Here is a 72,089-nt window from a genome sequence, read left to right on the forward strand (position 1 = left end):
CTAAATCAAATGAGTCATGATTAGAATTTACCTCATCTTCATCGGCTATGAGACAAAGATTGACCAATTCATTGAGTTCATCGTCACTTTTGGATCCATTTGAATCATCATCTTCCCATGTAGCTCGCATGGCTTTGCTTTTCTTTTTCCTTTCCTTTTCATTTTTGTAGGCATAACAATCGGATTTGAAATACCCCAGTTTTCCACAATGAAAACATGTAGGTGCTTCTCTTTTTCCTTGCTCACTTAATGCACCATTTCTTTTGAAGTTGTTACTCTTTTAGAACTTTTTCATTTAAAGAACTCTTCTCACAGTCTTGGTAATGAAAGCAACTTCTTCTTCTTCTTCATCATTAGTAGCTTTATCAATTGTGACTTCTTTGGTAGTAGCTTGAAGAGCTATATCCTTTTTTTAAGCTTCTTTGTCATCATCTCTATCATTCATCTTTAACTCATAGGCCATTAATGAGCCAATGAGTTCATCTATGGGGAGTGTATTGAGATCTTTGGCCTCTTGGATGGCAGTCTTCTTGACTTCCCAATTTTTAGGCAAAGACCTAAGAATTTTTCTCACATTGTCGGACGATGTATATGATCTTCCAAGAGCCTTCAAAGGATTCACAATGTTTGTAAAACGAGAATACATTTCACTAATAGTTTCTCTGTTGTTTATGGTGAAAAGTTCATATTTATGGACAAGTATATTCATTTTGGATTCCTTTACATGACTAGTCCCTACATAGGTAACTTCAAGTTTATCCCAAATTTCTTTGGCCGTTTCGCAATCCAAAATTCTATTGAATTCGTCTTTGCTTAAGGAACAATAGAGATTAGTGATAGCCTTGACATTACATTGTACAAGCCTACGGTCATTTAGGGTCCATTCAATATCAAGTGTTGGAACAGTTTCACCATTTACTATTTTGGTTGGAACATGGTCTCCTTTTTTTCTGTGGCTTTCCAAACATCTATATCAACACCTTTTAGGAATGCTCTCATTTTAATCTTCCAATATTTGTAGTCATTTCCGTCAAACCAAGGAGGTCTATTGTTAGATTGACCTTCTTGATGAAAATTTGTATTGGCCATGATCGTTCTCTAAGATGGTTAAATTTTTTTCTAGAGATTAGGCTCTGATACCAATTGATAGTCACTAATTGACTCTAGAGGGGGGGTGAATAGAGTCAAGGGCCAATTTTTTGCAATTTAAAAATATTAAATCTAACAAACTATTAAGCACAGAGAAATTAAAATATTCAAGCAGTGTATGGCACAAGTATAAGAGAGCTAGAGATGAGAGATTGCAAACAACGACTCAGCGATTTAGCGAGGTTCGGAAACTCCTACTCCTTGGCTCAAGGTCCCCCTTGAGACTTCCCAAAATCACTAGAGCTTCTCCTTAATGGTGGAGAGTAAACCTTCAATTGAAGCAATACCTTGCTTCTCTTCCTTGCTAAAAGAACACCCTTCTCCTAGGCTTTCTTTTGGGTCACACTAACCCTTTTACAATAACTTGGAATAGAAATGGATTGTATAATAAATCTCTCAAAGATAGAAGTACACAGTTCTGCTCACAACTATAGTAAAGATGAATATGTATAAAGCTCAGAATTACTACAGTAGAATGAAATGTAAGAAAGGAAATGAAAGCTCAACGAATGCTTCTTTAATGCTTTTCAAGAATGGTATAATGCTATCTGTAATAGTGTATTTTTGATGCAGACCAACCTCTGTATTTATAGATAAACAATGGTCAATATAGCTATTACAGGTGGTTGGAAATCAATAAATGAAAAAGTTTCCATTGTAGATCAAAACCCTAGAAGGAGCCGGCTCTTGTAAATAAGAGGAGGCGGCTCCCTAGCCTTGAGAGCCGGCTCTCCTTTTTGGGAGCCTGCTCTTTGGATGGAAACTTCATTTTTCGTTGAAAAATAGCTTTAAGAGCCGTCTCTATTTGAAATAGAGCCTGCTCTAATTTTCTGAGCCTTCTCTAGAATTATAGAGGCTTCTCTACTTTCCCCTGAGCCTTCTCTAATTTTTGTAGAGCCTTTTCTACTTTCAGTAGGAGACTTAAAATGAATTCCAGTATGATGTAAGGCTCATATTGTAATACCCCTAATTTTAAAAGGATAGTCTCGGTATTTATTTATTTATTTTTATTGTATTTTTTTAATTGTTTAATTGATTATTTGACTATTGTTTATGTGTTTAATTAAATTAAGTGTTACTTGATTAATTGGCTACTTATTTATGTGTTATTTGTATTTTGTCTAGGTGTTATTTGTATTATTTGTTTAATTAGATTGTGTGTTTAAATGATGTATTTGATTAATTGTAATTAATTGTAAATTAAATGATTAAATGTTTTATTTTATTTTATTTTATGGTTATGGTTAGTGGTAATGGGCTAACTAATTGGGTCCCATGGACTACTTGGATAGGAGGTTGGATGGGTATGGATAATTACCCAAGGATAGTTCTATATGTATATATATAGATATATATGTATATATATATATATATAAAAAGGAAAGTAATTTATTAATATTATAGTAACTTTAGTATTAATAAATAATCTGATGTATATATTTTATATATTTATATAATAAGGATACGTAACATGTTTTAAGTTACCTTTTTAATATTATGGTAACTTTAGTATAAATAAATAATCTGATGTATATATTTTATTTATTTAATGAGGATATAGATAGATTATATACGTAACATGCTTTAAGTTACCTTTTAATATTATGGTAACTTTAGTATTAATAAATAATTTAATGTATATATTTTATTTAATTAATAAGGATATACATAGATTATATACGTAACATATTTTAAGTTACCTTTTTAATATTTTATTTTTATTTTTTTTATTAAGTTGACTTGGATTGGGAAAAGGAATAGAGTTATTATTTAGCCTATAAATACACAACTATAGGTTGAAAAAGGAGTGAAAATATATCACGTAATATATTCTAGAAAGAGAGAGTTAGAGAGAGAATGAGAAAGAGGAAGGAAGGAGGAGAAAACCCTTTAGAAAGAAGATCAAGAAAGAAGAAGTTTAACTTTCAGTCCAAAAGTTTAAGGCAAGTTCTTCTTCTATCTCTTTCCCTTTGATTCGTGTTTCTGTACATACCTAGGAAATTCCAGGATTTACTAAACACATAAAATTAAATAATTATGCATGTTTAATTGGATTAAAGCATAGGTTTTTATGAAATTGGGTCATATCTGTTCTTGTGTTATAAATTAAAAAATGCATGATTTTGATTTGATTTCTGGTGTGAATTTTTACATGTTTGAATTATGTATTTTTCATATCTGTGGAATGATGGAACGTAGAAACATGCCTAGGAATCCTGAACATTAAATATGGACTAGGTTTGGGTTTAAATAAATTTAAATACACTCAATCATAACGATGCTTGCTATTTAAATGTTTAAACAAATGAATGGATTTAATCTTTTAAAATGCTTTAGCAATTGAAATTAAATGTGTAGGATGAATTGGATATGGAGAATGCTTATTTGACGATATAATAAAATATCATCATGTATAAGATTCAGTTTGTGTAGGACATATGATATAGGAGCTTAAATAAATAATAAGTCATTCATATTATGTGATAACTTGATATCATATTATCATAGTTATTTCTGGAATGTTTAATGTATTTCTTTAATTATTACATCAATTGTTGGATTGTGTGGTTTAATGCACCGGTATGGGACGGTGGCATTCTAGGGACGGATTAACTTATCAGTTAAGTCCTACCTATTTTATATAAGGGAATGAATTAACTAAAATGTTAAGTCCTACTTATATTCAAGTTAGGTCAGCTGAACAAGTTGAATGACTTATAAAGGATTAATTTATTATATAATGGAATGGATTAACTAAAATGTTAAGTCCTACTTATATTCAAGTCAGGTCAGCTGAACAAGTTGAATGACTTATGGAGGATTAATTTATATTGGATAGGATGGTTCCTAGATTATATATATATAAGTATGGTGCCATGATATGAGCTTGAGTCTAAGGATCAGTGGTTAGGGTGCGTATATCGCTAGGGATGTGTAGCTAGATATAGTGTAGTTGTGTACCCTGGTAGGTCTAGGTACTCATACCCACTATATGTGCGTTTTGCATGTTGCCTACTATTCAGGTTGAGACAACCCTATAGTCTAGTGAGGTTCCTTTAGTGTGTATATATATATATACGGACTACTAGTTACTGTTGGATTGACTAGGATGTATACGTGTATCGGATCTCTGCTTGGACTGTAGTAGAGTAGAACTTGTTTGTGGGCCTGACCTACCATTATTTTTCAGGTGTTCATCATGAGTAGAGGTTGTTCGTGCAGAGCGGGGATCAGTCTACTTCATTCTTCCGATGCTACATAGGAGTTCCTTTATGATTCAGTTTCCTGTTTTAGAATACTGTCATTTGTTTAGTTTGGATTTTCTAAGGGTCCACGCAGTATGGATTCCCGAGTTGTATTTTGGAAGATCAGTTGTATCAGAAAAGTTTATTGATTAATGGAAATATATTATGAGGTTTATTATTAGATTATCATTTTAGTTTCTTGTCAGCATTTTATTTATTCTTCTTTATTCTTTTGTACTCTGTGTTCGTTTATTATCAATTTGTTTTGATATCCTCGGGTATTCGGGCGTGGGCCTGGCCAACCCGTATTTGGAAATCCGGGGGGTATCACACATATGAATGTGTTAAAAAACCTAATGAGCTAATTTTATATTCTTTGAAAGATGAAATGAGAATGATATGCATGAATTGTAATTTTGAGCTTCAAAATATATTCAACTAAACTTTGACATTAAACCTTAAGCTCTCACCATCCTATCTACCATTTTCTTCATTTCTTGACCATGATCGTCTAGGCTTGATGAAGATTTGCTGAAAAGCTTGAATGATCTTTGAAGTCCGAGTTCTTCTTTAATTTCTTGCACTTTGATGCTTCTTTGAAATCATTGCTTGAGTGTTTGGAATGCTTGAGATGAAACTTCTAGCTCATCATTGAGGATTGAATGATTGATCAACTATACTTCACTCAATAAAAATATTAGTACATAAACATCATAATGGATTGTAATCATCAAAACATAAGACTGACCTTTAGATAAAATCCTTAGGCCAACACACCTCTTTCCAACATATTCCACCTTCTCCTACAACAGTTTCAGTGACTACAAATGTAGACATTGACGCATCTCTGTTAATGTTAAAGACATTACAATATATTAAACCCCTCAACTCATCCTGAAATAACTTAAACACATCATGCGTGTAAACTTCTTGAAATTGTACTTCAATATAAAACTTAGTTTTTGTAGGAATTGTGGTACTAAAAGAAACAAAATCTGCCTTATTTTCTTTCTCAACTTTACTTTTCAAGGCATTGTCATATTGTTCAACAAATTACTTCAACGTGGTCTTTGAGTGAACATACCCATCAAAAAAAGAATTCATACTTTCACTTCGTTGGGTAGTTGACATTCCTGCCCAAAAGGTAGTTTTCACAAATACTGGAACCCAACGATGACGATCCCCATATAGTGACTTCAACCATTTATTATTCTTAAGATTGAATTGCAAAATCATTTCTGTCTAACTACTTTCAAACTCATTAATCTTAATCGATTCATACACAATGCTTTTTAAGGTTTTCTTAATTACTTCATACTGAGATAGTCCGCTAAGTTTCACATGAATCTTTTGCATGATATGCCAAAGGCATAAACGATGAGAAGAATTTAGAAATACCTTCACAATCACTGATTGAATAGCTTTACACTGATCTGTAATAATAGCTTTTGGAGCAGACCCTTGTATGCATGTTAACCATGACTCATATAACCATGTCTAAGTATGGATATTCTCATTAGAAAGCAAACCACAACCAAGCAATATAGATTGTCCATGATGATTCACCCCAACAAATGGGGGTAAACGGCATGTCATACCTATTTGTAAAGTAAGTACTGTCAAATGTAATAACATCTCCAAATAATTCATATGCAGCGCGACACTTTGCATCAGCCCAAAACACATTTCTTAAGTGCCCTTCATCATCCATGTCAATCACGTAGAAAAAAATTGAATTTCTTTTTTCATGCACAAAAAGTAGTTACGAAGGGCTTTGGCATCTACAATCCCAAGTCGAAGTCGTCTTGCTTTTTCAATATAATTCCTACACTCTTTTTCACCAAATGTCAAATTTTCATACCCACCAGCTTCAACAACCAATGCATGAAATTTTTTTATTCAATTTTATACTAGCTGTATCATTTAATTCCAATCTTCTTTTGACATGAGAATATATTGCTCCTTATTACATGTAAAGTGTCGTACTTTTCCCGGGCTTAATGCATGATTGTGATCAAGGTAAACACGAACAATAATGAATCTTCCATCATCTTTGATTTTGGCCTTGCAATTGGTCTTAGTTAAAGGCCTTGGATGCAAACGGTCTTTTCTAGTTGAGTTTCGATTTCCATATTTAGCACATACAAGTGAAAAATACCTTGATTTTCCATCTCTTCCATTCTTTGCACTGATTTTTATTACACCAAAACCTTAACTCTTCGCATAATTGTTATAATAACTACGAATTTCTTCTTCAGAAGGAAAAACCAACCCAACCATAGGTTTTTTCACTTCATCCCCAGGTAATATTCCTTCAATCTTCTCCCCGTCATTGAAGTCTTCATTTGAAGTGACTTGCATATGACAACCTTCTTCCATTTCTAATAACATGTTAGGGCACTAGTTAAGCATATTAGACCATTGAAATATAACCACAACAAACCCAGTTTATTTTAGAAAAAATAAAAGGACAAATTCCATAAAAGGACAAATCCAGTTTATTCTAATATAACCAGAGCAAACCCCGTTTCTTCTTTGTTTATAAATTGAAACTACTACTTTGGATAATGTTTTTCAGGGCAAAGATGTAGGATTTGTTTATTCAATTTAAAACTTTTGGATCGATCATTGGGCAACTTGTGAAAAATATATGTTGATTATTTTGGTGGATAATAATTTGTAACAATTCTTTTGCTAGGTAACAATTTCTTTGGTAAAATGCGATTTTGGTGATTTTGATTTATTGCTGATCTCAGGACATTCGTGTACTCCATTCTTGATTTAGGTATTGAAGTAACAAGTACTCATCTATTTCCCCCCCTCCCACACGACTAATTCTTTCTTGAATTTTAGGTGTTGGAATTTGAAGAAATACACATGGTTGATCTGATGAAGTATTTATTGAGTTATACAAGCAATCCTAGTTAGACCATTCTAATATAACCACAGCAAACCCAGTTTATTTCTTTTTTTTTTTTTTTTTTTCACAGTTTATTTTAGAAAAACTAAAAGGACAAATTCCATACAAAAACTGAAAGTATATTGAGTAATATTAAATCCATTCCTGATATAGGTGCTTTTGAGATAAATTTTAGATTAAGTTTCTTCAAAAACGTGGTTTGCTCGAAGAGGTAAAGCAAATTGAACACACTTCTCACCGGTAAGCCAGCTCCTCGCCGATACAATATGTGCCGCTTCTCGCTGTTTCAGTTACAGATCTGGTCATTCATCGCTGCTTCGATGGCACTATGAGAATCTCGCTAGGGCTTGGAAAAAGAAAAAGGGTACAAGAAAAAGAGAAGATGGAAGGACTGCTTATTTGGACAGCCATGTAGGATGTCGGTTAAAGTCAGGTGAATAGGGGTCGTGTAGCACCACTCTTATATATAGGGAAAACTTCATTTAGGTAGATTTATGAACCTTAAATAACAAAACAATCTATTTTTAAAATTAATTTTTTAATTTGATTGAGTTAGGTAAAATAATTACATATGCATTAAAAACTATTATTTAGGTCCAAAATACCCTCCAAACTCTTATTTCAAAATATCAAAATATCCTTCCTAAATTAAATAATTCTTTCATTCATTAAATTTAGAAAAACAAGATTTTTTGAGTTGGACTTTCAACTTGACATTTTTACATATGGTGCATATATTACCAAAATAAATAAAATAAAAAGCAACATATATATATTATATCAATTTTGTGCAAAAAAACTTTAATGGGATCTCCCAATCTATATCAGTTCAAACCTTTAAATGTCAATTTAAAAATATACAAATAATTTAGTGAAAATTAATTATATATAGATTTTTTTTTTTTGGGTAAGTGAAAATTCATGCTATATATATATATATATATATATGTATATGTATATATATTAAATTTTTTTATGCATATAACTTTAACCATATATCATAATTCATACTAATATAAATCTGTAAATGAGAAAACTTTCCTATGAATATATATATATATATATATATATATATATAAATACATATATACACATATAGTACACATGCATGGTAGAGGGACATCATGAAAAACCAAAATGGTTACTTTAGTAAATGGTACACCAACAATCAGTATATATATATATATATATATATATATATATATATAACAAGTATAATTAATTGAGTCAAAATATTGATGATCATCTCAAGGCATGTACTACAACAAAGACGATTTATATCTTTTTTAGTTTAATTATATATTTTTTGGGGATTTTTAAGTAAAAAATTTATTTTAAGAAAGTACTTGAATTAAAAGGAATAATTTTTAGTATTTTGGAATAAATGTTAGAGGGTATTTTGGACCTAAATAATAGTTATTGATGCATATGTAAATTACTATACTTAATTGGGCAAAGTATATAAAACCCCACTCGACTTGTAGCCTTTTTCCAGTAAAAATCCTCGTTTAATTTTTTACCAAGGAACCCCCCTCGACTTGTAGCCCTTTTCAATAAATTCTCTTTGTCTAATTTTTTTTTACCAAAAAACCCCCCACAACTATCTGAAGGGGTAAAAGAGTTGATATTTGGACCAAAATGCCTTTTTATTTAGATTTTAATTTTCCTAAACTTCAAAAATTCATATTTCACAAATCGTACATCCAAATATTGCAAATAATATATGCACGGAAAGCTTATAAAACAAGGATTTCAGAAATATAAGATTTGTTTAATAAAACTTCATAACCAGATAGAAATAGACAATCTAAAAATCTACCGCAACTATCTTATTTTATTTTATTTTTATAAAATAATCGGGTTATTTGTAAGAAAATTTTTAGAATTATTCATTTTCATATGGAGCATAACATATAAAAAAAAATTAGCCCAATAGAGATTGAATATTCATTTTTATTTATTTTAAAATAGTAAGTCTATAAAAAGAACTAAAATACTTTGACGCAAAATATGATATCTCATGAAATCGATTTCCATTGGACTTAAATTTTTTATATATTCAGCTCCATATATAAATGAATAATTCTGAAAATTTTCTTACAAATATCTCGAGTATTTTATTTTTAAAAAATAAAAGAAGATTATTGAAGTAGATTTTTAGATTGCGTATTTCTCTCTAGTTATGAAGGTTTGTTGTACAAATCCTATATTTTTAGAATCTTTATTTCATAAGCTTTCCGTGCATATATTATTTGTAATTTTTAAATGTACAGTTTGTGAGATATGAATTTTTGAAATTCGTGATAATTAAGATTTAAATAAAAGGGCATTTTGGTCTAAATATCAACTATTTTACCCCTTATTTGAGGAGGGTTCTTTGGTAAAAAAAATAGACAATGAGGGTTTACTGGAAAAAGTTTACGAGTCGAGGGGGATTTTCTATACTTTGCCCTACTTAATTCAATCAAAGTGAAAAATGAACTTTTAAAATAGATCATTTTGTTATTTAAAGTTCCTAATCTATGTAAGTGTAGTTTTTCCTTATATATATATATCAATATATATCATTCTATATGTATTGATAATACATATATATAGATCTTCTTCCCAAAAATCCGTATTTATATATATATATATATAGATCTATATATAAAATCTAAATTAGTTCAACAATTTCTATTGACTGACTTTGGTGAAAAAAAAAAACTTATGAACATATTGTTCTTGCAATTATATATATATATATATATCAACATATATCATTTTATATATATTCATAATACATATATATAGATCTTCTTCCCAAAAATTCGTGTATATATATATATAATCTGAATAAGTCCAACAAATTCTATATTGACTGAGTTTGGTGATGATGAGGAAATAAAACCCTTATGAACAAATTGTTCTTGCAATTATATATATATTAATATATATCATTTTATATATATTCATAATACATATATATAAATCTTCTTTCCAAAAATCGGTTTATATATATATAGTTCTATATATAGAATCTAAATAAGTCCAACATTTTTTATTGACTGAGTTTGGTGTGTATATATATATATATAGTTTGGTGATGATGAGGAAAAAAAAAAAAAAAAATTCTATTGGACTGAGTTTGGTGATGACGAGAAAGGAAAAAAAAAGAAAAGAAAGTGCAATGACTGGGAAGGAGAAAAATCAATAACCGGTTGAGTAAGTCAAAACTCTCTTTTCAACTCTCTTTTCAAGGTGTATGACTTAAAAAATAATAATAATAATAAATAAAATAAAATAAAATAAAATAGATGACTCCATCCACATTAGCCAATCAAAATAAGCAGCTAATGGCAACAGTCGACATAGGCAACTGTTGCCTCAATTAGTATATATATATTTTTGTTCAAAAATATTCATCTTTTATTAATATAATTACAGGAGTTTGTTTGGGGCTCATGATATATATTTATTCTGATTGATAAATCCCAAGATTCGAAAATGCTTAGATGATTTTAATTTTTGTACTTGTCAAAATTTTTTATTATTTCCAAATATGAAATTATAGGACGTGAAATCTTTTGTGTTCTATAGAATTTAACAACACAACAGAATTATAAATCATCATTATGTAAAATTCAATATCCAAATGCCACAATTGATTAATAGTCAACCAAACTTCAATTATAAATTCAAGTAATTCACTTCTAACCAACTTAATAGCATCAAGAAAGGAAACTAAAAAGATAATAAAAGAAAAATGTTTTAAAAATTAATGTAAAATCAACCTTGTAACTATTAAATAAAAATCAACAAACATAAAATTGCGCCCAATCATCCGCATTTATCCTTATGTTTTTTTTTTTTTTTGAGTTAAGCAAATAAGTACACGCCCGCTCTTAAGTCTTAACATTGTCTCGCTATGATATGCAAAATAACCTTTCTCATTTTAAATTGCATTAGTATGTGTAGCTTAACCATTGGAAGCCATGAAACTAATGATCGCTTTGTTTATGGTACCTAGCTACTCACTTTAGGGTACACGCTTAATTCATTTCATGCCCATTCCATATATATATATACACACACACATTACATATGTGTGGGTGTGTGTGTGTATATATATGTGTGGGTGTGGGTGTGGGTGTGGGTGTGTATATATATATATGATAGAGGGCAACGCGGGAACCTGATACTTTATGCGTTCCACTACTCCGGTGCATTCCAAAAGGTGGATGAGAAGAGAATTATTGCTCAGTCATGAAAGTCATGGATGATTTTTTATTTATTTTTTTGGTGAATGTGATGGATGGTATTATTATTGTTATGTTATTAGTACTTTTTATAGTAAATGTCAGCTTTTGTCCCCAAAAAAATCTCTGTATTTAATTGTTGATTTGTACAAAAATTAAGCAACAAAAAATACAACCAGACCACCAAATCTCAGTAGTCTCAACTCAACTAAACCATATTAAGATCAAACTGCTCCAAATCAAATGCTAATCCCCACATGCTCAATTTATTTGTTCAAAATATTCATCTTTAATTAATATAATTACAGGAGTTTGTTGTGGTCTCATGAAATATTCATTCTGAATAATAAATCTCTAGTAACATAAATCCTTTGATGGTTTTCATTTTTGCAGCGGCAAAAGTTTTTATCCTTTTTACCTCTTAATTAATTACCCAAAAAAAGAAAGTTATCCTTTCGAACAAGGAAACTAAAATATGAAATTCTAGGACATGAAATCTTTGTGTTCTAAACAAATTGTACAATACAATATACCATCATTTTCTTTGAAAGAAATATGTAAAATTCAATAATAGTCAACCAAACTGAATCAACCATAAATTCGAGTAATTAACTTCTAACAAACTGTATAGCAACAAGAAAGGAAACCTAAAAATAAAAAATAAAAAATTCAAGAGAGCAAAGAAGAAACTAACATGCAACTTCAAGGCAAATGTAAAATCAACATAAATTAGCCTTTGGTTGTTTCAACATAAAATATTTTTTTTCGAAAAATATATATATTTTTTCAATTAAAATATTTTCTTTATTTTCATTTTTTTAGTGTTTGGTAAAGGTTTAGGTTGAGATCAAGGACGGGTTTATCAAGCAGAGCGTGTAAAATAACTTGTCATATGTAAGTTATTTTTGTTAAATTATAATATTTTTTTTTTTCCTAAATATTTTACAACAACCAAATATCAGAAAATAAAAAAATATTTTACATTCAAACGGTTTGTTTGGAAGTAATATGTTTTTATTGTAAAATATTTTCATGTAAAATGTTCTTTTTATTTTTTAATTTTTGGTGTTTGGCAACCATCCATAAAATATTTTCTAAATCAACTTTTGTGCACAATGAACTCTCTCTTTTTCCCGTGTGCCTCACCAATAGAGAATATTATTCCTAAACCATCCCCCCTCTCATCGATACTTTCTCTCTCTCTCTCTCTCTCTCTCTCTACGTTAAACCATTCCTCCGTCTCCATCTCCATCTCCATCTCCATCTCCTTCTCATTACTTTCTCTGTTTCTACGTTAAACCATCCCTCCCTTTTCTTCTCGTTACTCTCTCTCTCCATTCCATCAAAACATGCTCTCAATCAAAATGTGTTCCTCGATCAACCCAAATTTGTGTCCTTATTTCTCTCTGTTCACTCTATGTATACATAAAAAGAGAAGAATGTTAAATTTTTAGATTGGAATGATCGAAAAAGATTAGTTTCATAGAAAAACATAGGGGTTCAATAAGTATACGGATGGTTAGATGATCTAAGGAGCCAGTAAAAAATAAACTTTTTTGTTAAATCATTTTAATTCATTTGGGGTAAAATGATTTATATGGAAAATAATTTTCTAATATTGGAATCTCCCAAACACCAAAAAATGAGAAAATTAATTTTCAAAATATATTTTACGTAAAACAAATAGAGTCTAAAATCATGGAACATTGGAAACCATTGACCGGAGCAGACAATCATGTCTTCCTTGACGCCTCACTGCATTTATCCTTTATTTTATTATTATTATTATTATTTTTTTTTTTCTTCTCAAAAGTTCAAGCAATTCAAAGCATTAACCACATCTGCACTGCCTTTTCAAATGACAAGAAACATCACAAACCTAATTTGCATTTGTCCATGCGTTTATTTACAAATGTCAATCAATTCAAAACATTAATCTCAACAGTGGCCTTTATTTTGTTTTTCTTTCCTTGTTGGTTTTGCATTTTTCGTCAACCAAATAGGAAAACTTTTGTTACCTCAAGTAGTACCGAGACATACATGTATTAATACAATTATAGATTAACTCGTGATGGGTAAATATGGTTCTACTCATTAAAAAGATAACAATTTCCTCTTAAATTATGAAATTTTAAAAAATAATTCTAATAAGTATTCATGGGTGAAATTGATTTATAGTGCATTTGGTGGTGGCAAGATGTAAGAAATTATTATAATTTGGGTCAATAACTAAACAAAAAAATTGATGCATTTATTTATATATTGTTTCGTAATTCGCCGGACCATGCTTCTGGAATCATTTAAAAATTTATGGGAGGGCAGAGATTCTATGCTGCCTTGGTTGCCAGGTTGCCATCAACCCAATTGTTATTACTATTATTTTTATCTAAAACCAATTATTATTTCATACCCAAAAGGGCAACATGGAATGGATGTTAGCTAGCTTTGGTAGGCCCAACCATTAAAAAAGTGCTTGGTCATACCAAAAGATCAGAGGCATTTTGTCATGTATATATTAACATGTGTGTGTGTGTGTAAAGTTACTGACCAAATTATATTACCAATAAACTAATAATGAAAGATTAAATTTTCCTTTTTTTTTTCAGATTTTATTCCGATAATATATTTTCCTTCATTGCAAACCAAAATATTTAAATAGCTAGTGAGTTTAAAATTAAGAATTTTTATTTTTTTTTTTATTATTATTTTTTTTTTCTGGTAAGTAAGTGTGTGTGTGTGTATATGTATATGTATGAGTGTGTATGTGTGTGTATATATATATATATATAAGAGAATTTACAAAAAAAACATGGGGCCCCATGGCCCTAAAAAAACAAAGCCCATAAAGTCAGAGGAGGGCAGCCCAAAGAGAAACCCAGAACGACCAGCCCAAACTACCACTAATAACTACCAACAAACATAGCACAAGGCGGGAACTATCAACAAACAAACAGAGAGGGTGCACAAGGAAAGATAGGGCAGAGTATAGAATGAATTTGGAAGATTCCACTCCTTTGTGATAGTTTCTGCCTATGGCTATGGGCATTTACTCTGTTTGGAGTGGAGGCAAGGATTTGTTTATGAACATCCTATTATTCCTTTCTTTCCATATGTGATTTACATAGCTCGCCAATGTAAGCTTCCAAGAAAGTATTCTGCTCAATTTCAGTTGGTGTTTTCAATTGGACAACGCCCAAATTAGAAAATCTTCCCATGAGTTAGTTAGTGTAGAATCCACACTTATTTTGCACACTATTTTTGAGTACATAGTTGCATTGGTGAAATAGATGTTCATGAGACTCAGGCGTAGAATTGATTGCTGAAACCTTTATGGCTCGTTTGGACCGCGAGGGAGCCAAACAGGCATGCTGACAGATTTTCTGGGCTGATCCCGAAGTGTGCGTTTTTTATCGGACATGAGAGTTTTTTTTTATATTAGAAACGGCCCAATCAGCGAAATACATCGCTTCCCTCAAAACGGGATTTTTCTGTCCTTGAAAAGCGATATTTTGAAATTTTTGTTCATTGTCTAATTGAACTCAGATTGCACACATATTTTATATTTAGTAATTTTATTTTATTAAGTTTCTTTTCCTATTTTTTTTGTTATAATTTTTAGAAAAACTTTATTTTTAGGCTTATTTATCCTTACGAATTAGGTTTCCTTATGTTATAAAGCTTCGTGTTGCAGTTAGTTTCATTATGAATTATGTTTTTCTTTCATTATAAATATGTGTAATACAGAAGTCAGAATGATTCATTCAATTATCAATACAAATATCAGATTTCTCTGAAATTATCCTTCGTTTTATGGATTCAAAAAAGTAAAGTAAATCGTTTCTTGTAAACAAATTTATCGCTTCCACTGCATTGAGGCATACAATGCACATATTTTGCATTTAGTAACGTTTTCGTTTTCTGTTTTTGCAGTCTCAATAAAGTAAATACATAATTTTGTTATCTTGAGTGACAATAAAAAGCAAAAATGACATTTATTAACACTTGTTGTTGTCACAATTTTGAAAGTAAAAAACAATAACAGTGTTTAACAATACATATTTGTTACAAATGTACATAACATTTTTTAAATTTTTTTCGTTAGTACAAAAAACCTTAAATATATATGCAATTCAATTATTTCACAAATAAAAATACCCAATACAGGATAATAAAATATAATATTCAATTTAAAATTACAAATCCTAATAATACATAATACATAAGTACAAAATAAGATATATTAGGACAAAAACACTAACTAATTATGTATATAAGTACATGCATATGCATCATCTATACATTTATTATAAAACCTATAATATATTTAACATATTTTATATTATAATAATAAAAAATATTAAATAATATAACTATAATATAATATAGATATGGTATATAATAATATATTATATTTGTTGCTTAATAATTTAATAATATTATATATAATAAATCATTTTTTATCCCAAAAAATAATTTACACTATTATATAATATATTATATTTTAAAAATATATTTTTGTAACAAAAAATAATTTACACTAATATATAATATAATTATATATTAAAAATGTAATTTTTATTAGTATTTAATATGTAGCATTAGTATATAACATGAATAACATACATTTTATTTGAAATGAACAATGTTTATGTAATAATAATACTGAAAACGTTTTTGCTCAACCGTGTCGAAAACATGAAAACCACTTTTTTTTATATTTTCTCCTTTCTTCACAAAAATAACGTTTTCCGTTACAAAAAAAAATAAAAACATATTACTAAACATATTTTTTGTTTTTATTTTGCTTTTTTTTGGAGTTGACAAAAGAGAACAGAAAACATTTTCCGTACTAAACACGTGTATTATGTACACCAGGGATTTTGAGTGAGCTTTTCTTGTATAGCCAGCCAAAAACAGAAGCCATGCTTAGGGATAGCATTGCTAAACCCAACAGTTTGTGTAAGCGAGCGATTGGTAGAGGTTGAAAACTTGAGAGATGGCTTATGTTTGAGAGAAAAGAGTTTGTGAATGTTGGTATTCATTGGCCGGATGAGGTCCTTGACATTAAAGTTGGGTTACTTAGGTAGGGGTAGGGCAGCGATATTTTGTTTAATTAAAATGATAGGAAAAATAAATAAATAAATGCTAATAACAAATATTGTTTCGTAACCCAAAGGGCTACCTGCTTCTTAATTGCTTAAGATCTTGAATGTTTATTTATTAGATTTGTATGAATATTAATTATATGTGTCCCTTTCTAAGTGGACAATTAAGTGGATTAATTTAAACTTAAGTATGTTAAAATTGCCTACCTGTCACTGCTCAATTTCTAGGGTGAAGCTTTAACAATTTAAAACCACAGATAATATTTTGGAACAATTTTTTTTTCTAAATTGTTATTAAACGGGACGGGGTGGGAGCAGGGTGAGACGAGGTGGGTAAGGATGGCAACGGGGCGGGGTGGGGTGGGGATTCCATTCTCCATCCCCATCCCCATCCCCGATTCATTTTTCATTCCCCATCCCAGCTTAAAATTTTGCCAGAATCCCTATACCCGCCCCGCCCCCGGCCTCATAATTTTTTTTATTAAAAAAAAAACACATTTTTTCTTATTTTCATATATATAATAAATCTAATTTAGTAATAAATTATTATATGTAAGGGTATATTAGTAACTTCACACTTAATCGGGGTGGGGCGGGGCGAGTTTACCCCATCCCCACCCCCGCCCCCGACGGGAATTCATAATATGTCTCCATCCTCATCTCCGTTTAACTAAAAAAATTCCCATCCCCACTATAAACGGGGCAGGGCGGGACGGGCCCGTCGGGGATGGGAAATTTGCCATCCCTAGGGGTGGGAGAGGGGGCGAGAACGGATTTTTACCCCTATTTGGGCTCACTCACCGAGTCAAATATATGCATGTGATGTTTGACAGCGAACAAAGTTGAAGTAAATAAGAAAACTAGTGTAGTGAGGCTTCTATTGAATCAGCAAAGGAGCCGACGGTCATTGAATTGCAAAAATAGATGAACTCAATTTTGGAAATCGTTGACATCACAATCCAAACCAAGTTTAACACAACACAGGTGTCTGAGTCACCGTGTCAACTCAGCAGTATTTGTGGTTACGCCCATGGTTTTCAAGATACTCTACAAAGGTCTTATGTATCTGTCTTGCCCTTTTTTGTCTCCAAATATATTCTTCAACTCCGCAAAAATGATTTCCGCAAAAATGATTTTGAAAAAGCCATCCAGTCCAAAAGGCGGAGTGAGGGGTGGGTGAAGGTAGGCTTCAGCCCACCCAAAAAAACAAAAATAACAAACTTTTTTTATTATACTACTTTTAGCCTAGCCCAAAAAAAAAAGAAATTATAATATTAGCCCATTCTAAAGTTAGTCCCAATCCAAAATTAGTCCATCTCATTCAAAAATCCTGGATTCGCAACAAGGCTATCCCTAGTTCGAACCCAACCGGCAGCTCAACCGAGTCAGACTCTTGTGTTCCGGGCAGCTTTCTCAGTGCCCAGAAGAAGGGCAACCCAGATGGCTCTAATCCAAGCGCCAGCTCAGTGAGTTGTTCCTGACTCAGTGTCACCTCAGACTCCTCACTCCCGAGTGCTACGCAAACCACAGACCCTTTGTTTTGCTTACCAAGCAACTCACAGGTGTTAACCCACAATTCATTTCTGTCCTCACCTTTATCCTGCACCGTGGGAGGCATTAAACCCACCGGAATCACAGGTTTCTGGTGAAGCTCTCTGAGCAGGTTCAACCATTGAGGTTCGAACTCCTCACAGTGTCTTATGAAAATAGCGTTACACCCAGAAAGGGTCACTCCCAGTCGGTATATGTCCGAAACATCGTCTGGTTCAAATGATCCCATGAAAAAGCAAGAAATTGGGCGCTTAGAACTTTCTTTACTGGCCAGTTCTAGGAAGAGTCTTATGAGTGAGTTAGGATCCCGCGCTGGATAAGGCAGCATCGAAACGGTGTCCCGTGGAGGCGACACGCTACCTTCGTCGGAAACCGAACCCACTTCGGGCGGGACAGTGAAGTGCTCCGGCTCCGTCCTTGGATGAGAGCCGTCGATCAAGGTCGAAGTCGGTCAGAACCATATATGCATTGATTATTGAAAAGAAAGCACATGGGATGTGGAGTTTAGCTGCAAGCAGTGGCAACCAATAATGAAGAAAATCGTGAATAATCCAATCAGGAGGTAACCGAGTGAACTCGGTTTCGAGGCCTTTGAAGGCAGTCTTGAGGTACTGAATTTGGTAGTCACGAACGTCCATGGTGGCCTCTGCGTTTTGGGGCAGGCCATGGACGTTGGGCAAAGTGAGAGTGACGAAGTGTATGAGAGAGACCAAGTTTGTCGGCAGTTTGGGGAGGCGTTGGATATTTCTTGGGGTGGAGATGAAGGAGACTTTGTGACCCTTTTGGGCGATGGATTTGGCGAGCTCTAAGAATGGTATCATGTGACCAAACCCTAGCCATGGAAACATCACTACGTGTAACTTACAATCGGAAGCCATGAAACTACTGGTCACTGTGGAATGCTTATTTCATTTCATGCCCATTCCATATATACACACAGGCATGCACCAAATATATATATATTTGGTGCTGATGATTGATTATTGATGAGAAGACGTTTCATTTTTCTTGATTATTATTATTATATTATGGTGGTATAGCATTTTCTGAGGTTAATCAAATACTCGTAGAAAAAAAAAAAAAAAAAAAAAAAAATCAAATATTCCAATGTTTCATTTTCAAATAAAGCACGCACCAACGTTCATTATATGCAAAGGCGTTCTTATGATTTTTTTTTGGTTCAATGTACAAATCTATTATTCTTTTAAGTGTAAATAATTTTTTAGGAGCCACACTTACAAACACAGTCTAAATTGTATTTGTTCCGTATTGAGAGGTCCCATAAATTAGTCAACAAAGCCTGAACATTTCGATTATCCAAAGAAAATAATAATAAAACGACACCCACTATTTCACTTTTAAAAATATATTGATCTCCTAAATATTTTTTCTTTAAACCTAATTTGATAAAAACAAAAAATGACATTTTGATCAAAATAGGGGGCTGTAACCTGAATTTTGTTTTGTCCTTCACTTGGTATGCATGTAACCTGAATTTTGTTCTAACCCCCAAAAAATGTGTTTCACGTGGGTTTCCCACTAAAAACACCGGGCTGCCAAAAAAATTTGATCCGCTTTTATGGCGTATCATAAATTTGGTCCTACCTATAGGGCATCGAGTTCAATTAAATAATTTTTCATTCTCAAATGGGAGGGGGGAGTTTTGAGTTTGGGTAGTGTATATAAGTGGGTGTGTTTTTACCCGTGAAAGAAAAAAAATCATAAATTTGGTTCTAAAACTCTCTTGTAACTTAATATACAAGGATGTTTACAGTTTACAGTGTGAAAAAGAGATAAAACCAATAACCGCACTCGAAGAGTATTAAAAGGAGAGTTTAGGGACTAAAACTTATAATCTTCTGTTCTTAACTTAGTAAAATCTTAAGTAAGTTTTATGTCGAACCACATAAATATTTGTATTTTGTGTGTGGTATGTTTACTTTTTTTTAGATTTTTAATTGTGTTGGTGGTTGCTATATTTGTAACATGTGTAAACATGGCAACATCATTTTTCTAATATTTTGAATTGCATATGGTAATGAAGGATCATCTCTTCCTTTTTAGTGTACAACAAGGAGTCTAAAGTAGATCATACATAACCTCTCCAAACATTAGGGGTTCACTCTCGAGTTTTTTGGTGTGAAAAGAAAACATAAAATGAGATGATCAATATTAGGTTGGGCCAACAATTAGAGAGACACGTGATGCAAGGAAAATGCCATCTCCATATAGCAAACAAAAAATAGAATACATTTCCTGCTGCGAACTAAAAGCCTGATTATTCTAAAAAACTATTAAGGAACTCATAAAAATAAAATACAATTTTATTAACAATAATAGTATGATCCCAATTCATTAATTAAAATTTGAACTGTTTCTTCCCTTCCAAACCTGCCAACACAGGAACCCAAAAAAAAAAAAAAATTCCACCTTCTAACTGTCCTTCCACATAGCAAACATCTGAAAAATGAATTCACAATGGACTAATTAAGACTTCAAACCATTCTAACATTTGACAATCAAAAAGCATATGACATACTTTGTCCACAAGTAGCAACTTCTAAGTCAGTGTGTTAACTCAGTAGTCTTTGTGCACACGCCTATTGTTTTCAAGATAGTCTAGAAAGGGCTCTATTTATCTGTCTTGGCCTTCTTTGTCTCCGAACATCTTCATCATCTCCCATGCGTTGTCCCTGTAAATGTTTCCCTCACCATCAACCATTATCAACCTCACCGACTCAGCCACTAAGTTCCTCGTAAACGACCCGTCTCTTTCATCCTTTGGTATCTCTATCCCAACCTTTTTCTCTTAAAAAACTCTAGCATTCAACTCTTGATCTACCAAGAAGGGTAACATAATTAATGGTAGCCCAAAATTAAGTTCCTCTATTATGGAACTCCAACCACAGTGAGTTAGGAAACCACCCACCGAGTCATGACCAAGTACCCTGAGTTGTGGCGCCCAACCCGTCCAGACAATTCCACGATCCCTGGTTCGCTTCTCGAACCCAACTGGCAGCTCAATCGAGTTTGACTCGTCCAAACTGGGCGGTTTTCGCAGTGCCCAAAAAAAGGGCAACCCAGATAGCTCCAACCCAAGAGCCAACTCAGTGAGTTGTTCCTGGCTCACTGTCTCCTCACTCCCGAGTGCTATGTAAACCACAGACTTTTTGTTTTGTTTGGTATTGGTAAGCAACTCCCCAATGCAAACCCACGCTTCATTTATTTCCTCTCTGCTATCCTGCACTGAGGGAGGCATTAAACCCACCGGAATTACAGGTTTCTAGTGGAGCTCTCCAAGCAGGTTCAACCATTGAGGTTCGAAACTCCTCAGTGTCTTATGAAAACAGCGTCACACCCGGAAAGGGTACTTGAAACTCCTAACGCGTTCGGTTTAAAGAGTCTCGCAATCCACCGTGTCTCGTGGAGGCGATATGCTACCTTTGTAGGAAAGGGAACCCACTCCGGCGGGATGGTGAAGAACTCCGGCTCCGTCCGTGGATCAGTGCCGTCAATCAAGGTCGAAGGGGGTCCGAAGAAAGCTAAGAACCAAGCATTGATTATTAATGGGATGTTTTGTAACAACCCACTCTATCACATTGGGCTTTTACCCCAAAAGGGGTCATACCAATTGGAGATGATTGGAGGCTCGACGTCTCCATCGGCACACTTCTAGCTGGGTCAGGCTCTGATACCATTTGTAACGACCCACTCCACCACATGGTATGATATTGTCCGCTTTGAGCCTGAACCCGCACGGATTTGCTCTTGGTCTTTTACCCCAAAAGGCCTCATACCAATTGGAGATGATGCAATTACATATAAGCACTTCACCTTTCCTCTACCCAAGCGATGTGGGACTTGTGCACCCGTAACTCGCCAGTGTGGTAGCCTGACAGTGTCTCTTGCACCCTCCTACGACACACCCGCCTACAAGGTCATCACATGTTTAGTTTAGCTGGAAGCGGTGGCAACCAATAATGAAGAAAATCGTAAATAATCCAATCGGGAGGCGGTGAGTTGTGGAGGAACTGAGCGAACTCGGCCTCGAGGCCGTCGAAGGCAGTCCTAAGGTACTGAAATTGGTCACCCCTAACGTCTAGGGTGGCTTCTGCATTGTGGGGGCAGGCCGTGGACTTTGGGCAAGGTGTGTTTGACAAAGTGTATGAAAGGGAGTAAGTTTGGAGGTAGTTTGGGGAGGCGTTGGATGTTTCTTGGGGTGGAGATAAATGAGACTTTGTGGCCTTTTTTGGCGATGGACTTGGCGAGCTCTAAGAATGGTATCATATGTCTAACCCCTAGCCATGCTAGCATCACTACGTACGTGTAGTTTGCCACTGGAAGCCATGAAACTAGTGATGAGTTTGTTTGTGGTACCTACTTACTATATCGTGATTTATTCATTTCATGCCCATTCCATATATATACACGCAGTATAAATCGAGGGCAATATACGCTGGAACCAGATAGTACTGCATGCAGTCCGTATAGTATATATACAATTTATTTCTTTGTAATTTTTTTTTTTTTTTTTTTCAAATTAAAGAATCTTGATGACCATTGTCTCACATTGAACTCCGGTCATATACACCAAAGTAACATCTTCTAGCGGATAGAACGGTGCGCATATTTCCGGAATTTTTTTTCAGTTGACAAAGTCATATATAAATTTATTACTGTTATCATTGGACACGAATATTATTGTTTTTTAATAGTAATTCTCTGGTTTTCTCCGTCAAAAAAATTCTTTATTTGGTTGTTATTTCAATGTAGTATAAATTTATACCTACCCCTGTATATATGTCGTTGGAATACAAATAATCAACTTACAACACTTGTCGTATAGTTTTAAACAATCATGGCATGGCTTGGCATTTTGTGATATTGGTCAATTATTCCGGTGCAGCATTTTTAAAGCATGCACCAATGTTAAACTCTTGTTGTTAGCGATATAGTTTGACATATATATATATATATATATATATATATATATAGATATAGTTTGACATATATATATATATATATATATATATATATTTATTTATTTATTTATTTATATTCTACATTAATAATATACGTACATTCAACTTAATTTATGTAAGTAAAATGTAACATTATAAAGATATTATTATATTTAATAACATCATGATGCGGCATTACCGCATTCATCACATAAAAAAATTATATATATTGAATCCGAACTGTTTATCATTATTCTTTATTCTTTGTCGTCCCTCTAACTGAGACCTCCTTCCACATGCTAGGCTGCTACCTATCTTTGTACTCATCCACAGGCAGATTTAAAAATTTTGTTCGGTATATTCATCTCTAAGGCATGTTTGTAGGGTTACAAATGAACTAAGTTGTTTATGAATAGTTGAAGCTCGGCTCGTTTAGGATTCAGTTCGGTCTCATTTATTAAGCAAACGAGCTAAGCTCGAACTTCAATTTTAGGCTCGTTTAGTAAATGTGCCGATTCCAAATAATGTTGGGCTCAACTCGTATTAGCTCATAAACATGAAGTCATATAAGCTCGTTTTTGTTTCTATTTTTTATTAGGATTTTAATATTTGAAAGTACTCCTATAAAATAAAAATGCAATAATTTACTAATCGAGTCCGACAAGCTTGAAAGCGAGCCAGGACTAATTTCGAACATTAATTCAATATACTTTCTTAATCGAGTCGAGCCCAAGCTTGAGCTCAATTTTTTGAGCCAGTCATGAGCCTAGGCTGAGCTAAAAAATAATTTAGAGGCTATAAATAAAAGTTAAAATTAAAATTTTCATATAGGTGATCAGTGTAATTTACCAAATATTTTGTGACGAAATGAGTAAAGTAATAATTGTGCGCGACCACGTACTCCTCCAACCGGTCTTTCTTCAACAATTTGCTGTTGAAAATGATGTCATACGTAGTATTATACTATTAGAAATAGTAAACGTAACGACGTTTGAATTGACTTGGGAAGCCTTGTCCTTTGTCATTTTCTTCTCCATGATGTGGAAAAAAAGCCCTTTTATTGGATCTTGACGATGTGGCTTAATTATGTTATTAATTGGGCAAGTATAAGCAAGTAACCACGCGAATCCAAAGCTCCAAACATGAATGGGAGTTTTGTTCTTTGTATCCATCTATTACAATGTCAGACTGATCTCACATCAATAGGATGCGGAAGGAAAAATAATTGGAGGTATAAATAAATTGGGTATTAATACAACTTAATAATATAACTTTGACTTTTAAGCCAAATTGAAAACACCCAATTTGTTTTTAGTCGATGCACCCACTTGTAACACCATCATTAGAAGCTATACTATTATTAAATTAATTTAAATATTAAAAAATTTAGCAAGAATAACGTGTATAGAGAGGGTGTGAATATGGGGGGGTTTCAAGACATGTATAAGAAATTTTGTTGATGAATTTTATAAATACAATATAAATACATAAAAATTTTCCGTTCTGGCTTCAGTTGTCTCTACATGACTTATTTGAGCGGAAAATTTCCAAAAACACACGAACTCAATCACAACACAGGTGCCTGAGTGACCGTGTCAACTCAGCTGTCTTTAAGCACACGCTTATGGTTTTCAAGATACTCGACAAAGGACTCTATGTGTCTGTCTTGCCCTTCTTTGTCTCCGAATATCTTCTTCATCTTCCATGCGTTGTCCCTGTAAATGCTTCCCTCACCATCAACCATTACCAACCTCACCGACTCAGCTACCGAATCCCTCGTAAACGACCAGTCTCTTTCGTCTTTGGGTATCTCTATCCCAACCTTCTTCTCTTCAAACACCCTAGCATTCAACCCTTGATCTACCAAGAAGGGTAACATGATTAATGGTAGCCCAAAATTAAGTCCCTCTATTATGGAACTCCAACCGCAGTGAGTTAGGAAACCACCCACCGAGTCATGACTTAGTACCCTGAGTTGAGGTGCCCAACCCGTCCATACAACTCCACGATCCCTGGTTCGCTCTTCAAACCCAACCGGCAGCTCAACCGAGTCAGGCTTGTCTGAACCCGATGGCTTTCGTAGTGCCCCGAAGAAGGCCAACCCAGATAGCTCCAACCTAAGAGCCAACTCAGTGAGTTGTTCCTGACTTAGTGTCACCTCACACCCGAGTGCTACATAAACCAGAGACTTTTTGTTTTGCTTGGTAAGCAACTCACTAATGGAAACCACGCTTTATTTATTTCCTCTACGCTATCCTGCACTAAGGGAGGCATTAAACCCACCGGAATCACAGGTTTCTGGTGAAGGTCTCCGAGCAGGTTCAACCATTGAGGTTCGAACTCCTCACAGTGTCTTATGAAAATAGCGTCACACCCGGAAAGGGTCACACGCAGTCGTTGCGAGTCCAAAACTCCTAACTCGTTCGGTTCCAAATATCCCATGAGAAACAGTGTTTCGTGGAGGCGAAATGCTACCTTCGTCAGAAACGGAATCCACTCTGGCGGAACGGTGAAGTGCTCCGGCTCCGTACGTGGATGAAAGAGGACGATTGAGGTCGAAGTGGGTCGTAAGAAAGATATGAACCATGCATTGATTATTGAAAAGAAGGCAGATGGGATGTTAAATTGAGCTGCAAGCGGTGGCAACCAAAAATGAAGAAAATCATGAATAATCCAATCGGGAGGCGGTGAGTTGAGGAGGAACTGAGCGAACTCGGTCTCGAATCCGTCGAAGGAGGTCTTGAGGTATTGAATTTGGCAAGGTGAGTGATAAAGTGGATGAGAAGGACTAAGTTTGGAGACCATTTGGGGAGGCGTTGGATGTTTCTTGGAGTGGAGATAAATGACACTTTGTGGCCCTTTTGGGCGATGGATTTGGCAAGCTCTAAGAATGGTATCATGTGACCGAACCCTAGACATGGAAACATCACTACGTGCAGTTTGCCATCGGAAGCCATTAGATGAAACTAACTACTGATCACTTTCTTTGTGGTAGCTACTTACTATAGGGCGTTTACTTTTACAATAATCATATGGTATGTAGTAGTATGAAACTTTTTTAGTAGTGACAGATTTATGATCAATTATTCTATTATACTAGAATGGTGGTACACCATTTTGTCAACAAATGTATAAAATTTTGGGTAAAGTGTAATAAACCCTTCTGAACTATCAGCCAATTTTATAAAACTCCCCTAAATTAATTAATACCCCCTAAACTATCTAAAAAGTGCGGTTGAAGGACAAATTCAAAATCTTCATTGTCGGAAGTCATTGGAAATATAAGATTACAAATTACCCTTGATTTGAACGCCACCATTTTAGTGTTTTAATGGCTTATGTTGTTGACGTATCAAAAATAATCTCAGCTACCAATAACATTAGGACAACACATAACCTTATCATAATCACCACCCACCATTTTATCAGTTTAGTGCCAAACACCACCTAGGACTTCTTTATGTTAGCACCAAACACATCCTTACTCGTACAGATTACGCGCACTCTCTCTCTACGCTCTATCTCTGTACGCTCTCATTATCCGGCTGCTAGCTGATGATATCGCCGACGACTGGCTTCGCCGATCAACTCACGACCATCACCAGAGACAACCACCGCCGACTTTTGGGACCCGATTTGGCAAATCAAACCAAACTAGTCACAAAATCAACCTTAATTAAATCATTGACGGATTACAGCTCTGGATTTTACTTTTGTCGTTGCTGCTTTTCCTCTCCCAGCAGCCATGGCTACTGAAATCCGACGCCGCCATGATTGGGTTGTCCACAATTGTTGGGTTTAAAGATTTGGGCAAAAAAAGGCTTTGTTTGGATAATTGGAGGTGATGAAAGGTTGATTTGGTGAAAAAAGCTTTGTTTTTCAATTATTCGTTATCTTTTGGTACCCTAAAATTGTTGGTTTTTTTTTCCCTCCAACAATTAATGATTGGGCCATATTCCCCATCTTTTAATAAGCAAACAAATAATTGATTTCCAGCAAAATGGTTTGTATTACCCATATAATATATATATATAACCCCCTTAAAGTATTGGGGTTTTGCAACTAACCCCCTTGAATTACATAAAACCCTCTCGAACTAACAAATTGTTACATTTAACCCCCTCAAACTAACAATAGGGTCCCGGAAAAGCCAAAAGACAACATTACCCTCAATTAATTAGCCTTTCTTTAGTTTGGGCCCCCATTTTTTTGCACAGAGAGAGAGAGAGTTGATGCCCCATCGCCGATCAAAGCTGCGATTTGGAGCAACGAAAGAGAGAGAAATTGACTCACAGAAGAAAAACAAAGCTGCCTCCTTCAAGAGAAGAGGATGATTCGGCTTTACAAGTGGCTATCCGTTGCTTCTCCCATCACCGTTGAAAACGGGTTGTGTGAACGGCAATTGGGTTGTGCGCTTGGGCCGTCGATTGGCGATTGACGACGCCGGGCGATTAGGTTGTGCAATTGGCGACGACAATGATGGGTACTAACGGCAGTGCATGGAAGATGGGCTTGGGGAAAGCTTGGTGATAGCGACGGCTATGGTTGTTGGGGAGAGGCGGCGACTGTGGTTGTTAGGGAGAGGCGGCGGCGGCTGTTGTCAGCGTTGGTGTTATGGTGGTGGCTGTGGATAAGAAGCAGTGACGGTGTGGGTATATTGGGTTGCTCTGTTTTTTCTTGAAACATAGAGAGAGAGAAACAACGGATTTGTTGAAGAAGCCTTAGCAGAACTTCACGGTAATCTCGAAAGTCTCAGAACTTCTACGTCTCTATCTTTTCCGGCTGCCTTCCACGGCGGCAGTTGTGTCATACAGTGGTCGCAGGTGTCACAAAGGGCGGCTTCATCGGCGGAGAAAAAGACAAAGCCTTGTAAAGCCCAATTGCATCAAACAAAACCATTCTTTGTCCTTGACAGCCATGTTCGACGGCAACCATTCTCCGTGGAGAAAAACAATTACACTTAAGTCATACTTCACCGAAAAATGAGGGAAAAGGAGTACTGTAAAAAAAAAAAAAAAAAAAAAAAAAAAAAAAAAAAAAAAAAAAAAAAAAATTGAAACCATTTATTTTCAAACAATGCTACAATACTCTAACCTCCATTGATGGTTAGAGAAGTATATTACTACAATACTCTTTCTGAAGCTCCATTGGCGACGGCGATTCCAGAGGATTCCGGCGAGTTACGACAGTTATTGGGAGATTGAACATTGATTTAAATTGTTAGAGAGAGATGAATCTTTTATTTAGAATTTTAGAGAGAAAAAGAAAGCCGATGAGAGTGTCACAACTTGTTTCGTTGAGAGATTCTCAGCAAAACTTCGCTTCGGACTGCGACCAGCTTACGACAATTTCATTGGGTTCATCCACACCATCGATTAGAAAGTACCACTTTCCGTTTCTCTCTATAAAAGTCATTTCTCTCTCTAGAAACCCATTTTGATCAGTACATCTAAGTAGGTTCAAACAACAGCATGGTCCAAACAACAGCATATTATATGTACCCATCACGTTATATGTTAATTTCTTGTTTCATTGTGTTTTTTTCTTGATACCCACTTTGATGTGTAAATTAGTGGAATCTATAGTGAAACACTTATGGATGGTTCATTTTGATAAGAAATTAGAGGAGGCCAAACAAATGAGGATTGAATCAGAGGATTTGAAATAGTATTTATTTTTTCTCTTTAGGGAAGTGGTCAACAACTATCATGGATTTGAAATCTGAAGCACTGTTGTTGATTGTTCTTGAAAACGACTATCATAGGATTTGAAGATGAAGCCATTAATTGTTTCTTCTCCGGCGAGCCTTTTTCTGAAAAAATTTCCCTTGTCTGAAAAAATCTATAATTGAAAAGTTACAGATGCACATGAGTGATATATATATAGACAGAGGGAGGGAGAGGGGAAAAGATGAGAGATTTGTTCAGTTCCCTCCGTGTGTGTGTGTGTTTTTTTTTTAAAATCAGAAGCGTGAAGAAGGTGAACAATTATTATATGTATGTGCCATGTGTGTAGATAGATGGAGCATAAGGGTGTGTTTGGGTGTAACAATTGGTGTTTCCGAAAGCAACTATCATAGGATTTGAAGCCGATTTCGTCAATTGTTTATTCTCCGACAAACACTTTTTCTAAAAATTATTCCATTGTCGGAACAATCTAGTTAATCTTTTGCAACGTCGAATGATTGAAAAAAGAAAAGACTGACTGAACATATCTCTCCTCTCCTCTCTCCTTCCCTCTGTCGATATATATATATCGCTTATATGCTTATGTAATTTTTCAATTAAATAAGGTAACAAGGGTTTGTTTGGGGTGTTTGGGTTTAATAGTTACAAAAGGGGTATTAGTGTCTTTTCATAGTTACAAGGGCATTGTGGTCATTAAAATTATAGTGTATGTCATGTGACTGTCACGTGGGGTAAGATCCGACCGGAATAGTGACGGATTCGACCGGAACAATATCGGATGGGGTCATCTGCAACAAAAATGTGTAGTTCAGGGGGTTCGTTGCAATTTTAGTAGTTCAAGGAGTTAATTGCTGATTCTCTAATAGTTTAGGACGGTTTTTTACATTTTACCCTATATATAAACTGTCATAGAATCATTTTGGCATATAAGTAAGACTTTGACAACAGAGAGCTTCACCTTCTCATGGTAAATTGTAGTAATTTCACCTACAAAACAAAAGTTAGGATGCAAAGAATGAGACCTACACAAGGAAGAGATGGCGATTTGGTATGGAATGAAGAAAATGGGAGTGGAAGTTAGGGTTAAAGATTTCAATTTGAAAATTCAAGGTTGGAGTAGTAAGAAGGGCAAAAATGCCCTTTTAAAATTATAACATATGTCACGTGCATGTCTTACCGCCAAAACCTACCGGAACAGTGTCGTCGGGTTTTTTTGCAAAAAAAGAGATAGTTTAGGGGGTTTTCTGTTAAAATAAAAGTTTAAGGGGGATTTTTGAGAGAGAGAGTAAAGTTCAGGGGAGTTTATTACACTTTACCCTAAAATATTTAAAGGATTAACTATTCTATTATGCTATTCGGTAGCAGAAGTTTTAAAGGGGCAAAATAAATAATGCATTTTTTTTTTTTGGGGGATAAATTACAACAACATCCCTCGAGGTTTGTTAAAAGGACACTTAGATGAAAGTTACCTGTTTTTGGGACAATGACACCCCTCTTGAAGAAATTCCATACAAATAAGGCCTTAAATCATATAAAAAGATAAAATTGCCCCTTAATATTAAATTTAGATTTATTGCAAAATATCAAACCTGTCAAAATGACACAATTACTCCTGAAAGTTTAGGGCCATAAATTAATGCTACTTGGCGCCAAATTAATAACCAGTGAATTGAAAAATATCAAACCTGTGTTTTTTTTTTAGCAAAATTTTGTTCGTGTTTTATTTACTATATTATCTATTAATTTACAAAAAAAAAAATATATATATATATAGGTTTTTTTTTTAACAAAAATTTTGTTCCTATTTTCTTTACTAAAATGGGATTTTCTTTACAAAAAAATTTTGTAAAGAAAATATGGGGTTTTTTTTATGCAGTTTTCTAAATATCGGGTTTTCTTAAGAAAATTTTGTTCATTTTTCTTTACTAATATGTGGTCTTCTTTGTTCGTGTTTTATCAAAATTTTGTTATTTTGATAAATTTTGGCAGAATGAAATTAATATTTTTTTAAACAAATGTATCAATTTTGTTATTACCATAAAATAAGAATGAAAAATAACTAAATAACGAATCCAGTGTGGGCTACGCTGTGAAGTAACACCCAGTAGCATCAATTAGCTCTTGAAAAACATCATTTAGAGGTTGGATAAGGGTAACCCATCCATAATCTCTCACAATTTTTTGAAGGCAAAATTGAACAACATTGTTTTAGATTGGTCAAACTTTTTTCTTTTTGTAAGAAATTGAAAATTATTACAGCAAAAGAAATATGCAATTTTGTTATCAATTTTGTTATTTTAAGAAATTGTTGGTTATCAATTTTATTATTTTGAGAAATTGTGGCAGAATGAAAACAAATAGGGTTTTTTTTTTTTTTAACCATTTTTTTTATTATTAATTCACACATGGATACTTTCGTCCAATTTATTAATTTGTTTCAGGGATATATATATATATAGTCTATATATACAGCATTGTGGTTGTTTGTTCATAAGGGATAGTTTCGTCTAATTTATTAACTTGTAAAGTTAAATAGGTCAACTAAATGATCAAAGGGTAATTTGGTCAATTTTTCATATAAAGTTGACTTCAAGGAAAATTTTTATCCACTTTTCAATCTTCAAGGGTATTATTGTTCCAAAAATAAGTAACTTTTATCTGAATGTCTTTTTGATAAACAGTTGTACTTTACCCTTTATTTTTTAAGATTAAAGAATGAAGTCCTCGTAAAAGCATTATGGATACATGTGAAAAATAGAAAATACCACGTCCACGAGTTCCGTAATCATGAATTTTGTCTTTTTTATTATAATTTATAATTATTTAGAAATTAAAATTTTTAAAGAAACATGTAATTAATGCTTTTTTTCTTTTTAAAATTATTAACTTTGTCCTTTTTAATTTAGATATGTATAATTACTAAGTTTAAATTTTTTTAAAAATATAAAAGATGTATCAATTTTTAACCATTTAAAAAAGTATCATATGATAATTATACATTCAAAATTTTATATTAAAATTTATTTAGAGTAGATCAAATGAATTAGTGGAACTTTTGCACTCCATAAGACTTCAAGTGACATTGCCAAATTAAATATTTTGTGTTTTTTAAAGCTGATTTTTATTTTTTATATTTTATTTTTTTATACAGTGAAAACACGTTAATATTATTAAATACTATGTCTATATAATTTGATTAATTTTTTACTATTCAAAAGTATTAATTTAAAAGAGAGTTCACGACAACTGTTGAGAGATCCAAATATTTGTTCAAAATATTCATCTTTAATTAATATTATCACATGAGTTTGTTGGGATCTCATGATTCATTCTCAATAATAAATCTCAAGTAAGAGAAATCCTTTGACGATTTTTATTTCTGCACGTGCTGAACTTTCTATTCTTTTGTACAAGGAAATTAAAACATAAAATAAAAAATAAGATCCATACCTAGCTGGCTACCTCCTTTCAGTTCCTATATTAATTAACATAAATATCTAATAAAATTATATAAAATGAAAAAAGGCCATTTGTCTCAAGACGAATTTTAAATGAAATTAAAGAATTTATTTAGGTGGAGATTTAATAGACACCATAAATTTTTTTTTTTGGGCTATGATTAAATTGAAATGGTTGACCTTCTTTTGCCGGGGACCAAGCCATCGGATGAAGATTTAATTCACACCATAATAATAATAATAATAAATTTATATATATATATATATAGTGCACTTTGACATCACAATCCAAATCAAATTCACTTTCACTAAAAAAAAAAAAAAAAATCCAAATCAAATTTAACACATAACACTGGTGTCTGTCTGAGTCTCGGAGTCAACTCAGCTGTCTTTGAGCACACGCTTATGGTTTTCAAGATACTCAACAAAGGACTCTATGTATCTGTCTTGCCCTTCTTTGTCTCCGAATATCTCCTTCATCTTCCATGCGTTGTCCCTGTAAATGCTTCCCTCACTATCAACCATCACCAACCTCACTGACTCAGCCACTGAGTTCCTCGTAAATGACCCGTCTCGTTCGTCCCTCGGTATCTCTATCCCAACCTTCTTCTCTTCAAACACCCTAGCATTCAACCCTTGATCTACCAAAAAGGGTAACATGATAAGTGGCAGCCCAAAATTGAGTCCTTCTATTATGGAACTCCAACCACAGTGACTCAGGAAACCACCCACCGAGTCATGACCCATTACCCTGAGTTGTGGCGCCCAACCCATCCGAACAACTCCACGATCCTTGGTTCTCTCCCCGAACCCACCCGGAAGCTCAACTGAGTCAGACTCGTCCGAGCCGGGCGGCTTTCTCAGTGCCCAGAAGAAGGGCAACCCAGATAGCTCCAACCCAAGAGCCAACTCAGTGAGTTGTTGTTGACTCAGTGTCACCTCGCTCCCGAGTGCTACGTAAACCACAGACCCTTCCTTTTGCTTACCAAGCAACTCACCAATGGAAACCCATGCTTCATTTATTTCCTCTCCGCTATCCTGCACCGAGGGAGGCATTAAACCCACAGGAATCACCGGTTTCCGGTGAATTTCTCGGAGCAGATTCAACCATTGAGGTTCGAACTCGTCACAGTGTCGTATGAAAAAAGCGTCACAACCGAAATAGGTCATTCCAACTCGGTACATGTCGGAAACTCCTAACTCATTCGATTGAAACGAGCCCGTAATCCAAGGTGTCTCGTGGAGGCGATACGCTACCTTTGTTGGAAAAGGAACCCACTCCGGCGGGACGGTGAAGTGCTCGGGCTCGGTCCGCGGATGAGAGTCTTGGATCAAGGTCGAAGACGGTCCTAAGAAAGCTATGAACCATGCATTGATTATTGAAAAATGGGCACATGGGATGTTAAGTTTAGCTGCAAGCGGTGGCAACCAATAATGAAGAAAATCGTGGATGATCCAATCCGGTGGTGCTGAGTTGTGGAGGAACCGAGTGAACTCGGTCTCGAGGCCGCGATAGCGATCTTGAGATACTGAATTTGGTCGCCCCGAACATCCAAGGTGGCCTCTGCGTTCTGGGGCAGGCCGTGGACCTTGGGCAATGTGAATTTGACAAAGTGTATGAGAGGGAGAAAGTTTGGAGGCAGCTTGGGGAGGCGTTGAATGTTTCTTGGGGTGGAGATAAATGTCACGATCCGATTTTTAACGACGCCATGAGCATACAAGATACGCATGCTAGTTAGCTAAGAACATTCATTGACTGGGAATGGTTCCAGGGAAGGAGCGTGCAGGACCACAGGATGGTACCTCTTCAGAGTTCAGGCAGGTCGACTCGGTTCAGTTCGAGGTGCTTGTCGCTAGTCTTGGACTTGACTATGAAGAAGGAAGTTGGTCATCCCTGCACAAACTGGTCGGGAGCTGGAGCCGTTCCTCTGACGAGGCCATGGCAGGCCGAAACCAGTCAGCATGTATCCTTAGGAGGGCAGGTCGTGGTGGCTGACCAGGGCGCTTGCGCGAGCTGAAGCAACGCCTTGGTGCCGCACGGGCCGTGCCGCTGCGCCAAATCTCTAGACCCGTGACATAAAGGTGACTTTGTGACCCTTTTGAGCGATGGACTTGGCGAGCTCTAAGAAAGGTGTCATGTGACCGAACCCTAGCCATGGAAACATAACTACGTGCAGTTTGCCATTAATGGAAGCCATGAAAGTTCTAGTGATCACTTTCTTTGTGGTGTAGCTATAGCTACTTAATTTCATTCCATATATAAATATATACACACATCACAAATATGAATATGATACTGCTACCTGTTTGTGCTTAATTTAATTGTAACGTGGGAACCTGATACTGCATGATTAATGAGAATTACTCTATTTAATTAATACTCACTGACTTCTAAGAATTCGGATGACTTGCTCTTCCGGTGCATAGATTTTAAAAGAGTAAAGGAAAAGTTTTTTTGAGTCGCGTCCATGTTTAATTACATTGTAGGAGTTAATTGTATTTGCATTAATATTAATTATATGGGTCTCTTTCAATTAATTTTTTTTTCAATTTAAAAAAAAAAAAAAAAATGTAACTCTTACAATATATTTGGAGGCCACTTGGCTATGAACTTTGGTGGTGGCATATATATATGTATATGTCATACGTGTTCCTTTCTGACACAATCAATAGATTAATTTAAATTTAAGCTCTCAATCATAAGATATTGCGAATTTGTCATTGCAGTTGAATCAGAACTTGGCCGCCTCAATTTTTAGGGTGAATCTTTAATAATTTAGAAAACTTTGTAGAGTAAAATATTTTCTTTGGTTTAATATATACAAATATATATATATATATATTAAGCAATTGCAATCTAAGACCAGCGGGTGCGCGAACCTAATGCGATTAATAACGTTCGCGTGTTAACATGGTTTCCGCTCCATTATTATAACGACTTCTAAGATTACCTTTGCGTCCCCAGCGCGACACCATCATGACCTTTTTTCTTTTCTCTAAAGGCTTTGTTTGGAATCGATTATTTTAGGATTTATAAAAAGAATCAGAATTAGAAAAGAAATTAGAATTAAAATGAAATTCCATTTCTATGTTTGGAACCAATTGAATTTGAAGTTGGATTTAAAAGGGAATTTGAAATAAAAATAATATTATACCATTTTTGCCCTTGTTTAAATGATAAATAAAATATTTATTTTATTGTAGACAAACAAAGAAAAGGACTACATGATATAACTGAAATATAAAATTTACTTATTTAACATATCACGAAAAAAAAAAAAAAAGTGCAATTATTTTTTAATTAAAAAACTAACTTATTAACCATCACCAACATACTTTAAAAAAATCACTAAAAAGTAAAAGAATAGTATGGAGTTAGTTAAATAACGTTGGGGATAGAGATATGGTAGTATATATTTAATAGGATAGGGTTAGATGAGAAAAAGACACTTGGAGATTAAGTAGTAAATATTGTACAAGATTAATTAAGATAATATAGTATTTATCTTTCAAATCCCGTCAAATCCTGTCGTTTTAGATAGGATTTGAAACACATCAAAAACGGTATTTGAAATCCCATAACTTTTAAATCCCATTCACAATCTGATTATTCTAAACACTGTAAATCCTATTTCTAAATCCAAATCCCGTCAAATCCAGCATTCCAAACACGGAATAAGACTTCGTTTGGATTGAGAAATTTAGAGGAATTTAGAAAGAAAAGAAAGAGAAGGATAGTGATTAGAGTGTTTAGATGGGAAGAATAAGAGAGAAAGGGAGGGATACTCATTTGGAATCCCTTTAAAATTGACAAGATTTGGAGGGATTTGGAGAGAAATGGAACAAATTACAGAAGAGGCAAGAGAATTGAGAGACAGTCGGCTGAAGCTTTGCGAAAGGCGACCGAATTGGAATAGCGGGTGATGGAAATTGATAAATATGGGTTTTGATTTTTTTAACAATCTGAAATGATATGTGGATATGGGATTTGATTATTACAGTTGCAGAGAGAGAAATGGAGGCTGAGAACGAAATGGAGGCTATTGGGGAGGCTAAAATATAAATATATGTAATTTGCAGTTGCACAGAGAGAGAGAGAGAGTTGCAAAACAAGAATTACAGACCTTGATTAGTTGATTTTAGAAAAAAAAAAAAAAAAAAAATTAAAATAAAACCCATACATATAAGTTAGCAGTTGCAGAGAAAGGGGGGGCAAGCTTGAAAAATATGGGTTTTGATTTTTGGAACAATCTGAAATGATATGCCGATATGGGTTTTGATCTTCTGATTCTTGTAAATTTTGTAGTTTGCAGTTGGGGAGAGAGAGAAATTAAGAGAGAGATAGGGGATCTGTGAGAACGAGAATAGAGAGATAGAGACGATTAGGGAGGCTGAAATAATTTTGCCTTACTAACCCTACCAAAAAGGGTAAGATGGTAATTTCATTATTATCATTTCCTTCTTTTCTCTCCTTTGTGTTATCCAAACAACAATATTGAATTTATCGAAAAAAAAAAAAATAACAATATTGCCAATTCCTTTCTTTTCTCCCCTATCTATCCAAATATGAATATAAATTATAACTATCATTTTTTTTTTTTTTTTTTTTTTTGCTCTCATAATCATTTCATTTCTTTTCTCTCCTGTGTATCCAAACGAAGCCTAAAGTAAAATTGTTCAGATTGACTGCACTGCACTCCCAAGTCCCAATATGTGGATTAACGACAAGGTAGGAATCAAACTGTCTAACAAAATAGATGAAATAGAAAATCTCGGTGGGGTTGACTAGACATCCATAATACCCAATCGAAAGATGAAGCTTTTTGAAACTGGGCAAAATTGTTTAGATCGACTGCACTGCACTCCTAAGTTATAATTTATATAAATGAATGAATATATAATACTATTCAATAATTTAAGTTTTTGAGTAAATGAGTAAGCACTCTCCCGTTACAGTTGGTATCAGAGTTAGACTCAATCTTTGATTCGGTGTCAGGCCAAACTATAATACCCTAATTTTAAAAGAATAGTCTCGGTATTTAATTAATTATTTTAATTACATTTTTAATTATTTATTTAATTTCTTGGCTAATTGTTTAATTATTTTTTTGAATAAATTGATTATGTGTTTATTTGAAATACTTGTCTAATTAAATTATATGATTAATGATGTGTATTTGTTTGCTTAAATGTTAGTTGTTTACTTGTAATTACTTGTTATAATTAAATGATTTAAATGTTATTTTTTTTGTTTTATTTTATTTTATTTTAAGGTTTATAGTTAGTAGTAATGGACCAAACCCATGGGTCGTATAGACTACTTGGATAGGTTTAAAAAGGTATGAATACTACCCATGGATGGTTATACATATATATATAGGTATATATGTATATAAAGATATTATGATAATTGTAGCTATTATTATTAATTACGGATTAATAGTTATAAAATTAATCTATTGTATCTAATTATAAATTATGTATATATTATATTATATGTAATATTAGTTTTATTTTATTTATTTTTTATTTATCTTTCACGCCAGTTTTAGAAGTTGTAATAGGATTGGGATTAGGGTTTTATTGTATGCCTATTTATATGCATATTATGGGTCTGCATAGGGTTGTTACAAACCCTTAAACAGATATAGAGAGAGGACGTGAGAATAGAGAGAACCGAGAGTTTTGAGAGGAAGAAAGAGATTCAGCCAAGGGAGTTCAAGGCTGAACCCAAGGGGAAGAAAGGAGGCTCTGTGCGTGGGCTAGCACGGAATAACAGAGAGGTTTGACGGCAGCGTAAGTCACCGAAAAATCAGAGAAGAATGAGTTAAGGTTTTGATCTAAAAACCTTAGAAGCAAGTTCTTCTTTTACTCTCTCCCGTTGATCTGTGTTTCTATACATGCCTAGGTCATTCTAGGGGACTTAAACAATTAAAATGAAATATTTATGCATATTTAATCGGACTAAAACAGATAATTTCATGATTATATATGCTTGTTCGTGATTTCTTTATTATTAGATTTTGATACATGAATTGTTGTTTAGGTTGAATCTTTGCATGCTAAAACACTTAAAATAATTTAGTATAAACGTATGGGACTTAGATTGGAGCTTAGGACCTTTAACTATGGAGATTTTAGGGTTTACAGAAACTGAACCAATGAAGGAAACGAAGCCCAGGCGAACCGAGCTGACTCAGTTGCTAACCCAGCTGACTCGATTAGAACCGAGTCGACTGAGTTAGGGCCTCGGGATGAAAGAGCCGACTCGGTTGGGCTGAGACCTAGATTTTTGAGTTTTAATGACTCGAAATCATTTTAAACTGTATTTAATCCTTACAGATGGGTTTGATGGACTTAGAAAGATTCCATAATGCATAATATACTTATATATGATAAGGAAGTGGATGGTTTGGAAATTAAATAACCTATATGTTGTTTAGATTGGATGAAAGGATTAATTTAATTGCTTTAATAATTGAAATTAATGTTTAAATGATTTTAAACGATGTTTATGAATTTTATATTATTTATCTTAGATGTAGGTTAATTACTTGGAAGGTAAGTTAGTCACATGCTATTTAAACTGTTGTATTGCTTAAATAAATACGATATTTATCTGTATGATATTTATCATATTATATCTGGATTAATTGATGTATTATTATTCTGTTGCATCATTTATTGGATTGGATGGTTTAATGCACCGGTATGGGACAGTGGCATTATTAAGGATGGAATAATCAAAGAAGTTAAGTCCTACCTACTTGGATATAGAAGGGAATGGATTAACTATAGAGTTAAATCCTACTTATTTACATCAGGCCACTGTATCAAATGGATGATATTTTTGTGTTAGGCTTATACGGACTTTGTATATATATATAATTATGGTGCTATAATATAAGGTTGAGTCTCAAGATCATAGTTAGGGTGCGTATATTGCCTAAGATGGATAACTAGATATAGTAGATATCTGGGTGCCCTGATAGGTCTAGGTACACATGCTCACTTTATGTGCGATTTGCGTGATACCTTCTACTCAGGTTAAAACAGACCTATAGTCCAGTGAGCGTCCTTAGTGTGTATTTATATATATATGGATTATTTAGCTATTGTTGAGTGGTCTAGGATGTATATATGTATCGGGTCTCCATTTGGATTGTAGTAGAGTAGAATTTGTTCGTGGGCCTAACCCACTATTATTTTTCAAGTGTTCGACAGTTCCAGTCTTAGAGTTTGTTCGTGCCTATCAAAGACAGTCACTCACTCTTCCGACTACGTATGACTCTGTTCCATGTTTTAGTTTTGGTTTTCTTTTCAGTTCAGTTATTTTAATTATAGTTGGGATATTATTAGGGAGTCCATTAGATGGATTCCCGAGTTGTAATAATATTGGAGGTTTTGGAATATTGGATTATTTTATTATTATTTCTAGGATTTATTATTTAGATTTCTTTCAGCCTAATATTACTTTATTCTTTATTCTTCTTGTATTTTATGCTTGTTTATTACTTAATTGTTTGATATCCTTCAGGTTTGGGCTTGGGCCTAATCAACCCATGTTTTGGATGCGAGGAGTATCACGCAAACGCTCGACCCGGAGAGTGTCTGGGTCTTCATCTCGGTTAGGCAATGGGTGACCCGAGCCGCAATAAGGGCGTTGTGAGTTTAGACGGGGAGAATGTTACAACGAGAGCTTGTCCCACATCGGTTCGGGATAAAAAAAATGAATGGATAATGAAACACTACCTAATAATTTAAGTTTTTGAGTAAATAAACAAGCGCTTACCCATCAACACTTTGTGAACTTTTTAAGCCATGAGCTTGGCTGAAATCATCTGACCATGGAAACATTGTAATGTGTAGCTTCATATCGTCAACCATGGATATCGGATAATAGAGGCATGGAACCAATGATTTAAACCTGATTTTTTGCAAATGATTCTATTGTTTTCACCCAGGCATCTAGGTCTGAGATTGCATTCCTGATAAAGCTATTGCAGTAGTATGAAAAACCCTCTGGACAATAGATAAATTTCTCCAAATCTTCGATTTTCTTTTCCACCAATACGACTACTGAGGATCGTCTTAGTATTACTCAAATGTTGGGGAATTCAGGAAGAAGGGTTGGGAGCCAAATATCTGGGAATGCCAGCTCTTATTGGTCGCTCTAAATGGGATATTTTTCACTATATTACAAAACGTGTGGCTTCTTGTATGGCAAACTGGAAAGCCTTACTTTTATCTCTTGCGGGAAAGGAAACATTAATTAAAGCTGTTTTAAATGCCCTTCCGACATATGTTATGTCTTGTTTTCAATTACCCCGGAAACTCTACGAGTCTATGTGAAAATTTATTAGGGGGTTCTGGTGGGGCTTAAATGGGGAATCTGCAAAAATTAGGTTTGGTTAAATGGGATGTTTTATGCAAGACAAATAAGGAAGGGGGATTAGGGTTGCGTAATTTTGAGGCGTATAACGTGGCTTTAATGGCTAAGCAGGGGTGACATTTTCAAGTTAAAAAACAGGGGTTGGTTTTCAAAATTTTTAAAGCCAAATACTTTCATAATTGCTCATTCTTAGATGCGCCATTAGGGTCCAACCCCTCTTGGGCTTGGAGAAACATTTGGTCTTCACAGTCTCTCTTGGGTTATGGAGCACGGTGGGTGGTGGGTAATGATCGTTCTATTAATATTTGGTAAGACCAGTAGGTGCCAGGTATTTCTAGCCTTTTGCATCGCCCAGATGTTGGGGGAACTCCCACTATAGTGCATGAACTGTTTAATTCCTCTGGGACTGATTGGAACGTGGACTTACTAATGGTTTATTTCCTCTGTCTGTTGTGGCAAATATTTTTGCTTGTAGTTTCAGTTTTTGTTCTAAGGAGGATGAGTTGGTTTTGTAATACCCCTAGTTTTCAAAAGGATAAAAAGGGAATTTAAATTTAATTATGTGACTTATGTGATTTTTTTGCTTAGTTGATTTAGTTTTATTTTTAAATTAATTGGTTATTTGTTATTATGTATTTGTTTTATTTAATTGGATAATTGTAATTATTTGTTGGTTGGTTTTATTTAATTGTTTAATTGTAATTAAATTTACTTCTTTGATTTATTGGTTTTAATGGACGTGTTTTTATCTGGAAGCTTAGGTAGGTTATTTGTTTTAAACATGTGTGCTAGGGTTTTATTTTCATATAGTTTTGGGACGCCGATGTATATTAGGTTTTAATTAACAACTTATAGATATAAGTTTAACCCAACTTAGGATGTGGGATGCATATATATATATATTCTGAGACGTCTGCTAGGGTTGTGGGAAAACCCTATTCACGTGATAGGGTCTTAAGAGGAAAAACCAGAGAGTGGTCTGGAAAGGAAAACACAGAAAGAGAATCACAGAGTGTGTTGAGAGATTAATTAAAGGGGTTGCTTCAGGATGGAATTAAGAAGCAACAGTGGAATGAAACTGTGATCAGAGGAGAAACGGTCTTGGTGAATTCTAGAATTTAGCAACGGCGTTGAAAGGTTTCAAACCGGAATCTTAAAGCAAGTTCCATTCTCTCCTTCCTGTAAACTTGTGTTCTGTGCATTCTATATAGTCTCTAGGAATTAACTCAGTTTTTAAAACTGATGTTTGATGCATGTTTGCCGGACTATAAACTAATCAATGTATAAATAACTGAAGTTTGTTTTCCTTGCATAAACTATTGGATTGTATATTAAACCTTTGTAAATTAATTTATGATGGATTGTAAGGAGTTGCTAGGATGGTTAAGAAGTTAATTAAACTTTCAAAAGGAATTTTGATGCATGGGATCAGACTTAAAACTGGTTGTTTGTTCAGTTAACTGTGATTGGTGTTCTTGCATAAACTGCTCTGTTTCTGTTTAGATTTTTGGTCAAACAACTGGGAGTGGAATCAAAAGAGTTTCTAGGAGTATTAGGGCTTAAATTGAACTCTTAAAATCCTTAAAAAACTTTGGACAGACAGTTGGAATTATTGCCGGAAACGAAAACGAAGAACAGAAGAAGCAGAGAGGGAAAACTAGAGGCTAGGTGAGTAGAGGTGGCTCGACAACAGGTAGAGCCAGCTCCACAACAGGTAGAGCCAGCTCCACAACAAGTAAAGGCGGCTCTACAAGAGGTAGAGCAGGCTCCAAATGTTTCCAGAGCCGGCTCCCTTGGTTGCTAACACATACGGGTGTTTTCATGTGGATTTCTAGGTTTCAGGGGCTTGGATGTGATTTTGGGAAAATTGTGGGAGGTTTTAAAGGTTTAAAATTAATCTGTTTAAGCATGAAAACAGTTAGTATAAGCTAGTGTGCTAATCTTAAAAGGTTGATCATGAAAAATAAACAAATGATTAGGCATACTGTTAAGGAGGGAGGAAGGATCAAGTTGCTGATTTGTTTAGCAACTTAAACGAACTGTTACTAAATTATTTGTGAGAGGTTAGATGATTATATATATATAACTAAATGAAGGCTCAGGAAGTTGGTTTAAAATGTGTTAATAGATTTCATGAAATTTTAAATAATAATTTGCATGTCGTCACGGAATATGAAAGGGTTGTTGCTAACGGCTGTTTTAGCAAAATAAACGAACTAATAGGAGTGTGGTGATAGAATCTGAGTGTGTGTGCCCAGTTTATATATCTGAGTATCATTATATCATACTCCGGACTTACAGTTGGGGATTAAATAGTCGCCATGAGAATTAAATATTAATTTGCATGCCGACAAGGATTGAGGAGGATTTAAATGTTAGTTTTCGTTTTAATAGTGTAAATGAACTAGTATGGATGTATTGGTTGAGAATTGTAGTATAATGTGCAGTTTATAATTCTGATATCCATTATATTATGTTAGGGATGATAATTGCTTAACCGTCGTAATGTCTTGTAATACCCCTAATTTTAAAAGGATAGTTTCGGTATTTATTTATTTGTTTTAATTATTTAATTGATTATTTGACTAATTGCTTATGTGTTGAATTGAATTAGGTATTACTTGATTATTTGATTATATGTCTATGTATTATTTGTATTTGTCTGTGTGTTAATTGTTTAATTAGATTATGTACTTACATGGTGTTTTGATTAATTGTAAATTAAATGTTTTCTTTTCTTTTTTTATTTTTTTTTTATTTTTTTTTTTATGGTTATGGTTAGTAGTAATGGGCCAACCAATTGGATCCCATGGACTACTTGGATAAGAGGTTGGATGTGTATGAATTATTACCCATGAATAGTTGTGTATGTATATATATAGATATATATTATATAGATAAATAAAAAGGAAAGTAATTTATTAATTACTTTTATGGTAACTTGGGTAATAATATTTAATCTGATGTATATGTTTTATATTTAAATAATAAAAATATATGTAGATTTGATACGTGTTATGTTTTAAGTTACTTTATAATATTATGGTAACTTAAGTATTATTGGATAATCCATTAATAAATAATGGAATGTGTATAGTTTATTTATTTAATAAACATATACATAAATTATATACGTAACATATTTTACTTATCTTTTTAATATATATAAAAGGGAAAGTAATTTATTAATTACTTTTATGGTAACTTGGGTAGTAATATTTAATCTGATGTATATGTTTTATATTTAAATAATAAAAATATACGTAGATTTAATACATGTTATGTTTTAAGTTACTTTATAATATTATGGTAACTTAAGTATTATTGGATAATTCATTAATAAATAATGGGATGTGTATAATTTATTTATTTAATAAAGATATACATAAATTATATACGTAACATATTTTACTTATTTTTTTTAATATTTTAATATTTATTTTTTTTAAGTTGACTTGAATTGGGTAAAGGGTTAGGGTTATTTTATTTAACCTATAAATATATAGCTATAGGTTATAAAAGAATGTTATAAATATTCACGTAATATATTCTAGAAAGAGAGAGTTAGAGAAGGAAGGAGGAAAATGAAAAAAAGAGGAAAAAAAACCATGTAGAGAGATGATCAAGGAAGAAGAAGTTCTACTTTCGATCTGAAAGTTTAAGACAAGTTCTTCTTCTATCTCTTTCCCTTTGATTCGTGTTTCTATGCATGCCTAGGAAATTCCAGGATTTATTAAACACATAAAATTAAATAATTATGCATTTTTAATTGGATTAGAATATAGGTTTTATGAAATTGGTTCATATCTGTTCTTGTGTTATGAATTGATAAATACATGATTTTGATTTGATTTCCGGTGTGAATTTTTATATGTTTACATTATGTATTTTTCATATCTGTGGAATGATGGAACGTAGAAACATGCCTAGGATTCCTGAACATTAAATAGGAATTAAGTTTGGGTTTAAATAAATTTAAATAGACTCAATCATAATGATGCTTGCTATTTAAATATTTTAAACAAACGAATGAATTTAATCTTTTAATATGTTTTAGCAATTGAGATTAAATGTGTAGGATGAATTGGATATGGAGAATACTTATTTGACGGTATAATAAAATATCATCATATGTATAAGATTCAGTTAATGTAGGATATATGATATAGGAAGCTTAAATAAATAATAAGTCATTCCTATTTTGTAATAACTTGATATCATATTATCATAGTTATTTCTGGATTGTTTCATGTATTTCCTTAATCGTTACATTAATTGTTGGATTGTGTGGTTTAATGCACTGGTATGGGACGGTGGCATTCTAGGGACGGATTAACTTATCAGTTAAGTCCTACCTATTTTATATAAGGGAATGGATTAACTAAAATGTTAAATCCTACTTATATTCAAGTTAGGTCAGCTGAACAAGTTGAATGACTTATGGAGGATTAATTTATTATATAAGGGAATGGATTAACTAAAATATTAAGTCCTACTTCTATTCAAGTCAGGTCAACTGAACAAGTTGAATGACTTATGGAGGATTAATTTATACTGAATAGGATGGTTACTAGATTATATATATATAAGTATGGTGCCATGATATGAGCTTGAGTCTTATGATCAGTGGTTAGGGTGTGTATATCGCCAGGGATGTGTAGCTAGATATAGTATAGTTGTGTACCCTGGTAGGTCTAGGTACTCATGCCCACTATATGTGCGTTTTGCATGTTGCCTACTATTCAGGTTGAGACAACCCTATAGTCTAGTGAGGTTCCTTTAGTGTGTGTATATATATATACGGACTACTAGTTACTGTTGGATTGACTAGGATGTATACGTGTATCGGATCTCTGCTTGGACTATAGTAGAGTAGAACTTGTTTGTGGGTCTGACCCACCATTATTTTTCAGGTATTCGTCAGGAGTAGAGGTTGTTCGTGCTGAGCGAGGATCAGTCTACTTCATTCTTCCGATGCAACATAAGAGTTCCTTTATAATTCAGTTTCCTGATTTAGACAGTTTTTGCTGTCATTTGTTTAGTTTGGATTTTTTAGGGGTCCACACAGTATGGATTCCCGAGTTGTATTTTGGAGGATCAATTGTATCATAAGAGTTTATTAATTAATGGAAATATATTCTGAGGTTTATTATTAGATTATCATTTTAGTTTCTTGTCAGCATTTTATTTATTCTTCTTTATTCTTTTGTACTCTGTGTTTGTTTATTATCAATTTGTTTTGATATCCTCGGGTATTCGGGCGTGGGTCTAGCCAACCCGCATTTGGAAATCCGGAGGTATCACATTTATATTCTGTCAATTATATGAAAATGGATGGTTTAAATTGTTTATCATTACATTAATAATTTATTTGGAGGATTAATGATTATAATCATATACTGGATACATGATGGGATCTTAACAATATTTGTTTTCTATTATGCTAGTTTCTGGATATATTTGATGTTTATTTGAATGTACATCATCTGTGGATCATATGCATGTATATACCGGTATGGGACGGTGACATACGGAGGGATGGATTAGGTCAAAACGCTAATTCCAACCCATTCATACATAAGGAATGGATTAACTAAAACAGTTAAATCCTACATGGATGCATGTCTTGTCAACTAAAACCGTTGAACGACATAATGGATATTTGTTTTATCTTTCTGCACTAGGAAGGAATTTATATATATACTTATGGTACCGTAATACGAGCTTGAGTCTCCTGATCACGGTTAGGATGCGTATATCGCAAAGGTTGGATAGCTAGATATAACTGATGTTTCCTGGTAAGTCTAGGTACTTGGCCGCTGAAAATCGTGTTTTTATATCACCTTCTACCCAGGCTGAACTATGTTATAGGCTAGTGAGCATTGTAATACCCCTAGTTTTAAAAAGGATAAAATTGGAATTTCAATTATTTTTATTTCATTTTTATGTGACTAGTTGCTTAGGTGTTTAATTGTTTTCTTTCATTGTTTGATTTAATTGTGAAATTTAGATTGGTTATTTGATTGAATTGAATTGGTTTATTTGGTAAGTTGATTTAAATGATGTAATTTTAATTCTTTGATTTAATATTTTAATTTAATTATTTGTTTTCATTTATTTATTTAAGATTAGGGTTTTATTGGGACGTTATATAGGTATCTGTTATATATGTATATGATTAGGATTTTATAGGCCGACTCTAGTTTGATTAGGGTTTCTGTCTTAGCTCTAGTTTAATTAGGGTTTTCTAAGTGCCTATATATATATGTGTATAGGTTTTTACTGAGGGTTAGGAGAACCTTATTCACGGCACAGTGGAAATAAAGCATAACAAAGAGAGAGTTGAGAGAACAGAGGAAATCATAAGAGCTACTAAGGAGAAAAATAAAAAGGATCAAGGGAGGGTTGTGGTGGATTAAGTCAAACCCATAGGAGGCTTGAAGGAAGTTAGCAGTTGCCGGAAACTTAGAGACGACGCCGAGATTTCATTACTGAAATCACAGGCAAGTTCTTCTCTTTCTCCTTCTCTTTGGCTCGTGTTCTGTGTACCTAGATAATCTCTAGGGTTTAATCAATCAATAACTGAAAGACATATGTTTAATATATATCATATGAATGATCTTTTTATGTTGAAAACCAATCTGTTACAGTTCATGCATGTCTCGTTTCAGTTTTTTGTTCTTTAAGCATGTTGCTCTGTTGTAACTTTAGTCTTTGGAATTATTTTTAATCTCTGTAAATGAACCATGGGGATGTTATTGGGATTGATATAAGATCCTTAGGTTCAGTGGTGAAGAGGAACAGAGGGTTTGGAAGAGAACTGAAATTTTCTTAAATTAGTTTTCAGTGTTGTTCTTCAAGCATACTAGTTTAATGGCTTTGTTTAATCTCTGTAATTGGTTTCAAATTATTGTAATCAAATCTTGGGGATGATACTAGGCTTAAATAAGACTCTTAAATTAGTTTTAAAACCAAACAGAAAGGTTACAATTGGCCGGAGTTGGAACAGAGGTCAGAACGAAGCTGAAACGGAGGGGAAACTCACAGGGGGAGAGAGAGCCGGCTCTGGAATGCCAAGAGCCGGCTCCCACCTATTTAGAGCCGACTCCAAGGTGGTGGTAGAGCCGGCTCCAAGGTGATTTGGAGCCTGTTCTATTTTTCTAGAGCAGGCTCTTTCATTTTTTATGCGAACAGTGCTTTTTAAGCTACTGTTTGGGCACTTGGGGTTCTTGAATAATTCTAGGACTTTAATGGGGGTTTCAATAATTAATTTAATATGTAGTCAAGGTCTTGAATTGTATAAAATACCCTCTTTGTATTAATGGAATTAACTGTGCGCTATTTACCAACTTTGCGTACGGTTAACGGCTGGAAGGAAATTTATTATTTAATTTGACAATTTAAGGGGCTATAATATGATTCTAAATTAAAGTTTAGATGTATGATGGAGTCTTTTAATTAACAATTAGACTTGTACCTTATTGTGGCTCTGTGCTAACAGATTAAACAGAATACCAGTATATAACTTAGCACGCGGGTATCGAATGGAGAGAATTAAATTGCTTAAATTAATTTAGCAATTTATTGGACTATAATGTGATTGAAAAACTTATTTTTTTATGCATGATAGAGTCATTGATATATTAGATGTGATCTACGCATGCTTTGGATGCTAGTTGTTGAACCTTTAAACCGTTTCCTGTAAATACATGGTTTAACTCTTAGATTTAAATTGCTGAAACTATAAATAGTCTCCTGCAATTATTTGGGATGGTTTTGGATTGTAAATTGCTAAACTGTTTATTATATGTTGTAATTTACATGGGTTGGATGTTAATTGTAAAATCTTATATATTATTCTACAATTAATTGGATTATAGTTTTGAACTGTAATTGTAATAATATTATATAAACTATTCTGTAATGATATGGATAATTGGTTTTGGACTGTAAATTACTTGCTTATTATTTATATGTTGTAATTTACATGGATATGGAGTATTATATGCACCGGTATGGGACGGTGACATACTAGGTATGGTTTAGTTCAAAACGCTAATTCCTACCTTATGGACTTTAATTGGTGAACTGTGTTACCTGTGCAATCAATTATATGGATTTTGTGGATTGTATGCACCGGTATGGGATGGTGGCATACTCGAGACAGACTGACTCAAAATAACTCAGTCCTACCTATTTTGGATTAAGGGTACGAATTATAAAAACATAATTTTCCTTATATTTAAGTCTGTGCAGTTGAACAAGCTAAATGACTTACTGGGTCTCTTATATAAGTCTGTGTAGTTGAATAAGCTGAACGATTTATTGGAGTTCCTACGGATGAATACAAATGAACTTTAAATATATGGTTATGGTACCACGAGATGAGCTTGAGTCTCAAACTCGTTGGTTAGGGTGCGTATATGCAGTGGATGCGTAGCTGGCTATAATAAGTTGAGGTGCACCCTGTTAGGTCTAGGTACTCATGCCCACCTTTAGGTGCGTTTTCGCATGTTACCTTCTAATCAGGTTGAGACCCCTATTGTAGTCCAGTGAATGTCCCTTAGTGTGGATATATATATATATATATATATATATATATATGTATGTATGGACTAGATAGCTATTGTTGAGATATCTAGGGTGCATCTGTGTATCAGGTCACTGTTTGGATTCTAGTTAGAGAAGAATTTGCATATGGACCTGACCCACTCTTATTTTTACAAGTGTTCGTTAGTTCCAGTCTTAGAGCTGGATCGTGCTAAACAGATACAATTATTCACTCCACCGATGCTGTAGGACTTTGTTTCATGTTTTAGGCTTTGGTTTTATTTCCAGTCATTTGAGTTCAGTGGGATATTTTAGGAGTCCACTAGATGAATTCCCGAGTTGTATAATTTGGAGAACGATTTGTATTCGTGGAGGATCAGTTATAACAAAATAGTTTATTTATTAATGGAATTATTTATTCTGAGGTTTTCAATTGTTGGATTATCATTTTAGTTTTCTTTTCAGCAAAATTTTATTCATTCCTGTTTTCTATATTGTATTCTGTGTTCGACTATTGCTAATTGATTTGATATCCTCGGGTAATCGGGCGTGGGCCTAGCTAACCCGCATCCGGAGATTCGGGGGTTTCACAAGCATCTTATAGTGTGTATATATATATATATGAACTATTTTAGATATTGCCGAGCTCTCTAGGATGTATCTGCATATCAGATTTATGTACGGATTGTAGTAGGATGGAACTTGCATATGGACCTGACCCACCTTTATTTTTCAGGTGTTCGTGAGTACCAGGCTTAGGGCTTGATCGTGGTGATGCAGATACAATCACTCACTCTTCTGACTACATAGGATTTCTTTTCTTATTTTAGTTTTGGATACTTATTCTGTAAATTTATTTATCAGTTGGAATTATTAGGGGCCCACTGGATTGATTCCTGAGTTGTACGGATTTGGAGGATTTAAATAATATTAATTTATTATTTAAAGTTTGAGGATTTTTATTTTAGATTTCTTTCAGCGAATTATTATTTTATTCTTAATTCAGTTTTATTTTTGCTTGTTTATATATTTATTGTTTGGTATCCCTCGGATCTATGCTCAGACTTGATCACCCGTGGCTCTAGAATCGAGGGGTATCACAGGTTTGGGATGAGGAAAATTCAGGCAGGTTTTCTGTTAATTCTGCCTATTGTTTGGCTAACCGCCTGTCCAGAACACCGGATTCAGTTTCTCTGCATTCTGATCTAATCGTTCATCCACATCTGACTGGTTAGACTCTTTTATGGAAATGTAACATCCCTTCTAGAATCTAGCATTTTTTATGGAAATGTTGTCAAACTGCTCTGCTAGTGTGTGGTCTTCTTAAACTTCATGGAGGTGGAGCTTGTGTGCCCTAAATGTGGTCTAGGTGAGGAATCCATTGAGCACTTGTTTTTTCAATGTCATCATTCAGTCCTTGTGTGGAAGATTTCACCACTGCGGTTAGATTTTATGTCTAATCCTCTCGGCTCCTTTAAGGAATGGTGGATGAACTTGCTGAACATAGGGGGACAGGGGCATGTTAATAAGGATTCACTGGGGTGGATTGCTTTTTGTTGTTGGGGAATATGGAAAGCGCGCAATAGTTTCCTTTTTGAAAAAGACATGTTATCTCCTTTGAGTATTGTTTCATGCGTTTCATCTCAGTATTGGGAGTTCAAGGAATCCTTTGATTCTATGGGTCATTCTCAGCTGCCTTTCCCCCAGGGCGGTGCGTCCATTCTCATCGTTTCTCCTTCTCCTGTCAAATGGTCCCTCTCGCTTATGGATATGGTCAAATGTAATGTGGATGCCTCGTTTTCTTTATCGACTAGAGTTGGTGGCGGAGGGGCGGTTTTTCGGGATTCATAGGGTCAAATTCTGAAGGCAGTGGTTTTTTCCCCTTTCATTTCGTCTAGTGCTTGTCAAGCTGAAGCTATAGCTCTTCGTAACGCTCTATTGTGGGCAATGTGTGATACCCCCGGATTTCCGGATGCAGGTTGGCCAGGCCCACGCCCGATTACCCGAGGATATCAAACCAATTAGCAATAATCGAACACAGAATATAATTAAAACAAATGAAGTAAATAAAATTTGCTGAAAAGAAACTAGAATGATAATAAAAAAACCCCAGAATAAAATTTTATTAACAAATAAACTATTCTGTTACAACTGATCCTCCACGAATACAAATCATTCTCCAAATTATACAACTCGGGAATCCATCTAGTGGACCCCTAAAATATCCCACTGTACTCAGCTGACTGGAAAAAAACCCAAAGCCTAAAACATGAAACAAAGTCCTACAGCATCGGTGGAGTGAATGACTGTATCTGCTCAGCATGATCCAGCTCTAAGACTGGAACTAACGAACACCTGTAAAAATATAAGAGTGGGTCAGGCCCACATGCAAATTCTTCTCTAACTACAATCTAAACCCGACACGCAGATACACCCTAGATAACTCAACAATAACTATCTAGTCAGTAATAGATAAATATATATCCACACTACATGACTCTCACTAGACTATGCTGAGGGTCTCAACCTGAATAGAAGGCAATATGCAATACGCACCTGAGTGGGCATGACTACCTAAGCCTAACAGGGTATACCTCAACCAACATAGCTAGCTACGCATCCTACTGCATATACGCCCCTAACCGTCGACTATGAGATTCAAGCTCATGTCATGGTACCATAACAATATATATAAAATCCGTTCACATTCATCCATAAGAAATCCAGTAAGTCGTTCGGTGTATTCAACCACACCGACTCATATAAATAAGGAGGATTTTATTTAACAACCCGTACCCTTATTCCAAAATAGGTAGGACTGAGTATTTTGAATCAGTCTATCCCCAGTATGTCACCGTCCCATACCGGTGCATACAATCCACAAAATCCATATAATTGATTGAACAGGTAAAACTGTTCACCAATTAAAATCCATAAGGTAGGAATTAGCGTTTTGAGCTAAACCATGCCTAGTATGTCACCGTCCCATACCGGTGCATACAATCCTCCGTATCCATGTAAATTACAACATATAAATAATAAGCAAGTAATTTACAATCCAAAACCAAATATCCAAATAATTACAGAATAGTTTATGCAATGCTACAACAATTATAGTTCAAAACCATAATGCAATTAATTGTAGAATAATATATAAGATTCCACAACGAACGTCCAAACCATGTAAATTACAACATACAATTAACAGTTTAGCAATTTACAATCCAAAAACCATCCCAAATAATTGCAGAAGACAATTTATAGTTTCAGTAATTTAAATCCAAGTGTTAAACCATGTATTTGCAGGAAACGGTTTAAAGGTTCAACAATTAGCATCCGAAGCATGCGTAGATCACATCTAATATATCAATGACTCTATCATGCATTAAAATTATTTGTCAATCAAATTATAGTCCAATAAAATTGCTAAATTAATTTAGCAAGTTAATTCTCTCCATCTGATAACAGCGTGCTAAGTTATATACTAGTATACTGTTTAATCTTTTAGCACAGAGCCACAATATGCTACAAGTCTAATTTTGTTAATTAAAAGACTCCATTATACATCCAAACTTTAATTTAGAATCATATTGTCGCACCTTAAATTGTCAAATTGAAATTAGGCAACTTAACTTCCTTCTAGTAGTTAACTGTGCGCAAGTTGTTAATTAACGCACTGTTAATTCCATTTATATAAAGAGGGTATTTTATGCAATCTAAGACCTTGATTACATGTTAAATTAATTATTGAAAAGCCCCTTAAAGTTTTAAAACTGTTCAAGAACCCCAAGTGCCCAAACAGTAGCCAAAAAGTCACTGTACGCTTCAAAATGAAAGAGCTTGCTCCAGAAAAATAGAGCAGGCTCCAAATTAGCATAGAGCCGGCTCTACCACCACCTTGGAGTCGGCTCTAAACAGGTGGGAGCCGGCTCTTGGCATTCCAGAGCCGGCCCTCTCTCCCCTTGTGAGCTACACCTCCGTTTCAGCTTCGTTCTGACCTCTGTTCCAACTCCGGCCAGTTGCAACCTTTATGTTTGGTTTTAAAACTAAGTTAAGAGTCTTATTAAAGCCTAAAATCATCCCCAAGATTTGTTTACAACAATTTGAAATCAAATTACAGAGATTAAACAAAGCCATTAAACCAGTATACTTGAAGAACAACTCTGAAACTAATCTAAGAAGTTTCAGTCCAATTCCAACCCTTCTGTTCCTCTTCACCATTGAACCTAAGGATCTTATCTCATCCTAGTAATGTCCCAATGGTTTTGTTTGCAGTAGTTCAAATCAATTACTAAGTCTAAAGTTACAACAGAGATTACATGCTTACAGAAAAACAACTGGAACGAGACATGTAGAAATTGTAACAGTTTTGATTTCAACACAAACAGATTATTAATATAACATATACTAAGCATGAAATTTCAGTTACTGATTGATTAAACCCTAGAGATTATCTAGGTGCACAGAACACGAGCCAAAGGGAAGGAGAAAGTAGAAGAACTTGCCTGATTTCAGTTATGAAAACCCCAGCATCGTCTCTAAGTTTCCGGCAACTACTAACTTCCTTTAAGCCTCCTATGGGTGTGATTTAAACCACCACAACCCTCCTTTGATCCTCTCTATTCTTGTCCTTGGTAGCTCTAACGATTGCCTTTGTTCTCTCAACTCCCTCTCTGTTATGTCCTATTTTCACTGTGCTGTGAATAGGGTTCTCCAAAACCCTTAGTGAAACTCATACACGTATATATATATAGGCCCTTAAAAAACCCTAATTAAACTAGAGGTAAGGCAGAAATCCTAATTAAACTAGAGTCGGCCCATAAACTTAAGTCACATACACGTTAGATACTTGTATGACGGCTCTAAGAAAACCCTAACTGAAAACATATTTAAAACCTTAGTTAACGGATTTACACATTTAACCTATTAAATTTAACAATTACCAAATAAGTCAATTTTAAAACAAACAGCTTATCAAGTTCAATGTAACAAAAATAATTAATTAAATGACAAAATTAAATGCAATTAAAACAAATAAGACACAAAATGCAAATAATCTCAAATAAATCAATTAAAGCAATTAAAAGTAAATAATAACCACAAATAAACAATTATCAAACAAAAATATACTCAAATAATTTATTAAAAATAATTGAAATTCCAATTTTATCCTTTTTAAAACTAGGGGTATTACACAATGTCTCTGTGTTACGATCGAGTTTGGTTTGAATATGACTCGCTGGTGGTGGTTCAAGCAGTTCATGGTATGGATACCGGTCCAGTGGAGATTCATTCAGTCTCTCGGTGTGCAAGTGATTTTGGAGCAGTTCTCCTATTTTTGTCTTAGTCATGTCCGTAGGCATGGCAATGGAATCGCCCATGCGCTTGTTAAGCTTTCTCGGCCTCATATTTCACGTGATATTGATCTTATTCATATTCCCGATAATATCTTGGAACTAGCAGCGAAAGATTGTTAGCTTTGTTTTTCTTGCTTTTTGTTTGCCGAAGAAAGAAAAAATAAATAAATAAATAAAATAAAATAAAATAAAATATCATACTTTCGAGAATAATTATGAGACTATGTTGTTTATTTGCGTAGTTTAAATTGTTTCTATGCATTTACATTATGAGAAGTTTATGAATAAAATAGTGATCAAGGTGCCATCGTTACTTTAATAACTTACGTCGCACAATTTCTCTCGGCACTTGTCGCTCTGCATTCTAAATGCTTTCACACTTCATACATTCTTTTATTTTTATTTTTAATTTATGTGACTTAAATTTTACGATTTTGAATTCACACTTTCTTTCATTCCGGCTATATATACAAACTAGTCACATCTACAGCAAGTCTAATTTAATAATTAGTCTTGTTTACAACAATTGATCAAGAGTTTGAAAACAGAACAGTTGCAGGTATAACTTAGACCCAACATAAAAAAAAATGTTTAATTATAATTTAAATTTAAAATTATCTTCAATCCTAAATGCTTAACCGAATTCATCTCATCTTAGAATACTTGGAGTCAAATTCATAAGTTAGGTTGGGATTTTGTATTAGAAGATAGGGTTATTCACATGACCAATAAAGTGATTTACAATAAATTTAAATTTAAATACAAAATTTAGAAATGAAAAAAGTGATCAAAATTTGAATATTATATATAAAATATATTTATAAAAAATCATAAACTGAGTATATAATATTTAAATTGGACCTAAAATTGTGTTACTAACACGTTAAGATATTTAGGGTTGAAATTTTTTCAAATCCAAGCCTAACATTAATTCCAACTAAAAAATAATGCCCAAATCCGTGAAAAATACCGCTGACGGCACTACCACCACGACGCAACCAATCGCCACCGTCTTCTTAAACCCTTGAGCGACCCATTACCCTAACACTCACACTCACACTCACACTCGGGCGGAGTTTTCTCCGATTTACCTCAATATTGTGGGCGTCTAAGGATTCACGTCCAGTACACACCTATCCAACTGCCTCCGACTTGATTCAGGTCAGAATTATTGTTCAGCGTGTTTAGCCTTTTCATTTGTTGTTGGAAAATATGAAGTTAAACTATATATATATATATATAGTTACAGGTGGTATTCTTATTTAAACATATGTATTTAATCATATTTTTTATTTGTTTGTCATTGTTTACGGAAAACCAATGGAGGGTGAGATTTTTGCTTGTTTATTTATTTATTATTATTATGTTTTGGTGAATGCGGGATACCTCCCAGACCGTGTGAAAATGTTTAATAAAAGAAAAATTAGAAGTGTAAATCATTAATATGCACATGATTTTTCGTGGACAAATGGGTAAAAGATTAATTAATATCAAGATTCGGAGCAATTGAGTGTTGGATTTCTCCATGGGTTGGATTGCTGCTGTAGGAGGGGTCAAATATAGTAAATTAGTAATTGGGAAAAGACTTATCATAACAGAGCAACCGGGTAGCAATCCGAGTTCTAAGCTGAACTCAAACCACAATGGTATATTATTTTCTGCTGGAAGTATAATTATCCTCAATTGTTTCTACTAGTGTTGATATTTGTGCACCATTACATTTGTGAATTTAGCGAGGGAAAGGAAAGGAGATCATGTTTCCTCCCATGCTTAAAAGGAGATTGGAAAACAAAATATTCTCGATATTGTTGATAATAAGGTATAAGAAAAAGGAAAAATGGCATGTAAAAGCATTTGGAGACTGGCTGAATAGCAGCTGATAATCTAATTATATAGACTCACTGTGATGACATACACTACACAGATCTTGCTATGTCAATTGTTTCCTCTCTAATGCTTCTATTATGATTCTTGGTGAATGCCTCAATTAGATTAAAGATCCTTATTATCTTCTTTCTTTCTTTTTTTCCTAATGTCCTTGCATCTTTTATCCAAACAAAGGATTTGAATTTAGCAATTTTGAATTAATTGAAAATCCTCTATTTATTTATCTATTTATTTTAAAGAAGAGAGACAGTCACACATCCCCAACACTGTCACACACACACTATCATTCTAATGTGGGCCTAAACCCTCAACGTCTCATGTGGGAGGAGGAGATGCCACTTGGGCTGCCCCTTAATGTCTAATTTAAAATCCCTTCATCGATCCTTCTCCAAAGTACATTCACCCAAAAACAGCGCAGTGTATGAAGTACTTGTTATGTATAGAGTATGGATAGTATGGGTAATAGTTTAAAAAACCTCCTTTTTAGAAGCTGGAGAAACTTTAATTCAACACACAGTCCAGATGTTGCATACCCCCCCACCCCCCCCCCCCCCCCCCGCGGACTGGGAAAAAAAAAAAAAAAAGAAGAAGAAGAGGGAGGATTATGCATTTCCTCCGACATGATGGTATAGGCCGTATGACATGCTTAATGGATTTGATTAAATGTTGCATCCTTTTTTCTTAAAAGAACAAAAGGAGAGAATCGTGGAATTTTTCCTCCAGTTTTTATCCTTTCGAAAGAAAAGTACTAAATAATTGAAGGTGGTCATGCATGATGTCTCTATATATAGTTTTGGGATAGGATCAACTTATCTCTACCCCTCAATTACCTTTGTCATGTTAATCATGCATGTCAAATATTAAGTCCATTTAATATACATGTCCAATCTATAAACCCCTATTTCTCTTAATAAAATATTGTAATAAAACTCTAATTTAGAGCGTGATATTGAAGAGGGAGTGGTAAATCTATGATTTATTTGATTTTTGGCATTCAAGAGAAGAACCTTCAATTTAACGGTTGGATTGTCAATTTTCATATTTCTTTGGGCATGTTCAAGTCTCAAATGCTCGAGCAGGGATGAGTTTACTGGAGCTACACTGATTGACTTACACAGGGAAATGTGGGAGTACAGATATATCAAGATCATTTTCATGTTTTGTCTGAAAACCTGAACTCAATTTGCTATGGCTATTGCTAAGAATGGTTTTGGACATGAAGCACTTGCGTTACATAACAGGAGGAAATATTTGGGTCTCAGAACCAGTGATGTAAAATTGGTGAGTTTTCTTTCAGCTTGCAAGATGCAGGGTTGCTTGAAAAAGGCTGTCAAATTTATGCATCCATTGGGAGAGTATTATAGAATATAAATCCCAAGACATCACTTTGTTTGCATGGTTGTGTTAGGATCGCGCACACACAATTGGCAAATATAACAGCATACACACAAACAAAATGAAATTTACGTGGTTCGGCAAATTGCCTACGTCCACAGACGAATGATGACCATCTTTATTTCAATACTTTGGTTACAAACTTTTTCCTCTCATAAACTCAACTCAATTTCTCTCTCTCTACAAATATCTCTTTCCCTTTCTCTCCTATTTTCACTTCTCCTCTTTATTTTCTCACACCAACCTCTGTATTTTCTCTCACAAGTTGGTGCCCGACTCTTTTGCCTTCTACTTCTTCTGCTTAAGAACATGCATTTATATAGTGGTAGATTTGGTGCCTTAGTCCACAGCGCATTTAGTGCGCTGTAAATGCAACTACTCCTCTGTCGCTCATTTAACGCTTGAATACGCAAAATTCACCTTCAAACATTTCACCACCACATGGTGAATTCGGCGCCGCAACTCACATTTTCAACTTTCATCAGCTTGTCCCTCTCACATGCTTTATACATGTACAAGTTACTATGCCCGTAGAAACAAACACACACCTGCACTCCTTTTTTGACTTCCACCCTTTTCTTTTCTTTTCGGATGGGCCTAGTGAATTTTAGCCAACAACATAACAGGTTGATGAGTTGATCAGCTGTAACATGTTAGGAAACTTCAAGAGGCAATACTGACAATAGACTAATTCAAAAATCCAGAGCAGTTTTATTGACAACCCTGCTTAGTGCATGTAGGATTTGTGGAGAGGTTGATATGGAAGAGAGAATCATGAATATACTTATTGATCTCGCCGCACCAGGAGGTGAGGGGATTTACATCCTAGGCCACTCTGCTAGTGTTATACTGTGTTCAACCCTGCACAGACAGCCATTGATCTGGACTGTTAAGTAATTCACTAATTTATTGATTTTTTTTTTTCTTTTTTTATGAGAGTTTAATGATATCACCTTTATCACGAGTTGCAGCCCATTGATTAATCCATGTAGCTTCATTATTCAGAACTTGAGACAGTTGAGTGCTCATTTCTTGAAGGCGATGAATACATGATTAAGTGTGAAATAATTTACTACTAATCGGACAAAAGCTGTTGAACAATAAGTATGCAATTAATTGTGTTACTTTCTTCCAAGTTTCTGATGACTTGAACAAATAGAAAAGTGCAATATTTTAGTTTATGCTACAAATTGTTTTGTTTTGCTGAAATTTGAAGCAACATATCTTTCACATTCAAAACCCGAAAGGAGATAGAATATGTACAGAAACACAAGAAGTGCCTTGATTTCATCTCAATTCCCTGAAATGTATATTGCTATGTCATGTTGGGCATATTGACAGTGTTTCAAGGAATTTTCAATCCCCAATCTTGAAAACCTCAAAAGATAATTGTGTTTTCTCAATTTCCTCCTCACAAAGCCTAAGTTTCATAACTGTTAGGGCATTTTCATGCCTTTATGCGACGATTCATTTAAACTTTAGGGCTTCTTTGGGCTTCCCCAAGAGCGATAACACCGTTGCACAAATGTGTCTGGAAGTGAGCCCTGCTTCTTCCATCTGATCTTGGGGTGCTCCATGGTCAATGTATCGATCGGGAAGTACCATTGATCTCAACTGCAGGCAAAACAGATCAGGATCCAGAGAATTTATATTTTTTTCCTGAATGGATCCAGAGAATACTATGAAAGGTGAAAGAATAAACAACTTTCATTGACAAAAATTACCTTTAGAGGTCCATCTAGAATACCATTTAAGCTTAGGAAGTGAGCCACATGTGATCCAAAACCTCCAATGGAACCTTCCTCTACAGTAATTAAGATTTCATGCTCCTTGGCCAATTTCTTGATCAGATCAGCATCAAGTGGTTTGCAGAACCTAGCATCAGCTACTGTCACATGTATGTTTTGGGATTTTAACATGCCTGCTGCTTCCATACATTGTTGAACCATTACACCATATCCCAATATAGCAACTCTATTGCCTTCTATTAGTATTCTTCCCTTTCCAATCTGTTCAGTAATCAAAGAAGAAAATTTAAAAATCTGTGTTTTGAACCATCTTTTTGGCCAGTTTGAATATTAGTTACTGCTAATGCTAACCTCAATTGGTGTTCCTTTATTATTAGGAGGAAGAACTGCTCCGATTCCATTACCCCTTGGGAACCTGAAGCAGCTTGGTCTGTCATCAATTGCTGCTGCAGTGGCAACCATGTGCATCAGCTCTGCTTCATCAGATGGAGCCATGACCACCATGTTGGGCAAGCAAGCCATGTAGGCAATATCAAATGCTCCACAATGGGTGGGGCCATCTGCACCAACCAAACCAGCTCGATCCATTGCAAAGCGGACAGGTAGTTTCTGAAGATCTACATCATGTACCACCTTCATATACATCGCAAATCATTAGTCTAGAAAGCCGAAATGAACGATTTAAAAAGGCAGAAGCAAACACTGAACCAAACCACTCCTTGCCTTCTTTATCACCTAGAGCAATTGGCTCACCTGATCATAGCCTCGTTGCAGGAATGAAGAATAGATGGTGCAGAATGGCTTGAGACCCTCTGTGGCTAAACCAGCTGCAAATGTAACAGCATGTTGCTCAGCGATACCTACATCGAAACAGCGATTTGGAAACTTTTTCTGGAAATAATTGAGGCCAGTTCCACCTCCCATTGCTGCGTGGATTGCTACAATCTTGTTATCTACCTCAGCTTCTTTTATCAGGGCTTCAGCAAAGTACTGGGTATATGAAAGTGTGGGGGACTTGGTCTTAAATTGTTGTCCTGTTTTTGGGTCAAACTTGACAACCCCTGAAAGATTGGGATAATTAAGGAATTTGTTATGGAATTGTAATAACGAAGTTGAGGTATAAAGTTTCTGTCTCACCATGCATCTTATCAGCAGCTGCTTCAGCTGGAGGATATCCCTTCCCTTTCTCTGTTACAATGTGGATTAGAACTGGTCCTGGTGCAGGCATTGCTTTTACTTTCTCGAAAATGGTGGTTAAATCTTCGATATTGTGTCCATCCACAGGACCAATATAATATAACCCAAGCTCCTCAAAGAGAGTGGAACCAGAAGCACTAATCATCCCCCTTGCATATTCATCTACTTTTGCTGCAACTTCATGTGTTTGCCCTCCAATTTGTTTTGTGATATTCTTCCAAGATACAGAACCCAAATAAAAACTCTATTTATGAAGAATCATAACAGGAAGGTAGGGGGCATGGAAGAGCTTAGATGGGCTTACTTTTGCAGCTTCGCGAAGTTTCCGGAAATTGGGGCTTGCTTGGAGCTCGGATAAAGCTCTGCTCAGGGCTCCGACAGGAGTTGCAGGGCCATCGAGAGTAGCGGTGGGCAAGGAGACTTGCTTATTGTCATTTAATACTACAATCAGGTTAGCATCAAGATACCCTGCATTGTTCATGGCCTCAAATGCTTGTCCTGCAGTGATGGCTCCATCTCCAATCACAGAAATAACATAGTTGTTCTTTCCTAAAAGATCCCTTGCAACTGCCATTCCTATCAAAAGTTTTTTTTAAAAAAAAAATAAATAAATAAATTAAGATCTCCTCTTCTGTACTTCGTGGAATACATTTGTAAGAAAAGACAAAAGTGTATAAGATCAAGGAGAGAAGATAAACACACCAAGACCAGCAGAGATGCTTGTAGAACTATGGCCTGCACCAAAAGCATCATGGACACTTTCATCCCTTTTCGGAAACCCTGCTAACCCTGATGTTTTCCTAATAGTATGCATCCTGGACCTCCTTCCTGTCAGAATTTTATGTGGATATGCCTGCAATTTTGATTGCTCTATTTAGGACCCGTGTTGATAGAGAGATTTTGTGTAGAAAATTTGAGATAGAAGAAGAAAAGGACCACTCTACACGCGCGCGCGCGCAAAATGTAAGAATGGTCCCTCACTCTCTTCATTTCCATGTTGTTGAGATAGAGAGATGTTCTCACCTGATGGCCAACATCCCATATGATTTTGTCTTCAGGGGTGCTGAAAACATGGTGCAGAGCCACAGCCAACTCCACTACTCCTAAGCTTGCACTTAGATGGCCACCAGTCTTTGATACAGAGTATACAATATCAGCTCTAAGCTCTGCTGCTAGTTGTTCAAGATCCTGAAATAACATACATACATACATACATACATACATACATATATATATATATATATATATATATATATAGACACAATCAAAATAAGCCAAAAATAGAAGGAGAAACAAAATAAGTAGAAACTATCAATTGGTTATAAAAGTGAAAACTCAACAAAAACACAATTTTTCTAGAATGATGCATACATAGGTTATTTCTTACATGTGTGGTGAGATTCTTCATGTGGACTGGGTAATTGATTGTGTCCAGTAATGGGGTGGGTGGTTTTTCCCCTGAGAAATCAATCTTCCAACTATCTCTCTCTTTCCTTATAATCATCTTCCCTTCTTCATTATCTGAGTTACTGCCTGAAGCTCTCAAGATGAACTGAAACACAAAACCAAACATGATACTCCCATATATTGATGATTTAATAAATAAATAAAAAAAGAAAGAAATGAAACCCAAATGGAAAGAGAAGAAAACTTGAAATAGAAATGAAATCTTGTATGAGCTGACCTTTTTCCTGCAGGTATGGTTTGGTCTTGGAGGTGTGAGGCATGGTGTGATATATGATTTTGGGCTAATGAAAGACCCTGAAACTGCCATGGTTGAGCAAATCTGGTGAAGAGAATTGGAGGTAGAGAAGGCTGTGCGAGTTGTTATAAGAGATTGAAAAACGGGCATTTTTTTATACTAAAGCAAGGGAGAGGAGATGGGCTTACATGACATGTAAAACCGTCATAGCCGATTTCTCGTGGGATATATCTGAATTCGAGAAAATGATTAATATTTATTCTTCATTGCTTATTTTTTATAGTCTTATCTAATTAACATGGCCCTATTTTGATACCAAAAAATAATATATATATATATATATTACATATTTCGAATTCAGATGATGGTAATTAGGTATTGTATGAGTCGAGTGTGGATCTGATCACATGACATCATGTAGTGGGAATTACATTCCCCCACTCACGCATTCTTTAATAGGGCATTCTCAAAAATTGAAGGACGACATTAATTGATAAATTATATATACATGAACTAGTCCATTGCACATACTCAAGTGGTCTTGCCGAGAACGGAATTATGAGGCGCATATTTCATAAAGATTCTGTTTGCTTTGGTTAGGCCTAATTCTAAATGTGCTCATTTTGGCCAGAAGTAAGTTAGGGGTAATGTTGGGCAACTAGTTAAGTAAATTCTTACCCAACTAATGCTGGATAAATCTGGCAAAGAGAATAATCTTCCAATGGACAAACTTCTTGGGAGTATCAAATCTATGTGTTTTAGCCTAACATAAAAAATAAAAAAAAATTTGTATTTTAGTCATAATTTTTTTTTCGAAAATTAAAAAATATATAAATAAATTATGACTAAAATACAATTTTTTCCATAATGATATAGCAATACTGCAATGTTTTCCATGTTCTTTTACAGCACTAGGAAACAAAATACACCCAACCGACTTTTAAGACCAATTAATGCCCAAAGAGCAATAACTTTTTATTTATTTATTTTATAAAAAAATGGCGGGAGAGCAATAACTATTTAGAACAGCATTTTATATCTTTAAATAAAAAAGGCCCATCTTATATTTATTTAGCATGTCCTACATAGAAAGGAAACTAGAACATGAAAATCTTCTAATATTGTTATAAAATTTTCGGTTTACAAATCATTCAAAAAAAATTAGCTTGCGCACACTCAACTCTCTGAAAAAACTTATAAAAAGAACCCACTCATCTATGGGATGGGACTAAACTTTTTATTTATTTCACAAAAAGTGGCCCCATAATTAACACACACACAACCCCTCCGCCAAAAAATAATAAAATAATGGTAATGAATAAATTATTTGCAGAATACAAAATCACGATAAGTTGAATGGGACGCGAGGAGGAAGAGGTCACACAATTTTGATGCTCTCCTTCAAGCCTTTAAAGGAAGAATCTTGGGTTTTTTTTAGTAAGCGTAGAGAGAGATTAATGGCTTAATAGTAGAATATTAATGGTAACTTAGAACTATTCATCCCTACTATATCGACACATAAGGCAAATCAGTCTACATTAACACACACTTGTGTAGTAGACTTTGCATGCAACTAAAAAAAATGAAATGTCTTGCAGTCACCACATGAACTTACCACTTCTATTTTTAAATCAATTAGTTATATTATAGTGTTCACAATATACAGGGGTGTATGATGATTCAATTCCTGGAAATGTCACTTAGAGCTTTAGATATGCATTAACACACAATGAAGGCCAAAATTTTAGCATGAACCCTATATATCATGCCATGCAAATTACAGGAGGTTACATCAGACCAGCAACATGATTTGTGTGATGATTGTTGTGGAATGTTGACTGGGGAAGATTCTAGAATATTGGAGAGCTTATAGAGTGTAGAAATTTCTAAAATATAGGGAGTTACGTTAGGTTTGTGTATATATAAGATATTTTGAAAATGAGTCTCATTCTTAACAAGTCACAGGAGAGTGAAAAGTTTTTAGCCATCCATTAGGAAGAAGGATGTATACATAGGTATTCAAATGGTTGGTGCAAGAGTGGATCAAGGAACTGTTAATGGGGTGGGCTAAAAAATTTTTGGGTGGGCTAATACTAGTAATAATTTTTTTTTATTTAATTTTTTTTGGGCTAAAATTACCTATAGTAAAAAAAAAAAAAAAAAAAAAAAATTTGGTTCCTAACACCTAGATATGCCCTTGGGTGGGTGGAACAAAGCCACCAAAAGTGCAGTAAACATATACAAATGACATGTTACAATGGGTATGATTCAATTTTATTTAATGTTAGCTATATTAGGCTACCCATTAGTCAAAGTTTTGGATATATAAGAATGCACAAATAAATTCTACATAAAGGTGAATTATATGATACACGAATAAAAGGTTCAATACCAAAAATATTGAGGAGAAACCAATATGTCAAAGTCATGCAAGAAAAACAATTACAATAAACCATCTTCCTATGATACACGTAGCTTATGCATGGACCAAGCCCTGGCCAGGAGAGCCAAAGTTTTGGATAAGAATCAACGAATAAATTCTCTATAAAGGTAAATTTTGTTATACACAGACAAAGGTTCAATAGCAAAAATGTTGTGCAGAAACCAACATGTCCACGCACAATTGTTGCACGACCTAGATATGCAAGAAAAACACCCCGCTTATACACCTCATGTTGCCATGGTGATGTGGAATTGATTGCTGAAGTCCTTATGCCTCGTTTAGACCGTTAGGAGACTAGACGAGCATGCTGACAGATTTTTTGAGTTAACTCCGAAGTGTTTGTTTTTGACCCGACAAGAAGGTTATTTTTAAACTAGAAATGGTTCAATGAGCAAGACTCACCGCTACGCCGTGACGTAACCTTTTTTTTTTTTTTTTTTTGGTAAAATACCATCATTTAAGGCCTCAAAACGGGTTATGTCGAATATTTCTGGATTTTTGTTGGTTGTCTAAACGAACTCGGATTGCATTCATTTTTTTTAATATTTATTAGTTTTCTTTTATTAGGTTTCTTTTTCTATTTTCTCATAATTTTTAAAGAAACTTTATTTTTAGGCTTATTTTCAAATTTTAGGACTTTTTTCGAGATTAGGTTTTCTTATGTTATAAGGATTCATATTGCAGTTAATTTCCTTATGAATTAGGATTTTCATTCACTATAAAAATATGTAATGCAGAGATCATAATCATTCAATTGTCAAACAGCAAACATGGTATATATATAAAAAATAGAATTTTAAGAATTTTGGTTAATTATTTTTTAAATCTACATAATTCTTTATTTTCTTTCTTTTTCCTTTTTACACTTTTTCTTCTCCTCCAAATTTCTTTGAATATCTTTAGTTGCATTCCCCCTCCCTTCTTTAATCAAAATTTTTATTTTTATTTATTTAATTTTTTTTTTTTTTTCGTTTCATGTATATGCAGGGTGAATATATGGATAATGGGATAGGTGTCACAAGTCATTAACATTTTAGTAAATATATATGAAAAATGATAGGGAACACGAAATATAAAACGCTGAAAAATTCTCGAATGTCAAATAATTAAAAGGAAAAAAAAAAAAAAAGTTTTGGTATAACAAAAAGGAAAAAAATACAAATAAAAAAAGAAAAATAGCTTTCATCCTCTTCCCTCACAAACTCATAACAAAAAAAAAAAAGTGCTGGGTTTTGGAGGTAAGGCTATTGATTTTACAATTTCAAAACCCTAGGTACCTATACTACGGATCAAGGCTCTAATTCTATGTGCAAATCTCTAGTTATGTTATTTTAATCTTGTAAATTGTATGTTATTTGTTTTATTCTCTTTTCCATTACCGAAATCCTAAATTAAAATACATAACATATTATAGATAAGAGAACCATTACCTAAGTCCTAAACGCAAAACCCAGCACTTCAGAAAAATTATAAGGTTTTAGATTATTTTCCTTGGAGCAATTTGTAACATAGCTCTCTCTCCCACGCTAATTGTGGAGACTTTTAGTTTCTCGATTTGTGAGGAAAGAGGAGCAAGCAAATTTATGTTTCTTTTTTTATTTTTTATTTTTTTTCCCTTTAAGTTATACTGCCCCATAAGGGAACTCTTTCTATTTTTTAAAGTGTATGATGTGGCTGGCCACATCAGATTCGGGGACTTTTCGTGTTTTATATTTCGCGTTCCCTATTATTGCTTAATATATATATAAATATAACATGTTACATTGCTTAAAAATATGCGTAGTAAATATATACAGAGGACATGTTACATGGTTATCGTAAGTTAAGTTTTTAACGACTTTTTGTCACATCAATAAATAATTAAAAATGTTCAAACGCACCTCAATACATGTGAATGGTAAGCCATACATATTTAAAATTAATAATAATAAATGCCTCATGAATTTTTTATGTTTAAACTCTTTATTGTTTTTTTTTTTTTTTTTTCATTTAAAGTGTCATTAACATTTTAGTAAATACTAGCAAAAATGCACGCGTGATGCACGTGCATAATCCAATGGTGGATATATTCAATTTATTGCTAGGGTTTGGGTAGGTATTAACCAATAAAAATCAAAATTCAAATACAAAGTAAAATTCTATCCTACATGGACATATTCCAAATACCTGTAATTCAAATAAAGGCTGTGATACTCAGACCGACGGATTTGGCCTATTTCTTACGCGAATCCAATGTGGCAGTCCAGCTGGCAATGAACCTAAAAAAACGACGTCTAAAGTGGATTTGTTCCGACGATGAAGAGGATGCAACTCGAGTGAACCGGTGAGAAGTGGGTTTGTTCGACGGTGAAGAGGGCGGCGAGCACTGTTTGAATGACACGCAGGCAGCGAGGAATAGGTATAAAGAACGACGAGCTCGGATCGACGTGAATGGATTCCAGTTACGGTGAGGTTTGAGATATGCCGGCAGCGCAACAAGGTGGACCGTATTGAGGACAGCAACCAGAGATATTTCGACGTCGGTGATGAACAACACCAACAAAGAAGGTTGGAACTGTCGGTGTGCTATATCCTTACAGATGACTACGGAAACCAAGATGTCTGGAGGGAGCCAAGAACACCATCGAGCAAAGAGATTTCATTTCCTATAGAATAAAGATATGAAAAAAATAAAATTTGTAGAGGGCGTCTCTCCCTCTTTTTCTTTCTCATCACTCTCTCTTAATCTTAGAGACAACACCACACATAAAAATATGGCACCGAGAAAAAAAAACATCACCGAACACCGTTAATGGCGATAACTGTAAGGAGACGCATTTCAGATGCGTGAGGAACCTTTGACGCGGTGACGCGTGCATACGACTCGATAGCGCGTGAGTTCTGCAATGCCACCAAAATCACCGTCGTCAACAACGCTCGGAGCCCTAGCTAGGGCAGTATCGTGGAGTCCTCTAATTCTGTGCCGCCGATTGCCGCAGCTTTGCTTCTGTCACCGTCGCTCAACCTCAGCGATTCCTTTTTCATTGTTGATTTTAATTACTCTAACCGTAGTCCCCAAGAAAGTTCATCAACATCAATCTAAACTTTCCTCCACCTCGCTTGAACCATCAATTTTTGCTTCTCATCAGCGTAAATCTCACGTGCTCCGGCCACAGCGAAATTAATAGATCATCCAAGAGTTATAACTTTGGAAAAGAGATTTGTTCACCTAACAAATTAGTGAGAGAGATGGTAGGGAAAGGACTACACATACCAATAGATATCCAAAAAAACAAAATTGGATTCTGTCACCGAACAAGACTCCTGCGCCGACACCACTATCAATCGATTAAAGTTCCATTGCCGACACCACCATTAATTGATCTTGACACCCCAAAGCTCAAATCTGGCATTATGGCAACTGTTGCTTGCACCTACAGTACACTGATGAAGCTGGAGAGAGAAAAAGAGAGAGGAAAGGGAAAGAAAACCTAAAAGATGGAGGTGAAACATTGTTTGGCCTGAGAGGCCAGAGAGAGATGAAAGACAAGGGAAGATAAATGGATTGCACGCATGCGCATTCTTTTTTGCCAGCTAGACGCCACCTAGGATTGTGCTTAACAAATCAGCCAAATCCATCGGCGTAAATATCATTTCCCTTCAAAATATATATGTAAAATACTGTTATACACGAACGAACGAAGTTTAAATACAAAAATATTGCGCAGAAAAACATATATAATAAGTGTGAGAATTAACATCTCCACGCGAGAACTAGACCTAATGTTTTATATATATATATATATAAATTATTATATAATTTTAAGAAATCCCCTCTAATATTAATTATTTCTAAAATCGTATATTCTTCCTTTCTTTTCTTTTTTATACTTTTTTTCTCTTCCAAATTTCTTTGAACCATCTGAACAAAAAAAATTTGCATTCCCCCTTCTTTTGATTATTATTATTATTTTTGTTTCATTTAAAGTTCGTATATATTTGCAAGGATAAGTATATTTTAGTAAATACTAATAAAAATAGATATGCGATGCATGTGCATAACAATCAATGTTAAATATAAGGGTGACAAATTATGACACGATCCGTCAACACGACTTGAACACGACACAAAATAAACGAGTTTGGGTTAATCTTAAACGGGTTCGGGTCATAAACGAGTTGACACAATTAACTCGTTTACTTAACCGTGTCGTATTAAGGTTGAGGGGTTCAACCCGTGTAACCCGTTTAACTTAATATGTTATAATTATGAATATGACATATATAATATGTTACCTGTTTAAACCTAATTATTATGGATAGTTAAGTCATTTCAACATAAACCTTATTTACACCTTATGATTTTTCTTCTTATTTTGAATATTTGGGTTAATTGTGACAAAAAATTTTCTATTATTTATTATTTGATTAAATATTAAATGTCTTATTTTGATAAACAGGTCATTAAATGGGTTAACATGTTTACCCGTTTAATAAACAGGTCAGGTTATTGTTGAGGGTTCTTGACATGATTATTAAATGGGTCGGATTTGAGTTTATCTGTTTAATATAATACCCTTACATTGACACGACACGATTATGGTTCACGAACACGAATTGCCATCCCTAATTAAATGTTAGTAATATATCATCCTGCTTAGGAAGTTCACCTAGTCAATCCCTTCAAAATATTAAAAAGAACACACACACACACACACACAAAAAAAAAAAAAAAAAAAAAAAAAAAAAAAAAAAAAGAAGCCTTCTAAAACTTGACGAATGAACAGAGAGGGAAGTGTCGACTTATCTTCGAAATTTCGAAACGGTAGCCTATTATTAATATCACATTATACCATATACTACACATGATATGTTCAATTTCTAGTTAGACTTTTAGATAAGTATCTACCCAATAAAAACAAAATTTCAAATATCCAGTAAAATGTTGCTAACAAATTTCAAATACCAGAAGATAAATGCTGAACCAACATTATTAAATTTTTAATAATTCCCTCCAATAATTATTATGTGTACCTGTGCAATAATGAATATATAGGTTGATAGGGAAAAATAAACCTAACCTATCTTGACCTAACGATAGAGGCAACTAAGTATTGACCAGCCGCCAAATCTCTTCTATAGTATTTCGTTATCATAGATAACGATTTCCATTGGATAAATTCCACGGGATAATGACAAATCTTATCAAGGAAAAGATTTTCATGGGATAAGTTCCATGGTATAAGGATTATGATATTCCCTTATCAAAAATAAGGAAAGTGACGATAAATAGGAAGACGACTTGGGAATAAGGTACGAGAAAAAACTCGTAAACAGAATATTACATAATTATTATATGATACGATTACAAGTACTAATTTGATCGTCGGATGGTCCTGGGCTGGCACCCCACTGGTGCCATTCGAGATGGCGTCCCTTTTGTTTTGCAAGTAAACGCCGTCATTTTGAGTCGCTTGGATTTTCGCATCAACAGCTGGCGCTGTCTGTGGGAATTGATTAGTTCTCTAAAGAAATAATAATCCTGACGCGACTTGGCTCGAACGACAAGACGAAAGTTTCCGATGATGGAAACCATCCCAAAGTCATCAGTTGACAACGGGTTTCCATGTTCTTATATAAGGACGGGTCTCTACATCATGATTACCCATCCATCATATTGGGGGCAAAATGGTGGGTTGCGTGATGCCACCCAGTGTCAGATGACAATAATTAAAATTTGGCACGTCGACCCAGGCAGTCCAGTGTGGTGTTTTCCATCTAGCGATGCTTGGTCCCTTCACTACTGAGGTTTGGTCGTCTACGACCAAACTCTATCTCATATCTGGCAGCACCCAACTACCAAGGCCTGATCGTTGAAGACTAAAGCCTGATCTTTCTGTGCCTACATAAGTGAGTTGGTCTCCACCCCTCAAGAGGATCACTACTAACAAGGGGGTTTCTACCTACTAGTAAAGCCTCTACCACCGAGGATGTCTCTAGCAACGGAGTCTCATTACTCCGTCCGTTCGTGCAATCAAGGTGGCCTTCTACACCCAAGAATGTATCGAGGCCTTCAGGTCCAAAGAGGTCTATTGTCCCTCTAGATCTCATGATGTCTGTATTTCCAATGAGGTTCCTAAGTGAAAGGCGATCATTGGACCCAACGAGGTACTGGCCACCAGACCATCATCTGTCAGCCGTTGGGTACCACGCCCCCATCACGCCAATCGCTGGACACCAAGCCTCTACCTACTAAACGATAGTCGTCATCTCTCTTCCTTTGCAGGAATTGCCTATCGATTTCAAATTATGCAGAATTTTGAATTGATAATCCATGACAAGTTAATTTTCAGTAATCATTTCTAACACAATTTAATATTTTTAGACAACCGTAAATTGTTATAGCACCAGGCCTCCCGTCCGCTGTATAAACGTCTATAGAATGGGTCATTACCCAAGATCCCACCATCGGGGGCAGAATAGTGGATCACACGATATCAATCGTCGCTCTACATATGATGACAAGGTCTAGAAGATTGTCGTACAAACCTTGGTACATCGAGCTAGTCGGGTTTTTAGTCTCTCTCCTTTAGCGACCCCTCAGGGGCACTAGTCGTCCAGGACGAGAGGCCAACAACACATTCTTCCCTCATTAAAGGGACAAGAAGTCGACTACTCCTTTTACACAGAAGGGTGAGATAATTAAAGTTTACTTCATTTACTAGAAAGACGAGATGACCACCTCTCATATTAAAGGGGTCATCTTCCATCAGACTGCACTTCTTTCCCCATAAAGGAACGAAGGGTCAATTTCATCTTCTTCCCCCGGTAAAGAGACGACGGGTTAACTACTCCCTTATTAAAGGGAGAGCTCACAACGCTCGAGCAAATCCACTTCCTTTATTAAAAGGGGTAAGAAAGTAATCATTAAGTATACTTAGCTTAGTAGGATTTGTCATTCCCGATGCTTGACAAAAATCTAATTCCCTTACTAAAGGGATACAAGGGATGATAATGAGTGTCCTGTATTAAAAGGACCCGGGCTGAATGAATTCCGTAATTAATATCCCCGTACTATAAGGGATAGTAAATAAATGTCCTATACTATAAGGACCCGGGCTGAAT

General features: G+C 34.5%; 1 protein-coding gene, 1 long non-coding RNA gene and 3 pseudogenes across 2 annotated transcripts; 1 reads left to right on the top strand and 4 right to left on the bottom strand.

The window, feature by feature from the left end:
* Positions 1-17,978: 17,978 nt before the first annotated feature.
* LOC132282023 (putative UDP-rhamnose:rhamnosyltransferase 1) lies at positions 17,979-19,086 on the bottom strand (annotated as a pseudogene).
* A 1,700-nt stretch (positions 19,087-20,786) lies between these two features.
* On the bottom strand, positions 20,787-21,906 carry LOC132282024 (UDP-glycosyltransferase 91D2-like; annotated as a pseudogene).
* Positions 21,907-24,769: 2,863 nt separating this feature from the next.
* On the bottom strand, positions 24,770-34,044 carry LOC132282025 (putative UDP-rhamnose:rhamnosyltransferase 1; annotated as a pseudogene).
* Positions 34,045-55,505: 21,461 nt separating this feature from the next.
* LOC132285068 (uncharacterized) lies at positions 55,506-60,556 on the top strand. Its single transcript, XR_009472424.1, has 3 exons — positions 55,506-55,774; positions 60,021-60,245; positions 60,418-60,556. It is a non-coding gene; the product is annotated as an uncharacterized LOC132285068 (long non-coding RNA).
* On the bottom strand, positions 59,154-62,692 carry LOC132285067 (probable 1-deoxy-D-xylulose-5-phosphate synthase 2, chloroplastic). Its single transcript, XM_059787233.1, has 10 exons — positions 62,525-62,692; positions 62,228-62,392; positions 61,864-62,028; positions 61,543-61,693; positions 61,145-61,416; positions 60,781-61,054; positions 60,397-60,704; positions 59,995-60,276; positions 59,620-59,904; positions 59,154-59,509 (listed from the first exon to the last, which is right to left on the bottom strand). The coding sequence occupies exons 1-10, from the start codon at positions 62,690-62,692 to the stop codon at positions 59,363-59,365; spliced, it is 2,217 nt and encodes a 738-aa protein (XP_059643216.1). The 3' UTR covers positions 59,154-59,362.
* Between the last annotated feature and the right edge of the window lie 9,397 nt (positions 62,693-72,089).

The sequence above is a fragment of the Cornus florida genome, unplaced genomic scaffold (assembly GCF_030987335.1).
Source record: "Cornus florida cultivar Cherokee Brave unplaced genomic scaffold, ASM3098733v1 CherokeeBrave_3.0.0_Hap2_Chr11, whole genome shotgun sequence".
In the NCBI taxonomy this organism is placed as follows: Eukaryota; Viridiplantae; Streptophyta; class Magnoliopsida; order Cornales; family Cornaceae; genus Cornus; species Cornus florida.

Bases quoted from the DNA above. Each gene is read 5' to 3' on its own strand.
- LOC132285067 (XM_059787233.1), bottom strand. From the start codon at position 62,692: ATGCCCGTTTTTCAATCTCTTATAACAACTCGCACAGCCTTCTCTACC. The intron at 61,417-61,542 runs GTGTGTTTATCT...AACTTTTGATAG, and splicing joins AAGCATCTCTGCTGGTCTTG to GAATGGCAGTTGCAAGGGAT. The intron at 59,510-59,619 runs GTAATTTTTGTC...TTTTGCCTGCAG, and splicing joins TTCTAGATGGACCTCTAAAG to TTGAGATCAATGGTACTTCC.